This window comes from Salvia splendens, chromosome 2 (genome assembly GCF_004379255.2).
Source record: "Salvia splendens isolate huo1 chromosome 2, SspV2, whole genome shotgun sequence".
In the NCBI taxonomy this organism is placed as follows: Eukaryota; Viridiplantae; Streptophyta; class Magnoliopsida; order Lamiales; family Lamiaceae; genus Salvia; species Salvia splendens.
Window position 1 is genome coordinate 30,628,642 of NC_056033.1, and position 72,089 is coordinate 30,700,730.

The window sequence follows — 72,089 nt, forward strand, 5'->3', positions numbered from 1 at the left end:
ATTGCAGCAACAAATGGCGAAAATCAAAATTTGAGTGACATCTTCATCAATGATGTATGTGGAGGAAAGCTCGACAAGAAGAAGAGGATGTTTGGGACATGACTTGGTACCTAACCTCGTGGCTAACACCTCAACATAATCTGCAAGAGCAACTACCTTGGATCCTTCCTTGTGAGATGAATTGCACGAGAAAATAAGGGATGAAATAATGGTTGAATTGAGGGGGAATTAAGAGGGAAAATAAGGGGGGAATTGCGACAATATTTAAATGTGCTAAGTGAGAAAATTTCAGCGATGGAAGAGAAGATGAACCGGTTCATGATGTCCCAGGAGTCCCATCTCTCACGTCACATTGATGATTATGCTTCATAGTCTTGATACTTGTTACATAGTATCAAATATAAACTTCTTATTATGTGTTCTTTTTTATCCGTACTTTGGTTGTGTTTACCTTTAGATTTATCTATTACACTTTCATTATTTTGGCTATTATTATTGGTTTGTTGCTATAATAGAATTATTTTGGCTATTGTAGGTGATTTGATGGTATAAATGAAAATAGGTATCACATTGTAAATTACTAAATTAATTTGCAAAATATACTTGTTAATGACCAACGGAATTAGTCTCGTCGGTGATTACTGATGGAAATTGTGAGAACAAGGACGTCGGTATTTACCGACGGATGTTGCACTAAATTTACCGACAGTGGCTTTTGGTTGGAGATTCCGTCGGAAAATACACCGACGAAATGTATTCTGTCGGTAAATATTGCTGACGTGAAGTTTACAAACGGAAAATTTCCGTCGGTAAACACATTTACCGACGAAAAATTGGGATTTACAGACGGAAATTGCTGTCAGTAATTTTACTATTTTTTTAGCAAAGATTTTTTCCAATTTTACATTTTTATGCCTTAATAAATGAAAAGAAGATTCAACTTTCTTTGTTGTTGCCCAACCATGCATATATTTTGTCCTATAATTTATTTATAATATCATATTACAAGCATGAATACGAAAATCACAAAATAGTAAATTCAGTTAATATATTCACGGATGTCAATCGGGTTGGTCCAACGGGTTTCGGGTCAACCCATACTCGGGCTGCGGGTCACTTGGTTGCAGGCTAATTGGCCTGTATTTTTTTCGGGATACGAGTTCAACCTTAACCCTAAAAACCCGGATTTCGGGCTAGCCCAATGGGTTAATCGGGTTGCTACCGATAAAATTAACATGCGATCAGTTCAATAAATAATGATGAAAATTAGTTATATTTATAAAATGTAAAACATTTAATTATAATAAATTTGAGATAAATGCTTAAACTCAAACATAAACATGATCAAATACTAATATTTGAGATTTTTGCAAAATTAAACATAATATTTCGAGATATTTTAAAGCATGTTTTAGAAATTTAAATATTTTATTTAGTGAATTTGAAGTTTCCAATTTATTTATCTAATATTATATTAATAAAAATTAAATATATAATTTGGATATTTAATATAAAATTGAAAGTTATTTTTTAGTTATCTATATCATAAAAATAATCAATGAAGTGTCGAATTATGACTCAAACAAATACAATAGTAGAAATTTTATCGGGTTTTCAGGTCTAGCCCTAACGAGTTGCGGGTTAATTGGGTACGGGCTATTCAGATTGTAATTTATCGGGCTATAAATTTTCAACTCTATCCCTATAAATTTGACGTGCTACTCTGGTCAGCTCACAGGTTGCGGGCTGGACTGAGATCCCTAAATATATTGATTTGATATAATGTTAGAAAAATTAGTTGCATTTCCAGAGACAAAATTATTCTTTAAAGTTATTAGATATAGAATGATGTGATTGAAGTGAGTAGGAGAGTGTGTGCTATTGATATATCACAAACGCCTAGGTCCGGAGGATGCGCTAGATCATAGGGTTTAGGAGATTGTGGAACCTTCAGAATTTGGTCGTTGGACACACACTTTTCCGGCTTCAAAACCTCAACCCACTACACTATTGGCTAGTATATGGAAGTAAAGGATGAGTTAGCATGCATTTGGAGGGTTTTGGGAGGGTTTGACTGCTGCCACGCAACAAGTGAGTCGAGAATTTTAAACTACTGGGTCACGAGAATTAAAAGTACTCTAGTACTAACTAACTACTAGACCTAAGAAACAATAAGAACACGTGCATGCATGATTCGAGACCTGAAATTAATTGCAGAGGGTTTATCAAACCAGGGACGGAACCAGAAGTTCGAAGAAGCCGGTGTTGAATTAAAGTAAAATATTTTGTATTTAATTTTACATTTAAAATTTTTGCAAATTTTGTGAGACACCAGATGATAATTGTAATTAAAAAAAATCAATAAATCTCCATTATCATGTACTATATATATTACTAAAACTCCTAATCCAATCTAAATTCATAGCTATCTAATTCCAAATTAACAAACAAAAGTATAGAGTAATTCACAAATCACTATCATAATTTCTTAAAATGCAATTCTAAATTATAAAGCAAATTATCAAGCCTTGATACACTATCCCTAAATAATTGGTCATCTAATAATTGAAAAATAAGCACATATAAATCTCAAAATTTTAATTATATTTAAAATAAATTTGGATGATAAATAAAAGTAATTTTGACAAATGCATTTTTTTCATTTGCTTTGTTACTTTTATTTAAATACTAAAAATATTATAAAGTCACCAATCAAATGTATATAATCGATTAATTGTAAATTGTAATCATAATATAAAAAATATTTGAAGCAGTTTTGTAAAAACTGGCTATGGGCCGACAAAAACTTGGTAACTAATTGGATTTTTAAAATAGATAAAAATACAAGGTGTGGGATGGAGTAGTCTGTACTGTAGATACTAGGTACCTCTCCTAGACTAGCTAAACTTTTTGTAAATTCAACACGTTTCCATTCTTCTTTCTTCTTTTTGTTTTTCTTCTTCCTCGCCATTAGGGGTGAGCAAAAAAACCGGAAACCGAATATCCGAACCGAACTAAATCAAAATTTTGAAATTCGGTTTTTTCGGTTTTTCGGTTCGGTTCGGTTTTAAAAATAAAAAAATTTCGGTTTTTCGGTTCGGTTCGGTTCGGTTCGGGCGAAGAAAAAAACCGAAAAACCGAAAAACAGAATTATATATATTCTATTAATTTAATATATTATATTATATTTAAAATATATATTCTACTATATAATATATATTATAGTATGTATTATTAATTTTATATTATATATAAATATTCTATTAGTATATATAAAATAAATAAAATAGTCATATATAAATAAATATTTATATTATATTTATTTTTTTCAGGTTTTTCGGTTTTTTTCGGTTTTGTTCGGGTTTTTCGGTTTTTTAAATTCGGTTTTCGGTTTTTCGGGTTCGGTTCGGTTTGGATTTTGAATTAAATTCGGTTTTTCGGTTTTGGTTCGGTTTTGGTAAAAAACCGAACCGAAACCCGAATGCACACCCCTACTCGCCATTACGCATAGTGACACAGACTGACATGATTTCTCACATTTGGGGTCGGCCATGAGGGGTACTGGTCCGGCGCTGGCCAAGACTCGCTGGAGCGGTGCCTTGGCCTGCGCTAGGTCCGTCCCTGTATCAAACTACTGGGTCAAGTAAAAAAAAAATCCTAAAACGGTGAGACAACAAAGCAAGAAAAAATAGTGGGACCGATTCCCGATTTAGCTACTATGACAGGTAAAACTGCAAAAGCAAACAAACAACAGATCTGGATCTAACTACCAATGATTTTCATCTTCTTCAGCAAATAAACATGAACATGAACGAAACAGAGCATCAAAAACAGAGCAAACTCAGATCGAACGACAAACATTATGATTAAGCAGAAAAGTATCAGATCTAAGCTACCAGGTCAAGTAAATCAAAAGCAACAGACATAGCCATGCAGATCCAATAAGTACGTATCAGATTCATCTCTCGAAACCACAATCAACTCCAGATTCAACCGATCCAAACTCAACAACATCCAGATCCATATCCATCCAATCTGATTCAAACAATTCCTCAACAAACAAACTCAGATTCAACCAACCTCAACCTCAATTAAACAGTCAATTGCGAAAAGCATCCAAAATCAGTAAAACCAACATCAAACATCAGAAACCAAAGTAAAACAGAAAATAGAAACTGCCATAACCACGGAAATAAGGTTCAAACACAAAAGCAGTCGCCGAGCTCCCGGCAAGGAAGTTCACGGCTGGAATAAACGACAAAAAATAAAAACAGATTGTATCTTCGCCCCTCGTGAGGACGGTGTTACACCACAGAGACTAACTATCACCAAGCCTGCCCAAAATCTCTCATCGGTGCCAAGTGCGTGCGAAAAAGAGCTAAGACTAGAAAATGAAACTAAGAAGACTAAGAGTGAAAGATAAAAAGTGATGAAAGAGGCTCTCTCTTCAAAAGGGGTCGTCCCTTTATATAGACACGGATCCCTATGGCACTCATTATTTATAATTTGTCTTTTTTGCCCTTGATCCTTATACTAGCTCCTTTTTTTGTATTTTGCCAGCGTTTCTTTTCATTTCCTCAGTCTGGTAAATTGCTGGCGTTTTTCACTTCATTTTCCTCCTTTTCCTCTACCCCTGGTAATTTGTATGCACTTTCTGGGTTCGGCAGATTTTACACGCACCTGAACTTATGAACACTTATTAGTTTATTAAATTTGCAGAATTTAACCACATAACAAATGCATGAAATGAGCCTTATCAATGATATAGAAGTGTGATAGTTTGTAAAATAAAAACTCATACTCACATTAAATATTTTATAAGTAACTGGAAATAGAACTAGTATATGTACGTGCCCATAAGTAGATATTCAGTAACTATTCATGTTAAATGAATTTTTAAATAGAATGATGTGATACAGAATGTGATAGTTTGTAAAATAAAAACTCATACTAACATTAAATATTTTCTAAGTAACTGGAAATAGAACTAGTATATGTATGTGCCCATAAGTAGATATTCAGTAACTATTCACGCTAAACGAATTTTTAAATACTGAATGTGAAAACTTTTGATCACAAATGAAGGGAATAAATATTAAATATTGAAGTATCTATAGTTAAATTAATTATTAATTAAATAAACTAAAGCACAATTTAGTATTTAAACTTGGATTTGCTCCTGTCAATCATGCATGATGAATATACATAATAATTTCTGCATTTCATATCATTAAAAAAAATTAGCATGTGTTTATTCTTGTACTTTAATACTTCATTCGTCTCATAATAGATGTCATACTTGAACAATCACATGAAATTTTAGAAGATGTGTTTTCTGTGTTATTTGGAATGGGAAAATATACTTTTATATATTGATGTAGAGAGAGCTTTTTTAAAAAAAGAAAATATGACATCTTTTGTGAGACAAATTAATAATAAAAGTGTGACATCTATTATGAGACAACTGGAGCAACAGATATCGAAAAATGTTATAACTAACGTGTGTTTTGGTGATTTTTTTGTTTCGAAACTTAGTTGTTTATATAAGTTTGTTTTATAATAAAATGTAATTATTTACATTTGTGAGTTTTGAACTTCATATAATAATATTGTTTGCAAGTTCATAAATTTGAAATTATAATTTTAAATTAATGAGAATAGATAACCAATTAGGCCCATTATTGATTCAAAATATTCCAATAAAATTGTAGCCCAACCCACAACCTGAAAACCTAGCTATATATTCGAGACTTCATCTCTTCCCATCTTTTCATTAGGGTTTTTGAGAAGCAGCTTCACCCAGAACTTTTATTCATCCCCCATCCGAAAGCCATGGTACTTCTTTTAATTCCCATACTTTTCAGTTGCGTTAATCAATTTACGATTCCAAACACTGGTTTTAGAACCAACGCGTTATCTACTGTCTCCTCAGGTTAATCAGACGGTTTTGTATTTTTTAATCGATTATAATTTTTTGTACGTTTCCCCCTCCCCTTTAACTATGTTTTTATGTTTTTGAATGTTGATAATTGATGGTTTTGTTCCTCCATTTCGCTCATTTATTTCATCGTATTGAGTTTAGATATCAGTTTGAGAAGCATCGTGTTCATACGGATGGCCTGTAGGTTATTTTGTCACGAGGTTTCTAGAGGCGTTAGTGATGCATTGGTAGCAGTGATAAGAATTATGATGAATTGATGTTTAAATATTCATTTATTTAGTTTGAATGATGTGTTTATTTCACTGGAGTATTTAAACGACTGAGTGGTGTTTCTGGTGTTATGCGATTATTAGTGATGAATAAATCTTTTTATTAAAGAATAATATAGTCCATGTTATTTTATACAACATCTATAATTTATACTCCGTTCCATAGTAATATAGTCATTTTGTCATTTTGGTACGTTCCATAGTAATAGAGTCATTTTGCCATTTTGGTACTATTCCATAGTAATAGAGTCATTCATTTATCTTTTTAGCAAAGGTCAACACATTTTTCCACACCTACTTTACTCTCTCTTACTTTTTCTCTCTCTTCATCTTTCTACCTTTTTCATTTTTCACTTTATTCTTCTTTTACTTAACTCACCTAACATATTTTTTCTTAATCTCCGTGCCGAAAAAAAACGCCTCCGTTACTAAATGGAACCGAGAGAGTATTGATCTATATCTAATTTTTACATAATGTTACTTTTACTATAATAGTCGAAGAGAAAGACCAGAGAGCCCAAGGAAGATAATGTCACCCTTGGACCTGCTACCAGAGATGGTGAACTGGTTTTTGGAGTTGCTCACATTTTTGCCTCATTTAATGACACCTTCATTGTAAGTGCATATCAAAATTTGGTAACATTCTTCTCTAATAAATAGTTAAAGTAAGTAATTCTTTCAAAATCTGTGTTGCAGCATGTCACAGATTTGTCTGGGCGTGAGACCATGGTCCGCATTACTGGTATGGCTTGGCTGTTGATACCTGTTATCTTATTTTGGACCTTATTTGTTGGAATATAGACGTTCTTTGGAACATTGACATTGTTATTAATTCGACCATATAACATTTTTCTACTTGCAAGAAAGTAGCCTTCCTATATTTACTTCCTACATGTTAATTGATAGTACATAATTAGGCATACAGGGTGTGGGATGAATCTCATTTTTATGGGTAATGTGCATCTGAAGCCTTCTTTGTGATGCTTTATCACCTTGGAGAACTGATGTCCTGCTGTAATCCACTTTAGTCGTCAATTCTTTTATTAGACAAGTAGTAGTATAGTTTCCTATTATTGCTGTGCCCATGCCCTAGGTGGTGTTGTATGTTAAGTGCTGAATACAAAGTTTCATAATTTTATGTTATGTTGTATATTTTTCTATTTACTATGTTTTTCAAATTTGAAAGTTCTGAAATTTGATTGAAAATTCTGTGTTTAGGTGGAATGAAGGTCAAAGCTGATAGGGATGAATCGTCTCCATATGCAGCTATGCTTGCAGCACAGGATATTTCTCAGAGATGCAAGGTTTATACATCATATTGTTTTGCAAATACATGACTAACATTTCCATGGAAGTGATATGTATCTGCCATCTTTTTGTTTGAGGTGATTACTTGTTTACTGAAGCTTGAATTTTTCAGGAATTGGGAATCAATGCTCTTCACATTAAGCTTCGTGCTACTGGAGGCAACAAGACCAAGACGCCTGGTCCTGGAGCCCAGTCTGCACTGAGAGCCCTTGCACGTTCGGGCATGAAGATTGGTCGTATAGGTATTGGCAGTTTTATTTGTCGAAGATTATCGTGGATTCATCTTCTTTTGCCTTCCATTTCATTGGTTAATATATTTTACCTGTTTTTTATATCTCCAGAGGATGTTACTCCCATCCCAACTGACAGCACCAGGAGAAAGGGAGGCAGAAGGGGAAGGAGGCTGTGATCTGTCCTCTGTTATCAGGAGTATGTTGCAAATGTGGTTGGGATGTTTTTTTTCAAGTTGAAAATTTTGTTATTCAGATTTTGAACAATTTTAGTTTAAACATGAAAAATCTTATGTTTGATCATTATGGATTTATTCTCTAGTTGGGTTATATTTTGCCTTGGGTTCTATTCATTTTATCTTCTCTGTTTGATTGGCTTATATTACTTGCATGCATTAATGTGTTATATAACTATTTCTCTGTAGCCATTTAATGCCAGAGTGTACGTTATAAATCCCTATATTGAATATCCATTAAACTTTGTCAGCTAATTTTATTTTGTTGTAGTTGATTTTCAATAATGGTACGATATGACTCCGTTGCGAGCGTAATATTTTTAAACAAACTGTTGCCTTAAATTTTTATCACAAAAAATGTGTTGCTTCGTAGAAAAAAACCATATTAGTGATTAATTATGATTGATTTAACCTGTTTTAATTACAGTTATTCTAGGTTAAACTCTTAGCTTAGTTTTTGTAACTGTTTCATTGTATGAAAATGTTCTTTCCTACTTTAAACGTCTAAATCCATCCTTTGATGTTGGAGGGGTTAATAAAGTTACCTGAAATTCTCAAAATAATTTATAATTTTGAATAGATTGGTATTATATGCAAATAATTCTTTGTGCATACAATTAACCTGTTTTGGTGCCCACATTTACTATTGGATTATTATATTTTTAATCCTTATGTATCCAATCTGTTGTCATCCAGTTTTTTATCCGTATTAAGAGTAAATGTTAAAATTAGTCCTGAACATATGTCCGTTTTACGATTTTTGTCATAAATTTTATCTTTTGAATTTTTTGGTCATGTACATTTCAAATTGGATCACATTTGATCATTCGTTTCCAATTTCGTTAACATTTAACAGTCAACTATTTAAAACACAATTTTGACCAAGTTAAGTAATTTTTAATCATTTAATAATCAAATTTATTTTCTTGTAAATAATATCATAAATTATTTACGAATAATAGAAAAAATGAATCTGAGATTCATTTAGAAGCGACGCGACTTCTTCCTCGCTGAGAAAAACAAAGAACCCTAGTCGCCCAACTTCATCATGCTGGAGCGGTCGTCTTGCAGCAGAGGTTCCGCGACTAGGTCCAGCGAGAGTGGTGGCCGACGTGACCTTCGATTCAGGTACGAGTCTTGCAATTGCAAGAAATTTGCTTCACTCCGAATAGTCAAAAGCCATAGCAAACCTACAGGGGGAAGCTCTACTTTGTTTATGAGAGAAAAGAGTGCACTTTTTTCAAATGGTGCGAACCAATCGAGCCAATTAAAGAGGAAGAAGAAGAAGACGGCATGGATTCATCAATGATGCATGCCGACATGGATGGGGAAACTTTAGGGTTGATTTTGGCATCGATCGATGAGAATAATCGGACCATACATAAATTAGCTATTGTTGTGATGTATGGATTAGGGTTCTTTGTTATTGTAATGTTTGTAATGTTTGTTTGTATGTTGAAGTTCAAGTAGTGAATTTCAAATGATGAACAATAGGAGTGTCGTATCGAGTGCAGTATCTGTTGCTAGAAATGTGTTATTGTAATGTTGAAGTGATAAACTAAAATTGTGTTGCACTGATTCTGGAAATTGTGTTGTAATGATAATTGATCATTCTCCAGTTAGAGTTGATAATTGATCTTTTGTTTGCCTCTTCCTATTTCTGTATGTGTTGTGCATGTGTTCGACGTGATGCTTACGATGTCGGACGGTTTCTTTAGTTTTTCCATCACCCTCTTATGATACATAATTCCATATCTTAACTGATACTAGTATGTACAGTTGTATAATGAGTAACCTAATACATCAGATAGATAAGTCAGTAATAAATTGTGACTATTTAGCTTCAGACTTTAAGTGAAAGTTCAGCATGAGTATGCTTACCAGATATACCAATTCCAAGTTGAGCATATATAGGAGAGAAAAATCCATCCACAAAATGAATGAACCACCATGTTATATAGAAAGTAATAGCTATTGGTAGAAGGATGACACTGCGAAGTGACAAAGCAGGGGTGTTGTCAACATATGAGCAGATAGGTAACAATTAGTTTCAGTTGCAAAAGTAGAACGAGCTCATGCAAATATTTTGTGAATTGTCAATTATTAATACTGTGATTGTCCTGCCTCAGCCTCAGCCTCAGCCTTAGGTCTGTAATTGTGTTAGTGATAGTGAAGCTTAATATGCCTTTTTGAAAAAAATGGTTTTACTCCAATACTCGTGTAAAATATAACGATGAGCAAATAGAACAGCGAGTGATGTAAATAGAACAACGAGTGATGTAAAATACCACGATCACCAAAGTTTACATAATTGACTAGTGCCCCAGCCAAAATGGGCACACTGCCTGGACCAAAATACATCACCAATAACCTGTCAATATTCTATTCAGCCACAATGGGCACTGCCCTCTCCCAAACCAACCAAAATATGAACAAAAAACAGTCAAGTTATAACACAATTGTATCGAGGCAGTAAGAAAATTGTTTGAATAGACAAGAACACAACAAAACATCCCATTTCTTCTTCTAAGTCGATGCACTGGCTATGTTGTCACCCACCACCGAGGCAGAGGCCGGATCCGCAAACATGTCAGTTATGGCACTTGGACAACGTGTCCTATTGTGACCGGGTTGGCGACACAATGCGCATTTTTGTTGTTCTTCTGATCGCTTGCGTTTCTTCCATGCTTATATAAACAACAATTAGACTATGAAATATAGGGTGCCAAATCTAATTCAAGGTTGTGACCTAGGCTGCTTCTTAGAATTATAATCCAGATAATACACTCATACAAAAAGAATACCTGTGGTAGGTTTGGGGCCGCTGCGTTCTGCTACTGGCTCACGCGTCGGACAGCTTCTTTTGTTGTGGCCGACGACACCACAAAGTCGGCATTTGTAGTCCGACATTAACCCTTTCCGGGACATAGTCATGCATCCTTCACCATCTTCTCTAACTTGCACAATTCGGGCTGCCCGAGCTTTCTTTTTGTTAATTTCTTGGGCTTCTTGAACGGTCTTCTGTCTCGCTCCCTTTGGGCGTCCCGGCAGCTTGGTCAGCTCAGGTGGTACGACATCTGGTTGGGCAGTCCTCGTCCATAGCTGCGGACCTTGCACCGGATAGATGATGGGTGCGTACACTCGTTGGAAGGTTTCCTTGGAGTATATTCGCGAAACAAAGCTGTTGACGTTCTCTGTCGTCATCTCTATCGAGGCAATCGCATGTGGACAAGGTAATCCTGTCAACATCCATCGCCGGCAGCTGCAACTTCGTTTCCGCAGGTCCACCACGAACTGCTCATCCCGAGCTGTGTTGACTTGGTAGATCCACTGCCCTGCCTCCCTGACCATGCATTCGCCTATCTTGGCCTTCGCCTTCTCGAGCTTCTTATGGATTTTCGGGCCAAAGGCATCCTCCATTCTCTCACCCATCTTCCTTCTTGTCGTAAATCTGTCCATGAGGTACATGCGGATGCACTCTAGCATCGCATACAATGGCTTCTCTCAAGCGAACAGTATCACCTTGTTATAACATTCAGAAATGTTATTAACAAGGATGTCACACTTTGCATCGAACCCAAAGAATGCTCGACTCCAGTTCTCCTTTCTTGTATGCTCCATAAGCCACTTGTAAGCTCCCTGATTTTGGTTCTTAATTTCCTGAATCGCTTTATCAAACCCGTAAGTGTTGGTCGCCCGAGCCGCCTCCCAGATTTTATCCTTCAATTTGGTCGAAGGAAACTGTTTTTTGAAATTGTTATGCATGTGCCATACACACATCCGGTGTTCGGCATGCTCTACGCAGGACCTCATAGCGGCGATCAGCCCCTGCCAAGAAACGAAATCAAAGAAAATAAAACACATCAGGCCCTTAAAACAGACAACAGGAAGGTTGATGCTAAAGAAAATAAAACACATCAGGCCCTTAAAACTTTTAAACAAGAGAGTTGACGATGATATATTCATCAAACTGGTAAGTTCAATTTATGTCACCTTCTGTTTATCCGAGATGAACGTCCATGTGCTTGAGTCGGTAATTTCCAAATCCATCACCAAAAGCCTGAGAAACCATGTCCATGTCTCTGTATTTTCAATGCGTACCACAACATGGGCGATAGGAAAAATTTGATCATTCGGGTCAAGCCCAATGGCTGTCAGAAGAATTCCATTGCCTTGACCTCTAAGATGGCACCCGTCTAGTCCTACCAAGAGACGGCAATGACGTTTAAACGATGTCTTGCAAGCTGCATAGGCAATATAGATGGCTTTGAACTTGTCAGTGCCATCACTTAGACGGTGGGTTGATAACACAACAGTGCTTCCCTGGTTGCTCCTTAAAATCTCAGCCATGTAGTCGTGCAGCCTCTTGTATTGTCGCACCAAGTCCACCTCAATCATCTTCCGTGCTTGTTGCATAGCTCGCTTTGCTTTTGAAGAAGAAATGGTTATCTTCATATCCGAGTGGACCTTCTCGATGAACTGCCCCACAGACATACCAGGGAACACCCAGATATCCTTTTTGTACCTTTTGCTTAAATACCTTGAATTCGCACATCCATGGTTAAATAACGTCCCGCCACATTTGTGATGATTGCGGAGCCGGGAAATCTGCCAAAAACCAAGGGCTGCCCCTCTATACGAAATCTGTACGAACCATGGACATGCAGGTTTCTTCTTACTCCTAATCACCCCTTTACATTTCGCGAGGCACCGAATTTTGTCATTCTTCTCCAATCTCAGTCTCTTTCCATGCAATACTCCTTGAGGACGGATGAGGTCGATAAAGTCTTCCTTGCAATTGAACCGAATCCCAAGTTCCCATCTGGGGTCATTGAGATCGGTTGTTGCCCTGTACCGTCCCGACACAAGTTTATCATTGCTGTCATCATGCTCCTTCTCTTCTTCGTTTGCTGAACTTGGTGACTCACTAGGAAGGTGATCACTATCGCTAGTATCTCCCATGTCGTCATTCACCATCTCATCCACAACCTTCTTCCACCCTTCTACTTGATCAGCCATGATAGCATCTTCCTCATGGTCACTGAGGTCGTAGTCACTATCAATGAAGGAAGGATCCTCGACTACATCATCCTCAGCAACCTTCCCCTTCCCTTTCCCAGACTCACTACCCACACCATCTGAACCCATTACTCCGTCCCCAGACTCACCACCCACACCCTCAACAACATTTTCCTGTGTTATTTGACTAACTACTAAGTCATTAGCTTCAACCACAAACACATCCACAACCCCCTTCTGAACTCCAATCTCGGCCATCTCCATTGATGAGTGGTTGTCAAACAACCTCATAAACCCGTCGTCTAAGCTCATCCCAGGCTTCAAATAATAGTATTCTAACCTACTCACTTCAAAATTGAGTTCTCCAATACATCATCCACCTCCAATTTAGACCACTTATCTGAGTCACAATTGTCTATGTGTTGTACCTTCCCACCCACATAGTGCTTTCCATTGGATTCTACCATTTGACCCGAGTAATAAAGCGTTGTTGTAAAGATCCCATCTGTAATGCAAATAAATCAAATCAGTTTTAAAAATTTACAGCACCAACAAATAATACACACACTGACCAAACAAATGCACATAAACAAGTCATAGTGCTAAAAAGTCACACAAGTATACATCAAAATTTATATATCAAAAAGTCACGTAAGGCACAATATGTAGAAATTTTGTTGATGACTTACTATTATTTGTGGAACCCAAATAAGGCAATTGTATTGTTTTTTCTGTTCACGAATAGAGTATTTAACAACTCTGGAGGCATCATGTAAAATATGCTGGAAATGACTTACTATCTTGTGTTGCCAAAATAAACAATGAAACGCTGCAATAAATAAAATACCATTCACACACCCAAAAAAAGCTATAAATAGAAATCTCATGCTTGAGGACCACAAAAAACAATAAATCCACATGTTCCCCAAAAACTCAAAATCCTAAATACAAAGTTGGGTTAACTGTCAAACCACAATTCCACATTCCCCAATAAAAATATTCATTCTCTTGCATCTATAAAATGCCCCAGACATCCAAATTCAAATGTGTTGTCTTGTAAACCCCAGCAACATACAATGAACACTAAAAAACAAAAGAATAAACACCACATTTTCCCTCACCACCTAAAATTAAACCCCACATGACAAGCCATACACACACACAACAACAAATTCGAGTTCACTGGTCCACCACAATCCACACTCCCAAAAAAAATATTCATACTCATGCATATATATATATAGCCCCAGAATCTCAAATCTAAATTTTCCCCAAAATATTCAAACTCATAAATCTATGTAAAGCCCCAGATCAAGTGAAACAACCCTAATCATCTATATGAAAAGCACTTTTAATTAAAATTTCACCTCCACAATAAGCGGTCGGGGCCCATACATTATGTCTTGGAAGCGGTGGGATTTCAGTCGGAGGTGGTTGTTGCGGTAGATTTTGAGAGGCAGGTGGTGGAATTTGAGTCGGAGACGGTGGTTGCGGTCGATTCTCAGTAGGAGGCGGTGCTTGAGATCGATTCTCAGTCGGATTCGGTTTTGAGAGGCAGGTGCTCTTTCCCTTCCCCTCCCCCTTCTCGTTCTCCTTCTCCATCTAGGGTTTCTTCGTTCAGCCAATAAACTAGGGTTAGACGACAACAACCTTAGCTCTCGTTCCACTGACCTCCGCTCGGAAAACGATGCCATCGAAGTGAGAGAGGGAGAAAGGCGCCGTCGAGTGAGAGAGGGAGAACTTTCAATTTATTGCCTGAACGGCTGAACTATTTCTTTCTCTTTCTTTTGTTTTTTCATTTTATTCATTTGGTATTTTAAATGATATATCATTAAAATAATTAAGGTTTTAATTAGGGAATTGGTAATCACAATTAACATGCTTAACTTGGTCAAAATTTTGTTTTAAATCGTTGACCGTTAAATGTTAACGAAATTGGAAACGGAGGACCAAACGTGATCCAATTTGAAATGTACATGACCAAAAAATTCAAAAGATAAAGTTTATGACCAGAATCGTAAAACGGGCATATGTTCAGGACCAATTTTGACATTTACTCTCCGTATTAAATAGAGTGAACTATATAAATGGTACCTGATTTTTCATTTTTGCACATAAATGGTACCTGATATTTATTTTATATAGTACCTATCACAAAAATAACCCAAGGTACCAAATATGTGATATTTTATAGTGGAAGATATTTTTGGAAATTTCAATTAAATAGTACCAAATATGTAATTTTTTTTCCTTTCTTATTTCTTTTTTTCTTCTTTAGTTTCTTCTTCTTTCTTTTTTCTTCATTTACTTTTTTTTAATATTTTATCTTCCTTTCTTATTTCTTTTTTATCCTTAATTTATGTTTCCTATATTCTCTTTTCACTTCTTTCTTCTTTCTTTTTTTATTTTATACATACATCTAATTGCAATCATAATATAAATCAAGAATAAAACACCTAACTAAATTAATTGATTATTTTTAATTAAATTATGTTATACTCATTTTAGGGTTGAAACACCTAATTAAAAATATTCAATTATTTATATCATTATGGATACAATTCACAATTTAAAATTTTTATTATTAACCATTCACAATTGATTAGTTTTATTAAATTTATATAAAATAATAATAATAGTTATTATTATATATGATATTATATGATTCATAATTTAAATAATTATACTATAATTATTTATTAATTAATTACTATTTTTTAGTATTATAACCATATTATTATTATTATAATAATTAAATATAATTATAATTTTAATTAAGTATATTTGAATGATATTAAAAATAAATTAATTATTAATTTATAACATCCAAATAAAAATATTAATATTGATTAATAATAATAGTATAAAGAGTGAGGAGAATGAGAGAAGTAATATCACTTTTGGTAGTAGTTTTGAATGTGCCTAAAATATACAAATGGAAAAATGAATTTGTTTAGAGGGCATTTTTGGGTGAAAAATGCATCAAGTACCAAAAATGTAATTTATAGGGACTAAAAATGATATAAAATAAAAACCATGTACCATTTATTTGTGAAAGTGAAAGATCAGGTATATTCACTCTATTAAATAAGTTAACCGTTGAATAAAAACAGTGTTCTTTAAAATACGTTTCATTAAAATTGATTGATTTTCTCTTTTTTTGTCCACTCATTGAATTCAATTTATAATAGTAATAACTATTAAGTATAATTATCCTTTCTTCGTGTAGTACTATGTTATTTCTCCTCTATTTTACTTTTTCTTTTATATGGGTTTAATTCAATAATAGTAAGTAGTATTTATTAAATCTTGTGCCCCGAAGAAGTTAATTACTTATTGAAGGTAGTTTTTTTTAATTAGTGACTTAATTGAGCAACCTTTACTAACTAATGTAATTCCTTGTATTTGAATTTATTTGATTAACTTTAACAAACATGTCTAGACTATGTTTATGAACACCAGCAGCACTCCAGCAGTTGTTTATCTACAATCTAGAGGATTTTAAGGTCGTGTGAAAGAAAATAGTCAAATACAAATTTAGATTACGCAGCAAGATGAGATTTTGGTGGCAACCAATTAACTGCAAATGCACTGGATCAGTTTGTATTCTTGACTTAAAATTAATGCAAGTCGATATGGTTTCGTCAATACTTATTTGACTATTCTATTTGTATTGTATTGTATTATTTCATTTCCAAGAACTCGGCCAGATTTCAAAACTGATGACTTTTCTAATTTGCTCAAAATTTAGCTTGATGACGATTGTTCATAAAAGTGTAAGAAAAAGATGGAGTGGAGAAATGAAAAAAGCGTGGGCATTCAAATCCCACTAAGTTCCTAGTGAGATCCAACTACTTCTCACTCATCCAAATCAAATAGTAACTCTTTCACAGATCTGTGAATTTGGTATTGGTACTTTCGTTTGCATTAATTACTAGTATAAGTAAATTTAATCATGTTTAGCTAAACAGGAAAAAAAAGGGAAATTGAATCATGAGTACATTTTCCTCTATCATTATTATCTCGAATTGTCGAATTTGCCTTTTACAAGGGAATCTACTATAAAATCCAACAACATCAACTTTTTCACAACACTAACGCATGCCATACGAATATTGTTCTGTAAATACATTTTTTTATTGAAAATCTTCTAACCATTTCTACATAATTCATTTTGGTGTAAATATCACAACAATAGTAATTTTACTCCAACGATTTATATTAAACTCAAACTTAAATAAATTTTCCCTATTTGTTTTACTGAAAACCATTTATACTAAAAGTAATTTTATTGTTTTTATTTATTTATGTAAGTTGTTATGATTTAACTATTTAGTCAATTAGGATTTTGATTTGCTTTAATAAATTTGCAAGATATTTTTTTACACCATATATCATAAATATGTATATAGTCTTTAATTATTATTAATAAGGATGAATTGAAATATCATATCGAAGATATAATAGTACTACTTTCTGTGTGCCAAATAAAACGGATGTACTAAATACTATACATATACCTTTTAGAACAACAATAATTTAAGAATAATAATGATAAAAAATAATACTAGAATAGAGCTTATTAAACGTGCAATTTCAATTTTTAATTACTTTTAAACGTGCCACACCTTCAATACGTACATAAGCTTAACCCCATGCCCAAAAGGCACAAGTGAAAGAAAATGAATTAGAGTGGACTTTCTACTTTTGGTATGAAAAGTTTCAACTAGGATGTTAGAATATTTACATCTTTTTGCTTTTTGGCATCATGATTTGGTGTTAAATACTTATACACATGAAACTGAAGGGAAGGTAAATTCTAAAAAGTGATAGGGGAACTTCCACACCAAAATCATGAAACAAAACACATACATAGAACCCTATAATAGTTGTAGATTTCACTTTTTCAAGAAAATAAGAATGACTTCTTTCCTCTTTGTGCGGTTGTTTTGTTAAAAGGATGTTTTGTTCTCGCCACAATCTTATAGCATAGTGCTCAATAAAGTGTGATATTGAGAGTTCGAATTGATGTTATTCAAGTTTTAAAAAATCTCGTTTATATTTTTCTTAAATAGTCTATTAGTAGTATTGTACATATATATACCCCACAAAAAATATATATAGTCCATTTAGAAGCAATAAATAAAATTTGAATGCGACATATCATATCATATCATATATAGATGATCTCGAAGAGTGGTGAAGGAATTTTACTTGTGGTCATCTAAGTCTAGAACCTATATATAGATGAGTGGGTAAAACTTGGACCCCCACTTAATCTATTTGTCTTATACTATGATCAAATATATAAATACTATAGACTTAGCTGCGTAATATTGACGTCACATTGATATAAAAATATGTTATATATGTGTGTATGGAATATTGTTAATTCTATAGTATTAGTACTGTTAATGATACCAAATATCATACCTTCAAAGTTCACTCACTAACTTTTCTACATCTCAATTTATCAATGTATGAGTTCCACGAATTAAAAAAGCATGTGCGAAATTACGAAACGATCATTTTTTTTATCATTGTTATAATTTCTTCTATTCAATTTTTTTATTTGGATATATAAGAAGCATGCATGTAAGCTTTCTCAAACCGTAGAGATCATCAATCACATTAAGATATTTTAATTTTGAACACATTTAATTGTTAATTCTAGTATTTTAATCATTTTTTTTTCTTTTTATCTCTCTTTTACTTTACAAACCATGCATTAAAACTTGCGCTCGTACAAAAGTTAATACATTTTTAAAGGACATGCAGTATTAGTAGGGTGGATTCCAAAATCCATTCACGCTATTTCTACTAGCTTTTCTCATTCTTTTTTTTACCAATTATGTATTAAAACTGGTATAATTTTAAAAATAGTTATTTTTAGAAGATGAAAATAATACTCCTATATATCTATATTGATATATTGTACATCATTTGCAGTATAAAGTTCCAACAAGTTATGAAAATTATGGTTTCTTGATATGTCAAAATTAGATAATTAGGGTTTTTTGACCACTGAAACGTCCCAAATTACACATGACTACGAGCTAAATTAAATATACGACAGCATTTAACATAGATTTGTTATAGTACATGCTATGATTCTTTTAATGTCTAATAATTTGAAGTTTGAGCTGATATAAGTCGTAGTCAACGCCTAGAATAATTTCTCTATATGACAACTAAAAGGCGTCTAAATAATTGGATCTGAGCTGCACTATGTATATACTATATGTCAACAAAGACAACAATAAATGTTAAAAATAAAATAAAAGACGTGTCAAATTAACAGCTTTCGCCTTTCAAATTTAAGTGGATCTTGGAAATCTTAAAATGATGTTTACTATAAATGAAAGAGAAAAAGAACAATCAAGTTAACATGTTTAATTGGTGTAGAATTGATTTTAGTACATTAAAAATACTTTTGGGGTCGCAAGGAGATAGCTAGGAATTTATGGGAAATTAAAAGAAACACAGCTTATAGGTGACCAAACTTTTTCTTAGTGTGATAATTGAAAATTTAACCAAATTTAATTTTTTTCGGACTGATTTCTGAAATGGTGATGCGAACCTAAATTTGACTAAATTTTATGATTTTTAGTAATTTACCCAGAAGTTTATACACTTAAAGTGTAAAATGGACTATACACTTTGAGTTAACAAAAAAAAGAGAATAATGAACAACTTTTTCAGGTAATTACTTGAAAGATAATCGGTCTTGTACTAGTATTAATTTATGCATTTGCTCAAATTGGTGTAACTATGATTTTAAGAGTACTTAAAATGCTTAAAACCTTCAACGTGACCTATAAAAATGCGAAAATCGATGTTTTATTGTATTGACCCTCAAAAAAACATAGACAAGAACTTATGCACAAGCCTCTACAATCCATCAAGTATCCAATACTAAAGAAATGAAATAGTTTGAATGACACTACAAATAGTAAAAAAAAAAAAGAAAAAAAGAAAGGCTTTACCGAACAACAAGAAGATTGAGTTATAGTACTAAAGAAAATATTGAGTTATACCTATATTAAAAATTATAAATCTAATCTAAAGAGAAGATTGAGTTATACTCGAATTCACGTTCAACAATTCATTTTAATTTTAAATAAACTTAATTCTTGCTCAAAAAAATTCTCAATAGGGGTACTATTTTCTAAGCTTAACTGGATTGGATTAACTAATTAACTTATATATACTATCAACTATGGCACATCACATTTGGCTAAAGATAAGTTTTTTTGCTTCTCTTACTGTCGATAAGAAATTGAAGGAATGATTTCGATTTGTCAAACTCTGGATTCTGGAATATCTTTATTAAGAGTAAAAGGAGGAATTTTTTCCTAGAATTCAAATGTAGACTATTGGGTATGATTTCGATTTGTCAAACTCAGCTTATATTTATGATTATTACTCAGTTATTGAAGAGTCATTGGTCCAACCTGTCAACATATAGTGTTCATACTCCGACAGAATTAATTACACAAAAGGGCCAGCTCATATAATTATCTACTGTGATTTTATTTAATAATAATAATAATAATATATCATTTTCATTTTTTGCCTATTGTCGTGATCGTGAATGGGTTAAATAACTTAAATTGATCATCTAGATCTACCGCCATCATATATATTGATACACCTGTATAAATTGTTATCTCACCAACACAAGAGGACATATAAAAAGTTTATAATTAACAAAAATACAATTTGTTCACGTTAAGAAATACCAAAAATCTCAACATGTGCTTTTTTTTTTAACTAGTTTGACATCCGAAAACCCATAACTAAAATTGATTTATTCAATGGTCTTTGGCTTCAAGTTCAACCGTCTCACTTCTCTAGTTTTGACCTCATACTTTGCTAGTTTTGAAAAGTGAATATAATTAAAAATCTTTTTATCCACATTCAGTTACGTAAGTCAATTGTAAGTTTCTTATCTTAAAATTAAATATTACAGATATTTCTCGTCGAAAATAAGCATGTACGGAGTATTATTTTCAATTAAAAAGAAGAAGAAATCGCGTTTGTTTTTAGAATTTGAATCGTATTGAAGAGAAAATTATAAAATAATGAAAATATTAATTTGGTCCGTCGACAAAAAAAGCATTATCCAAAGAGAAAACCAAGGAACGGTTGACCATTTCGGAAAACCTAAAGAGCATTAACACGAAATTACGGATCATTATCTTTTTTATTCAATTTCTGGTTTTTTTTTTCTTTTTCTCTTCTTCTCTCTCCAGAAAAAAAAATCCATTTTCTCCACTTGATAGATTATAAGGATCCACCATCTTGTTTTTCCTATAAAAACGCTCACTTGGATCCTTTCAATTAACATAGTAGTAAACACATTTTGGTTGAATATTCATGGGTATATTCAAGTTCAACACCCTTGTTTGTGCACTTTCATTGCTATCACTTTTCAACCTTAATTTCGTCGAATCATCTCACCATGTTTTTCTGCACTTACAATCCAAATCCAAGCATGTGGTTGATGTCAAGCAACAAGGCAGGACTGCTTATCATTTCCAACCACCCAAACATTGGATAAACGGTCTCTCTCTCTCTCTCTCTATTTGTGAATATAGTTTGAGTTTGAATGATGACAATGATGTAGTTTGAATGCATGAGGTTATTAGTATAATGATCGTATCTCAACTTCTTCAATTGGTTTGCCAATTAGGAAGAGTCAAACTTTAATTATCTAAAAAAATGTTCATTTTGGCCTTTCTTAATTTTTGGTAAATACTTTTTGGGTTTGGATGGAGACAATTTGCCCCTTTTCTTATCTTTGACCTATTGGGTTTGCAGTAGATGATAACTTTTTTTTAATAAAAATATGAACATTGCTAATTGTGTGTTTTTGAATGAACCACGTATATGTATCCAATATTAATTTGGCTACAACTCAAAGATGTCAAAATATTGTCGAACTGGAATCCAAAAGAGGTGTGAATTCTTGTGCATGCATTAATTGAATGAAGTAAGAAGTCATCATGGTCCCCATGAAACAACTTGCACCCTAAATACTTCAATTTTGACTCTCAAATTTATTTAGCTAGTACTAATAGAGTCCATACAACTCAACCCCAAATCACTCGGGGTCGATCTGAGTTGCACTTATATATTGTTTGCATATTTGCTAATTCTCCGACAAGGGAAGATTTGAACATAAAAAATTATCAACTATTCACTCGAATTGACTTTATAATATTTTTGTTTCATGTGGCGCGGCGGGTGATGCGAAATCTCAGATCCAAATGGTAAGCTACATATTTTTCAGTGAGCCTAATTAATTAAGATTGGAATGATGGGAGAGATAAAATATAATTGATGGATATATATGATTAGGACCAATGTACTTCAACGGAATATACCACCTGTTCTACCAATACAACCCAAAGGGAGCAGTGTGGGGCAACATCGTGTGGGCCCACTCGGTGTCTAAAGACCTGATAAACTGGCACGCCTTAGAGCCCGCCATCTTCCCTTCCAAGCCCTTCGACCAGTTCGGTTGCTGGTCCGGCTCCGCCACCGTCCTCCCCGGCAACAAGCCCGTCATCCTCTACACCGGCATCGTCGACTCCAACGACACCCAGGTTGTTACTGACTCAATGTCTCACATCGGCGGCTGTGTAAACAGGTAGTGTTTGGGCTGAGTTATATTGTTTGGTCTGTATCACAGGTCCAGAACTTTGCGGTCCCCGCCAACCTCTCCGACCCCTTCCTCCGCCACTGGATCAAGCCCGACAGCAACCCTCTCATCGTCGCAGACGACTTCGTCAACAAGACCGCCTTCCGCGACCCCACCACCGCGTGGATGACCCCGGACGGCCACTGGCGGATCACCATCGGGGGGCGGAGGAAGCACCGGGGGATGTCGTTCTTGTACCGGAGCAGGGACTTCTTCCGCTGGACCAAGGCCAAGCACCCCCTCCATTCCATGGCCGCCACCGGCAACTGGGAGTGCCCGGACTTTTTCCCCGTCTCCACAGACGCCGCCGTTGGCTTGGACACTTCTGCCATTGGTCCCAAGGTCAAGCATGTGTTCAAAGTCAGCCTTGATCTCACTAGATATGAGTATTACACTATTGGGACGTATGATCTTGAGAGCGATAGGTATGTTCCCGATAAGGATACGATCGATGGATGGAAGGGGCTGAGGTTCGATTATGGCAACTTTTACGCGTCCAAGTCCTTCTTTGATCCGAGTAAGAACCGGAGGATCTTGTGGGGTTGGGCGAATGAGTCGGATTCTACTGATAAGGATGTGGAGAAAGGCTGGGCTGGCATTCAGGTGATTTTTGATTGGGTGGGCTCGAGCACCCCCAAATAATTCCTCGTTGCCGATTTAAAAAAAAAATGATTTGTGGTATTAATATTTGTTGTGTTGTTTCAGCTTATTCCTCGCACTATTGTGCTTGATCCGAGCGGGAAGCAGCTGCTGCAGTGGCCGATTGAAGAACTGGAGTCGCTGAGGGCGGAGAACATGGAGTTGGGCAATTTCGAGCTCGAGCAGGGAGAGAAGGTCGAGATCGAACAGATAACGGCTGCACAGGTAGTGTGTAGTGTAGTGTGCGTGTTTTGTGGCTGTAGTTAGTTTATTGTGGTGGTAAAACTAAAGGTGGGCTACTGAGGTAAAAAAAAATGGTGTAGGCTGATGTGGAGGTGACGTTTTCGTTTGATAGCTTGGACAAGGCTGAGCCGTTTAACGAGACCTGGGATAGGCATGACGCGGAGAAGATCTGTCGCGAGAAGAAATCAACTGTAGGAGGAGGATTGGGACCGTTTGGGCTGGCGACCTTGGCTTCGAAGAAGTTGGAGGAGTTCACTCCTGTCTTCTTCAGAATCTTCAAGGATAAGGACAAGCATCTAGTTCTTATGTGTTCTGATGCATCCATGTAAATATTTTTTATATTTGATTGATTAATTAAATTGTTGATGTTGAAGAAGTCTGATCCAAGTGTTTATGCAGGTCATCCATAGAGGAAGACAAGACCAAAATGGTGAATGGGAAGGATGCATATAGGCCCTCTTTTGGAGGATTTGTCTATGTAGACTTGACAGACATGAAGATTTCTCTTAGGAGTTTGGTATGCACATTCTTGTGTTTTCTTATCAAGGTAGATTTTGATGGTAGAGGTATTTTTTTGCAGATTGATAACTCTGTTGTGGAGAGCTTTGCCGCGGGAGGAAAGACTGTCATTACTTCTAGAGTGTATCCCACCATGGCATTGTATGGAGACGCTCATTTGTATGCATTCAACAATGGAACCGAAACTGTCCAAATCGAGAGCTTGAGTGCATGGAGCATGGACAAACCCAACCATATGAATCAGGAACTCAAGGATTAACATAGTTTCTTATAAACATGTAGTATCATCTTGGACTTATCTAATAGGAGCATACGTACTCGATTCGTATCTAATAATGTGAACTACTACTACTACTACTAATTATTGGTATCTCATTTGATGAGAGTGGCCAGGGCAAGAGACCATTTATATATACACAAAAGAGCTTTAATTTGTCACAAACCTACAACATTTCTGAACTTAACAATTTTGTTCTTTATCTCCCTTGGTAAATATGTATGCTATATATGACAAATACAAACACAATTTAGGGCATAGTTGATCTGTGAAAGCGGAGAACGATGAGCTTGGATCTTTACTTCATTGCCTACTATAAATGAATGGTTTTCTCGGAATTCTTCTCCAAGGGTCTCCATAGGCATTGTGGAGCGGAGAACGAGGAGCAAAGCTGAGTAATCCATTCAAATGGATTATGGGCAAAGAATGTTTCAGTAACAACAGCTTCCTTACCCATTCTGTAAAAGTAACTCCATAAAACAATGCTTAGCTGCAGAAATGTCCGCATTATCCTTAAGGTTAGTTTCAAGAAAACTCAACAGACTGGAGGTATTTACATTGTCGAGATGTAGAACCAGCCAACAAATGGCAAAGAGTGTGAAGCTGCTTGGAAAGATCAGCTCCAAAAATATCCAAAGTTGATCTGTTAACAGAATTCAGTCTGTCCTCTCTGGCTGAAAACCAATAGAAATGAAGAACAGTGAAAGATGCCCCTCCCCAGATGAATAAATGTTTTAAAGGCAACAAAATGATGTACCAATTTTAAGAAATAGAGAAGCATTATCCTTCTGAGATTTCTCCAAATCAGCCTGTAAGACACAAGCTTGATGCACCAGAGCATTTTCTAGTTGCATTATTCAGAAACAAGATTAGACACCACATAAAGACAAAATACACATATGAAGCAGGGCAAAAAAAGTAGTATACCAGACTTTTTTTGCTCAGATATGATAAAATCCTGCTCCTTGAGGCAATATTGGGATTCTTTTAATTCTTCTTTGACATTTGCCAGCAACTTGCTGGTTTGGTTCGGGTCTTTCTGCAAACAACTCAAATTAAGATTCATAGACAGTTTAAAAACATTACTATTCGCAATGAGTATTGCTTACTTGAGTGGCATCGAGTTTTTTGCTCAGATCAGTACATTGTTCAATCTGAAGATCATATTTACTTTGCAGTTCCTCTATTTGCTGCGTATCATACATCAGGCAATTAAGCATTTTTGAGATATCTACTTAATTTCATGCCGTGTAATGTAAAAATAAACATCAAGTAAGTTGGCCTTCTGATGGTTTTCTATTGTCACTCCCATTCGTTCAATCTGATCGGCCATTGCTCACAATAATAAGGAAACATATATTATGGTTAGACAAATGAATTCACTAAAAAACTAAGTATTGAGCACTACATAGCACACATAATCTTTAAACCAAATTATGTGTTTTAGGCTTGCCAAGAAGGCAAACATCTAATAATCAGTACCTTTCTCTCACTCTACTCGTGATAGTATCGGACGTACACCCCATTCTTCTCCCTTGAAACATAAATCTCCAGGGAGATGGGGGGAGGGGAAGTTAAGTAGCGTAAAGTTGCATTAAGAAGGAGCATCAGTATGATACAAAAACAGCACTTCAAAACCAAGAGACAGTTACCTACTTACCTGCTTTCAGCACTTCTGATTCACCTACAAGTTAACAAAAACAATATATAAGGCTATCAGTTGGTATTGAACATTATGATAGAGCTTTAAGACGTAACACTATGCAAAAGAGTAGCTACCAATACTAGGATACGATTTGCTAAAAAACAAAGATAAAATAATCTAACTTGCTCGCAGGATAAAGGATAAGAAATAGCAAAAAAGAAAAAAGATGATGAAGCCAGTCAGAAATGCAAAATATGAAACAAACAAACCTCAGGTTTATTCTTAATATTCTTAGCCCGGTGAGCATAATCCAATGTGCTAAGGGTTTCCTCAAGACAGTGCACTGCTGGTGCAAATATACATGTCTTAGTTCTTCCACCCAATTAATTACTCGCCCCAGTGTCAGCAAACTTTTATTTATTTGGCCAGCTTCTCTTGCTCTCCCCTGGAATGATGAAAGTTGGGATCATTGAAAATACCTCGTAAGATAAGCCAGGATATCACTGATAAGATTTTAAATCTCAAACGATAAATCATAATGACAATAACATGACTTTGTAAGATAATAACTACTTTATCACTGGGTCATTAGTTTACCTCCCGTGCACCAGAACGAGATATGTTCTCTGAACCAGCCAAATCAACTTGCCACATTTTATTAGTTCTTCGCCTTCAGGAGTTGCTTCCTTTATATGTATCGTTATGGAAAATAGAGAATGTGACCGACTGATGCCCCAGAGCAAACAGCTCGGTCAATCATGTCAGCTTTATTTCAGAGAACCAAAAGAACTATGCAAGGGATTTCTATGAACATGGCAATGACCTTGATTGTTTGTTAAGCAAGTAAAGAGAATAATATCTCACTGGTATTTGCCACAAATTCCTCTTCTAATCCTCTGACAACAACACCTCCTTTCCCATCCTCCATTAACGGCAACTGCTTCTTCTCCTTATCCTCCAACACAAGTTTGGACTACAAGTCAGTCATTTCTTCGTTATACACAGCCTATCTTCTTGCGAGTCCATCCCAAAACCTATCTAGAACCCATCTCATTTCTACATTCTCATTATTTTTATATATTTCACTTTTAATTGTTGGTGTAATTAGTATTAAATAAGTGTAATTAGTATTAAATAAAATGATAAAATAACATGAAATAAAGACAACTCAATAAAAAAAACAAATTTCATTAAAAAAAACTTCCTACATTTAAAAAAAATTATAGAAAACACAAACTAAAACATTGATAAAAATATTGTAAACATTGCGACCGGAGAGAAGTAAAATGTAGAGTGAGATAAAATGAAGTGGGATAAATGTGAATAATTGGTGGGGAATGGGGTATATATAGGAAATAAAAAATAAAAAAATAATAAAAAAAGAAAAGGAGGAGATCGGCTGAGCCTTGGAGAGGAGCCCATGGTGAGTGGCCATCGGCCCTTCACTACAAAAAAAAAAACAGGCTTTACCGAGCACCAAGTGCTCGGAAATATAAGGCAAAATGCTCAGAAAATCGTGATATACCGAGCACTTTCCTAGCACCGAGAGTGCTCGGTATTTGCTTCGTCGGAATTTTTAGACGAGCACCCGATTGTGCTCTGATATCTGAGCACCCGATTGTGCTCGAAAAATGTCGAGTACATACCCAGGTGCTCGTAATATTCCGAGCACTTACATGATTTTCAGATTTTGGAACCATGGCGAGCACATACTCAGGTGCTCGTAATATTTCGAACACTTACATGATTTTCAGATTTTGGAACATGGCGAGCACATACTTAGGTGCTCGGAAATCCAAGCACATACCTAGGTGCTCGGAACTGGTTTCTAAAAATATTACTATTTTCCTGTATTTTATTTTTGATGAATTATTAATAAATTATTTTAGTTTATTATATTTTTTAAAATTAATATTAATTAAATCAATAAAGTAAACAAAACTGGAATTGCATTATATTAAATTAAATTAAATTGTTTTACAGTGAATTGAATTGAAATGCTGAAAATTTATGAATTTGAATATACAAGCACTAAGCTTGGGTCAAGACCTAGAATCCAAGCCAGCAAAACCTTGCTATGCATCTCAATCCGTATCGCTTCAATGTCTCGTAATGCCAGCCAGACGTACATGATGAGGAGGAAGGCATCAGCTATCACGAGCCAGGCCCAACTTCAAGGCTCTGTGGTCATGACTGAAAAAAATGCAGTTGAGAAAAAAATATGCCACACTACCTGGAGATACTTGAAGGTTGTTGCATCAGCAGGGACGATGCCGTTCTTTCCCCAGCTTCAATAACCATGTTGCACAATGTTATGCTGTAATCTATCCTCCATCTTTGGAGAAAGACAGTCAGTCAAAGACACATTTAGTGACTTATAAGACAAAATCACCAATTCTGAGAGGTAAACTTACAGTCAAGCTTATAACAGTAGAGCCAACAAATTTCACGGATTTGTATCTTGCACCAGCCACAGATATTTCACCAATAATCTACACAACCAGTAACGAAGTCATCAAACTCAAGGAGTTGTAACTTGTAACTCTAGATGATGATAACAAGCTAGGCACATCAACATATACTTACTTGCAGAATCAAGTCTTTCGCAAGCACGTAATCAGGCATTGCACCATCCAATACGAATCTCAGAGTCGGGGGGGACCTGCAAACGAATTGATGAGGAAAACAAACATACTAATGACTTGTGAATTATGATATCAGTTGGCAGCTCAATAACTTGAGCAAAAGCTTTCTAGTACCAAGCACAAAACCTGCATCAGTGATTCCACCAGTAGTCAACTGACCAAACGCTCCAAATTTTCACCATACTTATTATTATTATTATTATTATCTATCATCATCATCATCATCATCATCATCATCATCATCATCATCATCATCATCATCATCATCATCATCATCATCATCATCATCATCATCATCATCATCATCATCATCATCATCATCATCATCATCATCATCATCATCATCATCATCATCATCATCATCATCATCATCATCATCATCATCATCATCATCATCATCATCATCATCATCATCATCATCAAAAAACCTGCAAAATCTTAGAGTTAACTACTGACCGTTCCAGTTGTCCAAGGCTCGTGCACGGACTTTTGAGGTGTGATCACAGAAATTATTATTGTGGAGGCATATGTTTCTTTGAGCTGCAGGTAGAATATAAAAATCCTGATCAAATGGTGTTGTAGACCAAAACTCAGGAAGCAGCACATTCTGAAAGTAAGAAATATAATTTTCAAACAAGATTTGAGTTAGATACGGGAATGCCTATAATTTTAGTTGTATAGATATCAGCTTCTTCAAAATTAATCTCAGCCAATAGCCCATGCAATGCCTAAAATGAGTCCATCCACGTTCTTTTCTAGATCAAGAGTTCAATACTAAGTAGCATGTGCATCAAATCGAAGTGAGATGGAAGCAGCAAGCTTGATGTCATGATAAACAAACAAATTGAATGGTATGTGCATAAACCAACATTTGACATCAGATTATGAATTTGATGAGAAATATTTAAATAAAAACATTCAATAGTTCAACAACAACAGAACGAATATTCAGTGACAATGACAAATAATAATGAGCAACATCTCACTCCATTCACCATGGAAACACAACTTAAGATGAAAAATAATTAACAGCAGAGAAGATCAATTTATATTCTTCTTCTCCACAAAAGATAGTCGACAATCTGTTTTTGGATAAAATACACACATGGATTATTTACTTTGTCTCAAACAGCAGTTGCAGACAAATTGCATCAAAATTACAACAATTACGTGTAAATTGCATTGAAATTACAGCAACTGCATCAAAATTACAGCAATTACATACAAATTGCATCTCAAATGACAACAATCGCATCAAAATTACATGAAATCGAAACCAAATCCTCAAAGCAAAAGCAAAAGCAAAAGCAAAATCAAGAGAGAAAGGAATGCACCTTAGAAATAGTGTGGAGGAGAGAGATTGGCTGGCCGGGGAGGCTCTCGGTGGAAGGAAGGTGGCTCACGGTGGAGAGATGAGAGGGAAGAGAAATCGGGAGGGAAAATCTAGGGAGATTTGTGAGAATGACGGGGAGAAGAGGGGAGAACAATTTACTAATTCCTTAGACCATCCACAACGTTGTTCCTATACCGTTCCTTAAACTACTATTTGTGGGCTCCACTGTACTTTTTTACTTCATTCCTTAACTAAGGAACGGAACCTGCAACCCTTCGTTCTTTAGCCGTTCCTTAACCGTTTCTTAAATTACTATTCATTCAATTTCATTTCTTATTTTTATTTCCAACCCAATTCAATTAAAACAAACACACTTTATTAAAAAACACACAACATTAAAAAAAATTACAACTTAAACTTAAAAAAAATAAAAAACACACAATTAAAATCCTAAAAAAATAAAAAACACACAATTAAACGTGGGAAAATAAAAAAACTACTCCGCCGGCTAATCATCCTCCGGAGGCGGTCGAGGTTGAGGGGGAGTTGGAAGGCCAAGTTGTGCTGCCATATGCACAATTCCGTTCCACCAGGCCACAAATTGGGCGTACGAGAAGCGGGAAGTGTCCGCCATTGTGGCGGTCATGTACGCCACCATAAGTGTGTCCGAGCCTCCCCGCGAGCACGATCCCGAGGCCGGCTGGCTTGATTCGCCTCGGCCCTTCCTCGCTCTAGCCGCTTTCGCCGCCTTCGTCCCTTGCGGCCGACGGCGCCCACGGCTGGATCCCCCGTATTCGCTGGCCGTACCCGCAAACACCAGCGGTTTACCCTCACTGCCCTCCCCGGTGTCACCAGACGAGTAGTTGCCGCTCGCCGTGTGCTTCGTGCGCTTTGAGGTTGAGCCCGAGCTGGAGCGGACACCGCCGGCCCACCTTTCCTCGTCCTTGACGAGCTGCCAAATATCAACAAATTTAAACTGTAGACCGGTGTCCTGGTGGAAGGCACGCAAAGCCGCCCTCAGAATGTCGGCGCCCGAAGCTCCGCTTTGGTAGTGCGCCGCTTCGGCCGAGTAGATGCCGCAGAATTTTTTGACCTGTAAGTCGACTCGGCCAAAGTGAGCACGGAGCATTGTATATTTGCTTCCGGGCCCCTTTCGGCTTAGTCTGGTGGTAAACATCACGGACCTTTTCCCAGAAGCATTTGGCGGCTTGTTGATTCCCGACGATGGGATCATACGAGACGGTGAGCCAGGCGTTGTACACCGCCTTTGTTTCTTCGTTGCTGTACGGATGCCGGCCCAGATCCTCCGGTTCCTCCTCCTCCTCCTCCTCGGCCGCCTCAGACGCAGCCCTGGAGCTTCCACCGCCTCGGCCTCCTCCCTGGGTGGGTTCAACGGGGATATCCTCCCGAATCTGGGACAATCCCTGAGAAGGCCGCGAGGCGGAGGGTCGAGCGTATGCATCCACATCGAAAGTGGGTGGTTGGTACCCACCCGGCGTCGCCGACCCCTGGGTGCCCGGCGTCGACGAACCGGAACCACCAAGTGTGTTGTACATGGTCTCCCAATCGCCGAACGCGTTGAGATCCCACCCACTGGAGCCGCCACCGCCGTAGTTGCAGTAGCCGGACATTTTGTGAAGAGATTGAATATGAAAATTGGAGAGGAAATGAAGTTGATTTAGGAAGAATAGATGTGTAGTTGTGTGTGAAATGAGGATGAATTAGGAGTATTTATAGAATAAGAAAATAAAAAAATAAAAAACGGTAAAAAAACGGTAATAATACCGTTAAATTTTTTTATATATAAAATCAATTTTTTTAAAAAAAATAATTAATGTGTCAGCACGTGACGTCGCTCACTCGCGGGCCGGCGAGTGCGCGTCACGCACGACGCGGGGGAGAGCCACGTCGCCGAAGCGCGTGGCGACACAGACCGTGTCGCGAGTCATGCCGTCGGCACCCGACACGGCATGGGAACGGAACCTCGACGAAACCATGCTCCGCAACGCGTCCCGCTGCAAAGTCGTTCCGGCGGAACGACACGCGGAACGCCGGCGGCCCGCGTTGCAGGTGCTCTTAGGCCATCCGAGGAGCTATCACCTATCCGTACCTTAACCGTCCCTTAAATTACTATTCATGGGCTCATAGTATTTTTTTTACTCTATCTCTTAACTAAGGGACGGAACCTGCATGCCTCTGTCCCTTAACCGTCCCTTAAATTACTATTCATTCAATTTCATTTTTTTTATTTCCAACCAAATTAAATTAATAAAAACACATTTCATTAAATAAAATAAACTTACAACATAAAATTCGTAAAAAAACATAATTTAATAATTTCCTAAAAAAAAAAAATACATAATTTAATAATCTTCTCCGTCAAATTTTGCCCAAATATGCTCCATTAGATCATCTTTGAGTTGGGCGTGGGCGGAAGAGTCACATGTCCTTGCCTGAATAGACAACCGTTCTTATATAGACGGATGCACTTCACTGTGTGGCGAACTACTTGCGGTAGAGCTTCCGGAGGCTTCAGGGTCGAACCAATTTCCCGCCTCCCGGCGTCGATCTTCTTCAAGTGATTCCATTTCCTCCATTATTCGACGCATTTGCTCATATGGATCCATTAAATTTGGGAGAAGAATAAAAGAGATGATTTGAGATGAAAATTGGAGAGGAAAGAGAGAGAGGATTTGAGAGGTTTAGATGTGTGTTTGTGTGTGAAATGAGGATGAAATATGAGCATTTATGGTGTAAAAAAATAATAAATAATAAAAAAAGAAAACGGTCGAAAACGGTAATATTACCGTTTTTGAATTTTGAATTTTTTTATTTAATTCAAATTTTTTTAAAAAATAAATTATTGCGTCAGCGTGATGAAACCCACTCGCGGGCGGGCGAGTGGGCGTCACGCATGGCCTGGGAGCGTGTGGCGAGACGTCTCGGCGTGACGGGCGTTCAGGCGTGATGGTGACGGGACGGGACGCTGCAACGCGTCCCGCCACCGTTTCGTCACGGAGGAACAAAATTCGGGCCACCCGCGTAACGCGTTGCGGGTGGCCTTAGAACGGAGCGCTACCGACCACCATACTTGTGCTTGGAAAATGCCGAGCACCGTATAAGTGCTCGGAAATTATATAAAAAATATAATTTTAAATTATTTAACAACAATAATAAATTAAAACATGTCAATATTTTTTATTAGTACATAAAAATATCTCGGTAAATTTGCATGCATAAAAATTTGCGGATCATTCACCATAAATATTAAAATTTATTTTAAACATATAATATAAACATTTTTAAGTAATAATTCCGACCACCATACTTGTGCTTGGAAAATGCCAAGCACCGTATAAGTGCTTGGAAATTATAAATTTTTTTTAAACATGTCATTATTTTTTTATTAGTACATAGAAATATCTCAGAAAATTTGCGGATCATTCACCATAAATATTAAAATTCATTTTAAACATGTAATATAAACATTTTTAAGCAATAAGTCCGACCACCATACTTGTGGTTGGAAAATACCGAGCACCATATAATTGCTCGGAAATTATAAAAAAATATAATTTTAAATATTTAACAACAATAATAAATTAAAACATGTCAATATTTTTTATTAGTACATAAAAATATCTCGGCAAATTTCCTACATAAAAATTTGCGGATCATTCACTATAAATATTAAAATTTATTTTAATCATATAATATAAACATTTTTAAGCAATAATTCCGACCACCATACTTGTGCTTGGAAAATGCCGAGCACCGTATAAGTGCTCGAAAATTATAATTTTTTTAAATATTTAACAACAATAATAAATTAAAACATGTCAATATTTTTTATTAGTACATAGAAATATCTCGGAAAATTTGCATACATAAAAATTTGCAGATCATTCACCATAAATATTAAAATTTATTTTGAACATATAATATAAATATTCTTAAGTAATGATGCCGACCACCATACTTGTGCTTGGAAAATGCAGAGCATCATATAAGTGCTTGGAAATTATAAAAAAATATAATTAATATTACTAATTATTTAACAACAACAAAAATTTAAAACATGTTAATATTTTTTATTTGTACATAGAAATATCTCGAAAAATTTGCATGTATAAAGATTTGCGGATCATTCACCATAGATATTAAAATTTATTTTTGACATACATTGAATAATTAATACAAGTCTTTTTTTGAAAAATATATATCCTCAACTCGCACGACATACATTGAATAATTACAACTCCACAATGGGAGCCTTAGAGAGCCTACGGGAGGGCCGATCGCTCAGCCTGTGCGATCGGCCCCCATTGCTAGTGTTCTTAGGTCCAAACACCTTGAATAACGGTCAATTTATTCTTATTAAATATGGACAATCCTAAATTTGAAGTTGTTCTCATTAATCCTTTTTCAAACCCTAACGAGCAATTGGTTGTGTTTAAGGAACCATGTCACTGGATTTAAATCACGGCGTAAAAAATAAGTCGAAAAGAAATAAAGCAGTACCTTATCGAATGTAAATAGTCGATCAATATGCTTCCCGGCGATGTTCTGTGAAAGCAGTACCTCTCTCTGATCACTTGCGGATCTAGTAAACAACAAAGGGGTACGAGTGTATTTCCAAAAGTGGTAAATAGCCTAGTGATAATATGCTCCTTTGTCATATCATCACCCCAGGTTCGAACTCCCCTTAGGCCATTTTCTGGTATTTTGTTATGTCTTGTTTTTCTATGGTGTTATGGAATCATTTAGTAGTAGGGAGTACTATTTATGCTTCTGAGTAATGTCGATTAAATATAAAAATTTCTTATTAGTTTTATACATAATGATTAATTATACTCTTTATTAATTATGATTTCTAATTCTAATTATGCTCATATTTGATATCACACCGGATATATCATGCATTTTATTTTAGTATATAAATATTTTAGAACATCAATTTGAGATAGTAAAAAAAAATCAAGTAATAACACTAAAAATAGTCTATTTTTTTGTGTATAATGATGTGACTCATAGGAAAAATAATTGAAATAACAAAAGGAAAAAAGATCAATTTAATTTCAAATTTTCAAGCCGGTGTAATTATTTTATCGCACCCCTAATATGAAGTTTCTGGATCCGCCACTGTCTCTGATAATCGTTGCACGACACGACCTGCGGCCCATTGTTTCGCAACTTGTCGTTACTGAACGGCTGCAAACTCAAAAAATTCATTAAGAAATGCAATGTCTATGTTACTGTGGGTGTGGAGAGAGAGGAATTGAGGATGAGTAGTATCAGATCTCCTGCAGTGTGTGTGAGAGAGATAGAGCGTGGTGAGTGAGAATTAAGAAATTGAGTACTCTAGGAAAGGAGCGGGAAACGGATGAAGAATTTGAAGTTTTAGAGGAGCCTCGAGATCGACGGTTGAGAATTCAAGATACAGCAACCGGCGGATAAGTTCTCGCGCCTCAAATTGCTAAGAGCATCTCCAATAACCAGCGTCACCACCGCGACGCCGATTTTTCGCCGACGCCGGTTTGACGCCGAACCATTGGAACCGGCGTCGGCGAAATCGGCGTCAAAATCGGCGTCGCCATGCCGATTCCCGCGCTGACGCCGGTTCCGACGCCGATCCTCACGGGCGCCATTGTGCGTCCCGGATCGGCGCCAAACCGACGTCGGATTTAAATTTTTTTTTTAATTTGAATTTTAAAAATTCGAATTTAAAAAAAAAATTTAAATATACTATTTATTTATAAAATTTGTTTTTAATATTTAAAAACAATTTTTACAAATAAATTTATACAAGAAATTCGTAATAGCCCATATATATTTAATGGGCTTGCGAATTATGAAACCATTCTAGGTTGTCTCTCTTTTATAGAGACATCCTTGAATGTTTTATGTTCCACATTCGATGTGGGACAAAAACCACTCTAGGTAGTCTCTCTTTTATAGAGACATCCTTGAATGTTTTATGTTCCACATTCGATGTGGGACAAAAACCACTCTAGGTAGTCTCTCTTTTATAGAGACATCCTTGAATGTTTTATGTTTCACATTCGATGTGGGACAAAAATCATTCTAGGTTGTCTCTCTTTTATAGAGACATCCTTGAATGTTTTATGTTTCACATTCGATGTGGGACAAAAATCATTCTAGGTTGTCTCTCTTTTATAGAGACATCCTTGAATGTTTTATGTTTCACATTCGATGTGGGACAAAAATCATTCTAGGTTGTCTCTCTTTTATAGAGACATCCTTGAATGTTTTATGTTTCACATTCGATGTGGGACAAAAATCATTCTAGGTTGTCTCTCTTTTATAGAGACAACCTTGAATGTTTTATGTTTCCATATAGAAATATTGTACTTTTTTAATTGTACTTTTTAATTTTTGTACTTTTTTTAAATTATTGTACTTTTTTTTAAAATTAATGTACTTTCTAAATTTTAATAGTATTATTCGAATTTCCCGTATTTGTCTCGTAAATTAAATTCCGTATGTTGATACGAGTGTAAATTAAATTATATAATTGTTATTAGTGATGTGGATTGGTAGTGTGAAGGCTATGTGAGGGCTATTTGATGTCCAGTTGATGTGGCAAGCTGATGTGGCAGGAGAATTGTAGTGCTGATGATGTGGCAGTGTGAAGGCTATTTGATGGCTATTTGACGTCCAGTGCTATTGGAGATGCTCTAATATTGTATACTTGTATTCGATTCGGCTGAGGTTCGGTGAAGGGAGCAAGAACGTGGCACGTTGGTGTTGGACACCATATTATGACCGTTTAATTTGTTTAAAACAAGATTGTAAAAAAAATAATAAAAATTTTCAACTTCTCCTTTTTTTCATCTTTTTTCTATTTCCTCCTATTCATCCTAAAATCATCTACAAATACTTCAATTATTCCATTTCCACAACAACAACAACCTTTGTAGTCACCGATAGAATATTTTTAAAATTTCTATAATTTAAATTATGTATTTTTAATTTCTAGAAATTTAAGAGTAATTTTCAATATTTTTAATTGAATATTTTAAAAGAAATGATTTTTAATTAGTTGCAAATTTTAATTTTAAAAATTAAAATAGTGGGACTCATAAATAGTTAACAGAAGAGATGGTTTAAAGATAAAGGGTTGTAAAAAATCATGTGAAATCCATGAATATTGTAATTAAGAGATGGATAAGAGACACGCTCAAACATTATTGTATGAGGTGCCAAGTTCGAGCCCTTCAATTGTAATTTCTCCTTTCTATAGGAGTTTATTGTAATTTCCTCTTTCATATAGGGAGTTTTTTTTTAAGCAAAACATATTGCAACAAAAATATTTATTTTCATTAATCGGTAAATATGGATAAAGAGTTTTTACTTATAAAATTCGAAAGATGCTTTGTACTAGTATACTAAACTCTGACACTATGTTGATATACTAATTACAAGCATGCGTAATTCATATGGATACAATATCCATACCTTACCCTTATGTTAAAATGGTTTACACTGATTTAAACGTCACATTCTCCATGATCTTTTTCTTTCATAAATTTCTAGGTTTATTGATACGAGGGTACTCGTATCGGTTCCGGCAGCGCGAAGTCGCCAGAGAAGGGTTAGGTTCGTTCGCGGGATCCTCCCGTCGAGCAGCCTAAGGTTCTCGGTCAATTAGGGTTTGACGAGATGAACTTACGGAAAATAAAGTACAATAAAAGATAAAGTAACGATAAATGATAAACTGAATTGATATTTCTTAATGAATAATATGAAGGTCTCCTACACATATTTATAATATGTGGGGATACAATAATATCCTACCAAAATCTAGTAAATCAAATATAATAATATCCTAAGCAAAAGATATGGAGAATCAATAACTAACTATAGAAAAGATAAGATAAATCAATGCTAAATGAATAATAAGATATATATGGAGATAATTTAGGAATATGCTCGTATTATTTATTCTTGTGTTTAAGAGTCGATTTTGAGCCTTGTCTTTTTGTGAATTTTATGGGTTTGTTCTCGTTCATTTGTTCGAAGATCTGAGTGTTTGAATAAAAAATTTGTGGCAATCCCCGGGTTTAGTGATTCTGGATTTTATAACATGAAATGATTTAGACTGACGACATTTGGTGTTCTGAATTTTAGAATTTCAGTTTGGTGATATATTGGATTTTTAGATTTTGGATCTTCTGATGTTTAAATTTGTGGAGCAATGAATTAAGAATCCATAACTTAGTGACTTGAGATTTTAGAACTTGAATTTGAATACTAAGGTTTGCGTTGCTCCAAACTAATAGTATACTTTTTTTTAATGATATTCTCCATTAGCCAAATTAAAAATTTGTGTGTCGATTTGGTGTCCATCTCTGTATGAAACTCACATTTTGGTGGTGGTGTGGAATAAGTTCTCTTATTTCTTAGGACACTCTCGAATCACAATGGTGGTCTTAGAGCAACTGCAATGGTGGACGGACAATGTCCGTCCGTCCGTGCCGCTGGCAAGGACGAGCTCTACCGCTGCTGGCACGGCGCTGCTCGATACATCGAGCACGTCCGTGTTAGCGAGCAGCTGACGTGGCGGCACGCGATTGGACAACGGCATAGCCGTTGCCTTTGAATTATTTTTTAATTAAAAATCGGTTTTTAATTTAAAAAATCGATTAAAAAAAATCCCACTTCCCAAAAAAAATATATCCTCTTTTTACCGTTTTCCATCATTTTTAAAAAAAATTATTTATTTTCCCCCAAAAATACACATTTTCATCTATAAATACCCCACTTTCACACCAAAAAATTCACCCCACACTACACAATTCTCATCTACACTCTCTAATTTCCATTCTCAATCTTTCTTCCACTCCTACAACATAACAATGTCCGGCCAAGGCGATGACAACCCGCCCTCCCACGGTTGGAACCCCGAATGGTTCGGTTCACTGTTTCCTAGTCTGAAAACGGAATATTCGGCCCCTCCTCAAACCCAAAGTTCGGGCGTTCCGGGTGGCTACCGGCCATACCCAATCGACGACCAAGGTGCCCCCGAAGGGCGATACGGGTGGACACCGGAGCCTAGGCCGACCGCCCCTCCCAAACTCCGACTCCTCCTACTCGCGGTGTCCGCACACCGTAAACTCCGGCGGAGATGGATAAATTGTTCACGGAGTACTTGGAAATCTTCGAAGATCCGGTGGTTGGCACGAACCAATCCGGCGATCACTTTTGGTGGCGCATCGCTCGCCGGTACAATGAAAACCGGCGCCGGGAACAATCGAGCGCAACGAGAGTATGGTGCGCAACGCCATCTACCGAGCCAACGATGAAATTGGAAAGTTCAATGGCTATTTCCTCCAGGAAGAGCGGAATGCGGGGAGCGGCCGGAGCGAGGTCGACATCATCACTGCCGCGTTGAGCACCTACCAATCCATGAACTACAAGTCGTTCAAGTACCTCAACGTTTGGCAGGAGACGCGGACGCACCCGAAGTATATGGGAGGCGTAACATCCTCCTCTAGCGGCTCCTCCAAACGGTCAAGGTCGGTATCCCTATCCGACGCCGGCTCCGAAGAAGTGGCTAGCCAACTCGCCGGAGCTAACTTGGGTAGCCCCGACGCCGGCCCGAGCGGTTCTCAATGCCGACCGCAGGGAAGGAAGAAGGCGGCGGCCAACCGCCGTCGAGCCGCGGCTGCAACCGCCGATGCTCCAGTTCCCGCTCCCGTTCCCGTTCCATATGCGCCACCTCCACCCCCCACCAACTCGTTGTGGCAACTTTTGACCCAACTTAATATGGCCGATAGGTCCACTATGACCCCCTCGCAACTTCGATCGCACGAGGCCATCATATTGGGCCTCCAAAGACAATTGGGGGTAGTGCCACCGGATGAGTAGTCGTCCACGAGGGTATTTTTAGCTTTTAATTATGTAATTTTTAATTTTTAGGAGTTTAATTATGTAATTTTTTATTTTTAGGTATTTTTAGTATTTTAATTATGTAGTTTTTAATTTTTAGGATTTTAATTATGTCTTTTTATTTTATTTGTAATTTGTAATATTTATTGTGGTTTTTTAATGAATTTTAATTTTATGGAAATGTTTTTTGTTTAATTGAATTTTAAATTAAATTGTGCTCGTCCTTACGGAAGAGCACAACTGTGGGTGTTGTGCTCTTGCCAGAGAGCAGGCAGAAAAAGTGGGGTCGGGCCAATAATCGTGCTCGCTGGCAAGAGCACGGTTGTGTGTGCTCTTAATTCCGAAATCTATCTCAGAGTTGTATCTCCATTTCCTCATGTTATATCAACAGTCCATCTCAGAGCCTATCTCTCTGTAACGAGAGCTCATCCCAGGCCTATCTCAAAGCCCATTTTATTTCTACATCATCATTATTTTATATTTTTCACTTTTAATTGTTAGTGTGAAATAAAACGATATAAAACAACAAGAAAAATAAATAAAGACAAATAATAAAAATTCATTAAAAAGAAAACATTGTACATCTTAAAAAAATATAGATAAAAACAAACTAAAAACATTAATAAAAATATTGAAAACATTATGACTAGAGAGAGTAAAATGTAGAGTGAGATAAAATGAAGTGGGATAGATGTGAATAATCAGTGGAGAATGGGGTATATAAAGGGTATAAAAATGAAATAATAAAAATGAAATCGCCTCAGCCGGTGGATCGGCTTCGGGGCAGAGGCGATGAACTTTGGAGATCGGCTCCCGCTCCATAATGGGAGCCCATGACAGCCGATGGGGTGGCCGATCGCGATGGCCTTAATTAATCTCTTAATCATAGGTAGAGATGTCCTTGCAACCCGAAACATGTGGGTAAATCAGAATAGTCAGCTAAACTTATAGGGATAAAGTTATAAATTTATAACCCGAAAAAAAATCCCAGCCATTCCGTATCCGATCAATCCGCAGTTTGAGTAGGGCTAAACCTAAAATCTAATAGTTTAGCCCGATGAGTTTACTATGGATATAACTATTGCAGTATATTCTCACAATTAATTTAGCAATCAATGATGATTTTGATAAAAGTAAATTGAATCTTTAAATAATATTACTCCTTCCGTCTAAATTAAAATGATACATTTGTTTTTTGCACATCTTTTGAGACAATGATAATAAATAGTTAAAGTGAATAAAAAGTAAAATAAGATAATGAATAATGTAGAAGAAACTCTCACTAGTATATTATTCTCGGTCTCACTTTCTTTTCACTTTAATTATTTATTATCATTTCTTAAAACATGTGAAAAAAATATATGTGTCATTTTAACAGGGTTAAGAGAGAGAGTAGTATGCATATAGTTTAGATTATTGTAATAGATAGAAGAATTGACAAAGTCGCTATAGCAATATTTTTAATTCTAAAACATAGTTTGAAATTATCAAAATGTATTTATATTTTATTTTAATTTTACTAATTTTAAATTATACTACTATCATCTTTTAAAATATGGAGTACAATTTTGGATTTGAGATATTTTATCTAGGAAAATACTCCAATATCTATAAAATAAACATCAGATGCAAATATAAAAATTATAATAAACAATTTAAAAGTACATACGCTTTCATTTATATATATATACAATACGCTTTCATTTATATATATATACAGCGGCATCCCTAAAACCCTTAAAGCAGAATTTCAGTTGAGCCACTCTTGTAAAACCCTAGAGGTTGCGGCGGAGCAGTCTCCACTTCTATAAAACAACTTCTCTGGTCCAGTACGACGGAGTTTTGGTGTAAGCCAACCAAATATGTTGCTTCTATTTGAAACACCGGCCGGTTTTGCCCTTTTCAAGGTTCTCGATGAGGGAAAACTTTCCAAAGTCGAGGTATTTTCGTCCGACTCTCTGTTTTCGCTTCGTTTCATCTTTTGACTTTCTGAAGTTTTTTTTTTCTCATTTCTTATTTTATTTTTTTGTTGTTACAGGATTTGGGGAAAGAATTTGCCTCCCCTGACTCCGCTAGACAGGTATCGACCCTGAATACCGTTTTCTTAATTTTTTGCTGATTTTTATTGGTGATGAATAAGTAGGGTAGATGATTTTTATTGAAGCTGCTTAATTAACAATTCTCTTCACTTTAGATTGTCAAGCTGAAAGCATTCTCTAAATTTGAGAATACTGCGGAGGCATTGGCTGCTACTACCCAACTGATAGATAGCAAACCTAGCAAAGACCTGCGGAAATTCCTGCGTAGCCATTGTGATGGAGACATTTTAGCTGTCGCGGATTCTAAACTTGGGAACTCAATCAAAGAGAAGCTTGTAAGTGGGAAGATTTTTGTTATTTGGTTATATTAGTATATCAAATTGTTTGTTTATATGATTATTTTTTTATTTGCAGCAAATTGAATGTGTCCACAACAATTCTGTCATGGAATTAATGAGAGGGGTTAGAAGTCAATTGAATGAACTGATATCAGGTCTGGCAGCACAAGATATGGCTCCAATGAGCCTTGGTTTATCTCACAGCCTCTCCAGATACAAGTTGAAATTTAGCCCTGACAAGGTGAGTTATAAGGCTAAGGTGCCAGAGTTGTTCAACTTATGTGCCTGGAATAGACTATGCTTGTTAGTAATTTTGTTACTTTTGTTGTTTTATTATGCATTCTAATATTGTACGGTATTTGTTAAAGTTTAACTATCATATTAATACATCATTCTAATTTGTGATGTGCACAAGTTTGCAACTCTTTTATATTCTTTAAAGGTGAAAGAAGCTAGAAAAAATGATGTAATCTTGTATGCTTTGTACACTTAAAAAAGTTTTGTCATTGTAGACATGTGGAAGGAAAATATTTAAATATGAATTTTGGCATGTATTTTTTGTTACTGGTTTTATTTGTTGTCTGCCTTAATTGTTACAATGCATCTATGCCCCTGACTTTCTTTCATTGACGATTGCTCATGATTCATATTTTAGGTTGATACAATGATAATTCAAGCAATTAGCTTGTTGGATGACCTTGACAAAGAGTTGAATACATATGCAATGAGGGTCAGGGAGTGGTATGGATGGCATTTTCCCGAACTTGCGAAGATTGTGCAAGACAACATCCTCTATGCAAAGTCTGTGAAATTGATGGGTTACCGCTCCAATGCTGCCAAGCTTGATTTCTCTGAGGTAGATATTTAGTTATGTTGTCATTTGCGGATTTGCCCACCCCTTTTAGCTGTAAGTAATGTGAATTGATAAATAGAGACATGTGAATAGAGATTTAACTGTTGCTTCCATTTACCCTCTTTAAGCTTGAAAGAGATAAACAATTTGCAACAATCATCTAATTGCTTGAAGGTTCATTCATGAAATTTTTACATTCACATCATTAATTTGAAATTGGGCATTTGGTTGTTTGCCAGTACTGACTGCGAAATACATTTCATTATAAAAATAACTTTCCTGTAAATTTTATTTATATTTTGTTTTTTGTTAGGATTTGATTTTCTTCTAGTACTCACAATATAAATATTATAGATACTTCCAGAGGAGGTTGAGGCTGAACTAAAGGAGGCAGCAGTGATCTCCATGGGAACAGAAGTTAGTGATCTTGATTTGGAGAACATAAAAGACCTATGCAACCAAGTTCTCTCTCTTTCTGAGTACAGAGCTCAACTGTACGACTATTTAAAGAGCAGGATGAGCACTATTGCTCCCAATCTAACAGCACTTGTTGGCGAACTTGTTGGTGCTCGCTTGATTGCTCATGGAGGCAGCTTGTTGAATCTGGCCAAGCAACCTGGAAGTACAGTGCAGATTCTTGGTGCAGAGAAGGCACTTTTCAGAGCATTGAAGACTAAGCATGCAACTCCCAAGTATGGGCTTATCTATCATGCTTCTCTTATTGGTCAAGCTGCCCCTAAGCACAAGGGTAAGATTTCACGTTCTCTTGCTGCCAAAGCTGCTTTAGCTATCCGTTGTGATGCTCTTGGAGATAGCGAAGATGCCACAATGGGTTTGGAGAATAGAATCAAGGTAATTTTTGCGTTTCTTTGTATGTAAAGAATGTTTTTGTTTTCACCAGTTCTCTCGTAACCCATTGTTACTCTTTTATAGCTTGAAGCCCGATTGAAGAGCTTGGAAGGGAAAGAACTAAGTCGGTCTGCTGGTTCTGTAAAAGGAAAACCGAAGATTGAGTTTTATGACAAGGACAAGAAGAAGGGATCAGGAGGGATGATCACTCCCGCAAAGGTCTGAAACATTTTAATCATACAATGGTGTCCTAATGCTTGTTTTCAAGTACAATTATCTGAAAGTCTGTCTCATTTTGCAGACTTACAATCCGGCTGCTGATTCAATTCTTGCACTTGCGGAATCACTCTCCAAGGATGATAAAGAAGAAACAGAACTCGTAGTTGCTGAAGAGCAGAAGAAAAAGAAAAAGAAGAGGAGTGAACCCGAAGATGCCACACCAGACGTAGTTGATGAGCCAGAAGTTGAAACTGAACCAGCTAAGAAGGAGAAGAAGAAAAAGAGAAAGCATATTGAAGAAGCAGATGAAGATGGCGATGCTGATGCCAGTGAGAAGAAGAAGAAGAAAAAGAAGAGGAAACATGCTGAAACTGAGGATGGCGGTGCCAACGAAGCTTCTGCTAAGAAAGATAAAAAGAAGAAGAAGAAGAGTGCAGACTGATGCATGCACATGAGCAACGGGTCTAAAATTTTTGTTCCTTGGGGTCTAGATTTGGTGTTGTGCATGTAAGTAGAGGGCGGCTTCTTTCTTCGTAAGATGTTTGTTCGTCCACTATTGTGACTGTATTTCTTAGTATGCTTTGGATAATTAAGCTTTTCAAATGGAATATTTTATTTATGTTAGTGAATCTCAAATTTACAAATTTGTGCCGCTAGGTATTGAGGTAGTAGGTATCTTATTGGTGCCCTGCTTGATTCTTGTATTCTGCATTTTATAGTTAAGTTCAAAATAGAAATTTTCATTTGAATCATGTACTCCTTCGATGGTTTCGATTTATTAAGTTTATTAGTATCAATTTATTTTAGTTCATCGACATTATTATTTGTTACCCTCTTTTCTCGATTGTTTCCCCTCTTGCAGCAATTGTTAGTAAGCTTTGTTCTCGTTGTTTGTGTTTATCCATGACGTTCACATTCCCTGGCTTTAGTTGTTACTTGGAGAAGAAGTAGGACACCAATTAGAGAATTGTATCTGAAAATACTTAATGCTTTATGTACCATGCATGCTTTTAAGCTTTTTGGTCTCCTTTGGTGTGTTTGGTAATCTCTTTTGTGTTTCCTGCATCGTTTAAGCATATCTACAGTATTCAATCTAACCGTCCAGTTCAGTGTCCTGCTTTTCTTATCAATTTAGTTACTACTCCCTCCGTCCGCGAATATATAGGTGTCCCGTTTTTTCATTTTATTCCGTCCGCGAAAGGAGTCCCGGTTCACTTTTACCATAAATGGTAATAGGGCCCCACCTTCCACTAACTCACTCAATTCACGTTTCATTTAAAATTAATATATACAAGTGAGACTCCTATTTCACTAACTTTTTTCCACCCAATTTTCTTAACATTTCTTAAAACCCGTGCCGCCAAGAAATGAGACTCCTAATGGCGGACGGAGGGAGTATATTTTTTGTGTCGCCCTTTTGGCAAATTGATCAATTTAGTCTCATGTTTTCAGTCGAAATAAAGTAATGTAATTCTTAGGGCATCATTAACCCCGGCCCAGTTTCATGCCCCAAGTCCCCTCCACGTCATCATTCCTCTACAGTTGCGGCCCAGGCCCCAACTGCTCTGACCCTGCAGGCCACAACCCTGGCCGCAACTAATAAATGACATTATTCACAACTTCAACCTATTTTAAACGTAAAATAAAAAACGCCGGAAATTTATAACACGGAAAATTTAATTTCGATCGAAGATTGAAAATTACAACATAAAAATTCTAAAACACAAAATAAAAACCATAAAAAACATAAAACGTCAATGCTCGAAAACGTTGGTGCGAGTCCAAATCTCTTCGATTAGATCGGCTTGGAGGCGAGTGTGTTGTTCCTCTTGGCGCATCGCAGCTAAACGGGCCATGACATTGCGGATGTCGGGAGGAAGACCCTGTATGGGGGGGGGGGTTGTTTGACAACATAGTCACTCCCGGTGCTGGCGAGCAAATCGTCGCTCCACAAAGTGACATTGTCTTCCTCGTCCTCAACGATCATGTTATGCATTATGATACGTGTATACATGATGTCGACGACTAGTGACCGCTGCCAACCTCGGGCCGCTCCCTTCACGATAGCCCACCGTGCTTGGAGGACTCCGAATGCACGCTCGACATCTTTCCGAGCTGCCTCTTGCCTTTGGGCAAACAATGCTCTACGATCCTGTAATATCCGAGATTTTGTGGTTTTTGGTTCTTTAATTTAATGAATGTCTTTTGTTTTGTGTTTAATATATGGTGTGGAAATATTATTTGATTTATACTATTGTTGCGGATGGGGTGTTTTTTTTACCTAGCATTAAAAGTGATTAACTAATTAAGCTAGAATTAAAATCCTAAATAACAAATTAATTTCCTCCCTCCCTATTTCTCTCGGCCTTTCAAAAAAACCCCTCCCCCTCTCCCCACTAATTTCTCAACCTCCCCCACTCCCTCTTAACCGATTCTTTTCCCCTTTTTCAATCTCTTTCCCTCTTCGGTCTCTCTCATTCTCTCGCTCGCTCTCTCTGTTACTCTCTCTCTGGTAAGTCTCCCTTCTTCTCCCTCTCGGTTTTTACCTTCCCTCTTACTCCCTCTCATTGATTCCTGATTTCATTAAGGTAGCAAACTCTCGCGTACCGTTTTGAAATCGGAGTAGGGAAGCTTTGACCTACGTTTCGAACTATTCGGAGAAAGGTAACCCCTAACCCTTGTTAATTTTCGAAAACTCATGCATATAGGACGTTTTTGGATGGGTTAGATGTTGAGTAGGATTTGTGGCTATGTGCTTGTGTTGAACATGTTTTTGTTAGTAACTGGCAGTGGGTTCCGACCCCTTTTTAACTAAGCAAACGATCTCCGTTGGGTACGAATTTTGAACTGTGTAAGGGTTAATGTGTCTTTTGTGTGGTGTGTAAATTTCAGCTTCATTGGATGTCGTATGTTTTTACTATGATTTTTACAAGTAAACTGCGCAGTTCTGCGTGTGGTGTGTTCTGGGTGATGTTTTCATGTGCAATGGTTGGGTTTCTGAGTGTTATGTTTTTGTGTTGAATGTGGGTGTGTTTGGCCAAGAGATGGCTCGGAGAAATCAGTGTTTGGTTCGAGAGTTTTCGTGTGTGTTGGCCGAGAGTGTTGGGTTCAGCCTAGGGCAGATTTGTGGAGAGTCTGGAAGGGATGATCCCAGGTGTTTGGGTGTGTTTTGGGACGTAGAATGCGTGGTGGGAATGTCGTATAGGGTTTGAGAATCGGAAGTTGAAGGAAAGTGAGTGTACACGGAACCAGCGGCCGAGGTGCCGAACAGATGGCCGAGGTGCCGAGCCAGGCGGCCGAGACGGTCGGCCGAGGTGCCGAGCCAGGCGGCCGAGACGGTCGGCCGAGGTGCCGAGCCAGGCGGCCGAGGTGCCGAGCCAGGCGGCCGAGATGGTCGGCCGAGGTGCCGAGCCAGGCGGCCGAGACGGTCGGCCGAGGTGCCGAGCCAGGCGGCCGAGACACCGAGCCAGGCCGAGACGCCGATCCTTTTTCCGAGCTTTTTCCGAACCTTTTCCGAGCCAAGTGAGCCGTTTGCACAGTAAGGGTATGCCAGGACTTGGAGTGCTGTGTTCGTGTGTCGTGTGCGCGTTTTGGGTACGTCGTTTGCGTGCGGGGTGTGTTTCGAACGTGTGACTTTGTGTGGTTGTTTTGTAATATGTTGTTAAGTGTATGTACGTGTAACGTGCTAGATGTTGAAGTCGTCCACGTAGGAATCATGCATTGTCGTTTAAAGTCTCGTCTCTTCTGACTCTAATCATGATATTATTTATCTTTCAAAAGGGTGATCGTTTACAAGGAAAGTGTGGTTGAAGAGAATTATTTTAAAAGCTAAGCAATCGAGGTGGGCTTTTCTACCCTACTTTTAAGTGGGTTATCTTTAAATACGGACTTTGTTCCGGAAATGTTTATGGAGGTGAACTGTTTGTCTTGCCAATATTTTGTTTTGAAACCTATCTGAAGTGGTTTACCACATATGTTTAATGGAATTCGGGTCTGTTGGGCTGCGAACCCTCAGGCTAGTGTACACGAGACTGGGTGCCATCTGAGAGCAAGTTGGCCGGTCTAGATGACCTGGGGTGTGGCCACGCCCCTTGTCATGGTTTGGATCAGATAGTGTATGATTGAGGGAATAAGGGTGGCAATATCGGAAAAATGACTGCGCAGTCGAATTTATGAAATGTATTTTGTGTACTTGGGTTATTTACATTATACTCAAAACCCCAATGTTACACTGTTATGGCATGACAAACTATGTTTTTGGCGTGTGTCCACTGAGTGCAATAAGTACTCAGCCCTGCATGTTGTTTTCTTAATGTGCAGGTTGAGCGGCGATGGGGAGGACGGATGTTGAGCAGTTAAAGCCAAAGGGTGTTTTTATCTTTTGGATGGTGTCGTGTCGTCATACCCGGCATCATCTGTCTTTTGGTCTTTTCCGCTGCTTGTAAACCGTCACGATGTTTTCATTTAAAACTCTGAATACTTTAACTCAAGAATGTCGTCACAGTACTTTGTTTTGAATTGAATTTCCTTTTACTAAATGTTTTCGGGTCAAATATTCTCGTTCCCCCTTTCTTCCCCGCTTCTTTACTCCTCCCCTAGTCGCGGTCCACCGTACTTCCTATCCTTAGGAAATGCGGGCGTGACAGAGTGGTATCAGAGCCTAGGTTTTCTCTTTCTGCTCTGGACCCAAAAAAAAAAATTTTTTTTTCTGACTGGAGTAAGTTTTCAAAAGTGTCATTGGCTCAACATCCGACTCATCGCACTCAACCTGAAATGAGGTAATGAAAATTTCGAAATTTTGGAAAGTATATGGAAGTGGAGGAAATTGTGATTTTGGTGTTGAAAATGATTTTTATGTAAAGTTTAAGTAAATGTTGAGATATGTGGAAGGGTACAAAGTGATGTGGAAAAGTTGGAAATTATTTGAGTTATGAACTGTTATGGTGTTATGAACTGTTGATGTATGATGAACTTATATGAAAGCATGTGGCCGATGTGTGATGATTTGATGACGTGAATGTTGATGTGAGCTTTTATGTGAGTATGTGTTGGCCTTTTGAATGTTTGAACTTAGACGTGATAGAATTTCACTAGTGCTTCTTGGACCTATGATAGATAAGAGCTTTTGGCCTTTGAACACCAGCGGGTTTGGGTTAGAACAGCGATACGTGCATACACTCTCTCTCTCTCTCTTCTTCGGTTATGTACTCTGTTTTTATACGCGAGGCGGTTGTTTCTGTTTTTCTCTATAGATGGCGCGTATGTTCCGAACCCCGCGACGGAGTGATCGCGATAGACTTAGGGCACAGAGGGTGCTCAGAGATTATAGAGTGTACCGGAAGAAGGATCATGTACCGTTGATCGAGTTCGTGGCACACTTCGACACCCTCTGGAGGGCAGCTCAGGAGTTCGGAGTGACAGAGCATGACGGCATTGAGAAGCTAATAGATTTGCTTCCCGATAGCTGGAAGGAGTGGGCCGAAAGAACGGCGAGGAGGTACACGTGGCATGAGCCGCTACCGATGACATGGTGGGTGACATGGCTGGCTTTCGGAAAGCCGTGTATTGTGCACTGGTGGACTCTCGAGAGGAGCAGCCCCCACAGGAGGTGGAAGAGAGGGTCGTGTATCAGGACAAGTATGTGAGCATGTACGAGGGTGAACAAGGGTATGAAGATGATTATGAGGAGGCTCTGCCAGGGAACTCCGAGGAGGACGACGACGAAGACCCGGAGGAAGGGCCTATGGATGAGGATGATAGAGTCGTAGTCTAGAATTAGAATAGTTCGTTGTCTTTTCAGTTTTTGCTTTCAGTACGATCTACTCTTGGGAACAATGTTGGCCTTCTTTCTTTTAATGAGAATTTTGATTTTGGTTTATATCCTATGTGTTGCATCTTATACTACATGAAGGTTTTATAAGAAAACTTTGAGAAAGTGGTAATTTTGGATGAGAATTGTAGTAACACTTTTTGGATATTGAATCAGAATGCCGCCAAGACGTGCACGCCAGCCACGACAAGGACCCCACGTGGAGGCACCACCTCCACCACCACCGCCACCACCACCTCCACCCCCGCCTCAGCAGGAAAGATTCATAGTTACGTTCTCCAGGCAGAATCCCCCAAAATTCGATGGACAAGGAGATCCATCAAAAGCCGAAGAGTGGATACGCAGCCTCGAACGTATTTTCAGGGTCATGGAGTGCACAGATCAGGAGCGCATTGCTTGCGCCACCTTTCAACTATCGGGTGATGCCGATTATTGGTGGGAGACTCGGCAAAGGACTATGAATCCTGCACGCCTGGAAGCGCTAACATGGGAGGAGTTTAAGGTGGAGATTGACAACAAGTATGTCCCAAAGACGTACAGACGGGCCAAGGTGGTAGAGTTCCACACACTAAGCCAAGGCCGAATGACGGTAACCGAGTATGACCGAGCCCTCGCGCAGATGGCACGATATGCGCCCGAGTTGATGGACACCGATGAGAAATGGGCGGTGAAGTTCCGGGCCGGGCTCAGAGATGAAATAAAGGCCGCATTGGCCTGTCGAGGAGAACTCTCCTACTCGGAGATCTTGACTTGTGCACTGGACGTGGAAGATGCACTCCCTAAGCCAAGAGTTGTGGCAACAACAAACGCGACACCTCTACAAGCTCAGCCGGGCCACCAAGAGAAGCGGAGGTGGGATGGTGACCAGGCTCAGTATGGTGGTAAGAGGCCACAACACATGAGGAACCCACCCTACAATGGCGGGAGACAGAATACTTTCCAACCGAGGGCAAACTTTCCGCCGAGGAACCCTCAATGTGGAAGGTGCTTCAAGTACCACGCCGGGGAGTGTCGAGACCCTAGGTGCTTCAACTGTGGTGGGAGTGGCCACTACATCCGAAATTGCCCAAACAAGCACATGGGAACGGGAACGAGACAGAACCAGCTAGGTTTCCGTCCACAATCCCAGGCACTACCTGCACCTCCACCGCAACAACGCCGCCAAGGATTACCATCGCAAGCAAGGGCCTACGCCTTGAAGGGGAAACAGCCGGCAAACGGGAAAGAAACCTTTGAGCAAGGAAACTTGGCAGGTATGGGCACACTTCTCAATATGCCTATAGTTGTCTTGTTTGATACGGGTGCGTCGCATTCCTTTATATCAACGTCTTGTGTGGATACTTTGGAATTACCTACTGTTAAGACCGAACCCACTATGAGTGTGACCTCACCGGTAGGCGGGACTATAGATATATCCCGATCTTGTGCATGTGTGAACTTTGGAATAGGTGAACTCAGTTTAGTGGCTTATAATTTGCAAGTAATGACGATGGGTAGCGTAGACATAATCTTGGGTATGGATTGGTTAGCGGAGAACCACGTTACCCTTCATTGTAGAGATAGGGAAATCTCGTTTGAAACCCCCGGAAAAGAGCCGATGAAGTTTCACGGAGTCCCAATGAGCCGACGCAAGTCCATTATCTCTGCGCTGCAAGCCACTACAATGATGAGGAAGGGATGTCCAGCGTACCTTGTGTATTTGAATGGGGAGGAGAAGAAAGACAGGAAGATAGAAGATGTGGCGATAGTGAGTGAATATCCCGATGTCTTCCCCGATGCATTGCCGGGACCCCCACCCGACAGGCAAGTAGAATTCACGATCGATCTGGAGCCCGGATCGGCACCAATATCAAAAGCACCTTATAGAATGGCACCAAAAGAGTTGGAGGAGCTTAAGGTGCAACTGCAAGAGCTATTGGAATTGGGATTCATTAGACCTAGCGTGTCACCATGGGGAGCACCAGTGTTGTTCGTAAAGAAGAAGGATGGAACGATGAGGATGTGCATCGACTACCGGGAGCTAAACAAACTAACGCTGAAGAACAAGTATCCACTACCAAGGATAGACGACTTGTTTGACCAACTTCGAGGGGCAGGAGTCTTCTCTAAGATGGATTTGAGGTCTGGGTACCATCAGCTGAGGGTTCGGCGAGAAGATGTACCCAAGACAGCTTTTCGAACAAGATATGGTCATTATGAGTTCGTTGTAATGCCTTTTGGACTGACGAACGCCCCGGCAGTGTTCATGGACCTTATGAACCGCGTGTTCCATCCATTTCTGGATCGGTTTGTCCTGGTTTTCATCGATGACGTGCTTGTTTACTCAAAGAACGAGGAGGAGCACAAAGAGCACTTGAGAACCGTCCTAGCAACTCTAAGGGACGAGAAACTATATGCCAAGTTCAGTAAATGCGAGTTTTGGCTCAAGGAAGTAAATTTTCTTGGACATGTAGTAACTTCAGATGGAATTCGTGTAGATCCGGCCAAGGTAGAAGCGGTGCAGGAGTGGAAGTCACCCTCTACACAAAACGAAATCCGAAGCTTTTTAGGACTGGCGGGCTATTATCGAAGATTCATCGAGGGATTCTCGAAGATAGCAAGGCCAATGACGCAACAACTGAAAAAGGGAGTCAAGATGATTTGGACGCCAGAATGTGAGGCGAGCTTTCAGTTGTTGAAGGAGAAATTGACCACCGCACCAATCCTAGCTGTGCCGGAGCCAGAGACTGACTATGCGGTATATACGGATGCGTCGAAGGTGGGACTGGGATGTGTGCTTATGCAGAAGGGGAAAGTGATTGCATATGCATCGAGACAATTGAAGCCCCATGAACTGAATTATCCGACGCATGACTTGGAACTGGCAGCTGTGGTACATGCTTTGAAGATCTGGAGACATCATCTTTATGGAGTCCGTTGTGAGATATACACGGACCATAAGAGTCTAAAGTACATCTTTGAGCAAAAGGAGTTGAACATGCGCCAACGTAGGTGGCTCGAGTTGGTAAAGGACTACGATTGTGGTATAAATTACCATCCGGGAAAAGCAAACGTAGTGGCCGATGCTCTTAGTAGGAAGTCTCAATCTCAGCTGGCCACCTTTCTTACTATCGAGGAGAGTTTAATCCAAGAGTTCAGTAAGATGCGGTTGGAAGTGGTGAGAATGCCCGAGACTGTGGAAGGGATAGTAGCCACGTTGGTGATGGAACCCGACTTAAGAGCCAGAATTGTAGAAGCTCAACGGCGAGATACGTTACTAGAAAAGATTCGCTCAGAAGTGAGGACGGGTGAACTCGGAAATTTTCGTGAGGCAGCGGATAATGGTCTCACATACAAGGGAAGGTTGTGTGTGCCTAAGGATGAAGGCCTGAGGATGGGAATCATGAGAGAAGCACATGAAACCCCATACGCTGCTCATCCAGGGAGCACCAAAATGTATCAAGACTTGAAAAGACAGTTTTGGTGGAACGGTATGAAAAAGCATGTTGCGGCATTTGTGGAGAGATGCCTAGCATGTCAACAAGTAAAGGCGCTACACCAGCGGCCCTATGGGAAATTGCAACCCCTCGAGATTCCGGAATGGAAGTGGGAACATATTGCAATGGACTTTGTGGTAGGACTGCCAAAATCCCAGCGAGGGAACACGGTGATTTGGGTGATTATAGATCGCCTCACCAAATCTGCCCATTTTGTGCCGGTTCGTGCCACTTATGGATCCGATCAGTTGGCTAAGGTATATGTACGGGAAATTATACGCTTGCATGGAGTCCCAGCGACAATCACATCTGATCGTGATGCTAAATTCACTTCTAGATTTTGGACAAGCCTGCAGCGCGAGTTGGGGACTAAGTTGAATTTCAGTACAGCGTTCCACCCGCAAACCGACGGGCAGTCGGAGAGAACGATACAAGCATTGGAGGACATGCTACGAGCCGTGGTGCTAGATCGAGGCGTAGGTTGGGAAGAAGTGTTGCCCTTGGTAGAGTTCGCTTACAATAATAGTTACCAGGCGACTATCAAGATGGCCCCATATGAGGCCTTGTATGGAAAGAAGTGTAGATCGCCACTTTATTGGGATGAAGTGGGTGAGAGAAGAATTCTCGGACCAGACTCTGTAGAAGAAATGGTAGAGATTGTCCGACAAATCCGTGGGAGGATCAAGGAGGCACAAGATCGACAGAAATCTTATGCGGATGTTCGAAGGACCGAGTTACAGTTCGAGGTCGGGGAAAAGGTCTTTCTGAAAGTTTCCCCTTCTAAGGGAATAACTCGTTTTGGAGTGAGGGGAAAGCTGAGACCCCGATTTATCGGTCCATACGAGATTTTGGATAGAGTCGGCGTGGTAGCATACAGATTGGCCCTACCACCAAGCTTTGGAAATGTGCACAACGTCTTCCATGTGTCACAATTGAGGAAGTATGTATACGACCCCACACACATCGTTCACCAAGAAGAAATGATGGTCCTAAATCCCGATCTAAGCTATGAGGAGAAGCCCGAGGCCATTGTGGATCGAAGAGTGCAAGAATTGAGGAATAAGTCAATCGCTTCGGTGAAAGTACGGTGGAGGAATCATGGAATCGAAGAAGCAACATGGGAATCAGAAGATAAGATGAGAGAGAAGTTTCCAGAGCTGTTTGAGTGATCTAACAAATTTCGGGACGAAATTTTGTTAAGGTGGGAGGAATGTAATATCCGAGATTTTGTGGTTTTTGGTTCTTTAATTTAATGAATGTCTTTTGTTTTGTGTTTAATATATGGTGTGGAAATATTATTTGATTTATACTATTGTTGCGGATGGGGTGTTTTTTTTACCTAGCATTAAAAGTGATTAACTAATTAAGCTAGAATTAAAATCCTAAATAACAAATTAATTTCCTCCCTCCCTATTTCTCTCGGCCTTTCAAAAAAACCCCTCCCCCTCTCCCCACTAATTTCTCAACCTCCCCCACTCCCTCTTAACCGATTCTTTTCCCCTTTTTCAATCTCTTTCCCTCTTCGGTCTCTCTCATTCTCTCGCTCGCTCTCTCTGTTACTCTCTCTCTGGTAAGTCTCCCTTCTTCTCCCTCTCGGTTTTTACCTTCCCTCTTACTCCCTCTCATTGATTCCTGATTTCATTAAGGTAGCAAACTCTCGCGTACCGTTTTGAAATCGGAGTAGGGAAGCTTTGACCTACGTTTCGAACTATTCGGAGAAAGGTAACCCCTAACCCTTGTTAATTTTCGAAAACTCATGCATATAGGACGTTTTTGGATGGGTTAGATGTTGAGTAGGATTTGTGGCTATGTGCTTGTGTTGAACATGTTTTTGTTAGTAACTGGCAGTGGGTTCCGACCCCTTTTTAACTAAGCAAACGATCTCCGTTGGGTACGAATTTTGAACTGTGTAAGGGTTAATGTGTCTTTTGTGTGGTGTGTAAATTTCAGCTTCATTGGATGTCGTATGTTTTTACTATGATTTTTACAAGTAAACTGCGCAGTTCTGCGTGTGGTGTGTTCTGGGTGATGTTTTCATGTGCAATGGTTGGGTTTCTGAGTGTTATGTTTTTGTGTTGAATGTGGGTGTGTTTGGCCAAGAGATGGCTCGGAGAAATCAGTGTTTGGTTCGAGAGTTTTCGTGTGTGTTGGCCGAGAGTGTTGGGTTCAGCCTAGGGCAGATTTGTGGAGAGTCTGGAAGGGATGATCCCAGGTGTTTGGGTGTGTTTTGGGACGTAGAATGCGTGGTGGGAATGTCGTATAGGGTTTGAGAATCGGAAGTTGAAGGAAAGTGAGTGTACACGGAACCAGCGGCCGAGGTGCCGAACAGATGGCCGAGGTGCCGAGCCAGGCGGCCGAGACGGTCGGCCGAGGTGCCGAGCCAGGCGGCCGAGACACCGAGCCAGGCCGAGACGCCGATCCTTTTTCCGAGCTTTTTCCGAACCTTTTCCGAGCCAAGTGAGCCGTTGCACAGTAAGGGTATGCCAGGACTTGGAGTGCTGTGTTCGTGTGTCGTGTGCGCGTTTTGGGTACGTCGTTTGCGTGCGGGGTGTGTTTCGAACGTGTGACTTTGTGTGGTTGTTTTGTAATATGTTGTTAAGTGTATGTACGTGTAACGTGCTAGATGTTGAAGTCGTCCACGTAGGAATCATGCATTGTCGTTTAAAGTCTCGTCTCTTCTGACTCTAATCATGATATTATTTATCTTTCAAAAGGGTGATCGTTTACAAGGAAAGTGTGGTTGAAGAGAATTATTTTAAAAGCTAAGCAATCGAGGTGGGCTTTTCTACCCTACTTTTAAGTGGGTTATCTTTAAATACGGACTTTGTTCCGGAAATGTTTATGGAGGTGAACTGTTTGTCTTGCCAATATTTTGTTTTGAAACCTATCTGAAGTGGTTTACCACATATGTTTAATCGAATTCGGGTCTGTTGGGCTGCGAACCCTCAGGCTAGTGTACACGAGACTGGGTGCCATCTGAGAGCAAGTTGGCCGGTCTAGATGACCTGGGGTGTGGCCACGCCCCTTGTCATGGTTTGGATCAGATAGTGTATGATTGAGGGAATAAGGGTGGCAATATCGGAAAAATGACTGCGCAGTCGAATTTATGAAATGTATTTTGTGTACTTGGGTTATTTACATTATACTCAAAACCCCAATGTTACACTGTTATGGCATGACAAACTATGTTTTTGGCGTGTGTCCACTGAGTGCAATAAGTACTCAGCCCTGCATGTTGTTTTCTTAATGTGCAGGTTGAGCGGCGATGGGGAGGACGGATGTTGAGCAGTTAAAGCCAAAGGGTGTTTTTATCTTTTGGATGGTGTCGTGTCGTCATACCCGGCATCATCTGTCTTTTGGTCTTTTCCGCTGCTTGTAAACCGTCATGATGTTTTCATTTAAAACTCTGAATACTTTAACTCAAGAATGTCGTCACAGTACTTTGTTTTGAATTGAATTTCCTTTTACTAAATGTTTTCGGGTCAAATATTCTCGTTCCCCCTTTCTTCCCCGCTTCTTTACTCCTCCCCTAGTCGCGGTCCACCGTACTTCCTATCCTTAGGAAATGCGGGCGTGACAGATCCGTTGTCGGACATGTGATAGTCTTCACGAACACGGGCCATCGAGGGTAGATCCCATCTGCCAGATAGTACCCCATACTATACCGATGGTGGTTGGCTGTGAACTCTACGTTCGGCGCTCGCCCGACACACAAGTCGTTGAACAATGGAGACTCGTTCAACACATTGAGGTTGTTGTTGGACCCCGCGACACCAAAGTAGGCGTGCCAGATCCACAATCGTTGGTCGGCAACGGCCTCCAACACAATCGTGGGATGTGTGCCCTTGTCCCCGCTAGTGTATTGTCCTCTCCAAGCCGTTGGACAATTCTTCTACTGCATGTGCATACAGTCGATGCTGCCAAGCATCCCCGGGAAGCTGTGGGTCCGCTCATGCAAGTCGACCAACTTCCTAACGTCGTCGGTCGTTGGCTTTCTCAAGTATGTATCCTTGAATGCTTCGACGACTGCCCGACAGAATTTAGCTAGGCACTCCCGTCCAGTATGCTCGCTTACATGGAGATACTCGTCGAACATATCTGATGTAGTTCCGTAAGCGAGTTCACGAATGGCAGACGTGCATTTCTGCAACGTCGATATACTTTGTCGGCTCACAACATCGGTGGTTTGGCAGAAATACGTGTCACGAGGTACAATTGCGTTGACAATGCGTAGGAACAAAGGCCTCCGCATCCGGAACCGGCTACGGAACATCTGATCACTCCATCGCGGATCGTTAGAGAAATAATCCGTGAAAAGCCGCAAGGCAGCTTGTTCACGGTCTCGGTGAATATACATCCGAGTATGTGGTACCCGGATTTGTTGTTCGTTCCAAGCTTGAATAGCAGCTTGGTAACGTTCCACTTCGTTGTTGATTTCTTCTTGGATTGCCGGTACCGCCTCCGCTAACAATCAGGACAGTTGAGCTTCGAATAATCTTTGACGAGGAGGCATTTTTTCGAATTTTAGGAAGAGATATGAAGTTGAATGTGTATGAAAATGGATGGAGTAATATTTATAAAAAAAATTCGATTTTTTTTAAAAAAATAATTAAAAATTGAGTTGCGGCCCGGCCCGAACACGAAATAACCCTGGGCCGGGCCACGTTGCGTCCTGTCCTGAACCACCTAACGCGTGCCCAGGCCGAACCCCGTGACCGTCCTCAGGCCGCAAATGCGGCCCCGGGACTGGCCCAGGCCGCAACTCCCCTCCATTCAACGCGTAGGCCGGGCCGGGACTCGCGATTTGCGGCCCGGCCCATGGCGTTAACGATGCTCTTATCCCACTCTTGATGTAGTAGCCAAACCTCTTCGAAAATGTTCTTGCACATGTTTCGCAATCCATTCATCTTGGTGGGATCGATACTTACTTCCCTATGTGACAATAAATTGCAACTCAGTTGGTACTTCCCCTCTAACTAATAGGCTGAGAATTCGAGTTATCATGTGGTAGATGTAGAATCATTGTTGATTTTTTTTAATTAAAAAAAATACTCCTATGCTAGTTAATACTATAGCTAGTAAGTTAAGGTTTAGAATATTTGAATTAAGTGCTATCTAGCGCGTCTGGTCGGTTAGTTTGCGTAATTCTTTTATGCATGCACGTTCATAAATTCAATCGCATTTCACTCAGCAAAATACTAGTAACATTTTTATAATATGGAGGCTAGGAGCATGTAACCATATGCACTACATTTTGAACACCAACGACTTCATTAAATTTCAAAACAAATGTTTGCGAAAATTCTATACATTTACCTCTATATGAATATATCAATTGGCTTAGATATATATCAGTCGAGCCGTCTGTAAAAATCATGGATTAAATATGCCCGGTCTATGGTTTTGACCAAAGAATAAATGTGACGAGACATTTAATTTTGTGAAATTAAATGATATAGCGTCGATCTACATTTTACGTAGATAAATATAGTATATTCACTTTCTCAAATCCGATTTCCGGTGAGTGAGAAATAGTGGATTAAAGTTGGGCATAATTAGCTTTTAATTAAAGCTTGGAGCATGTGCTTAGGGAATAATTAACTAGTGTTAATTATCCCACATTGGAAGATTAATACATCTTTAATGTGTTTAAATTAAGTGACTTTATGTTACTTAATAATTATAGTGGATCAAGATGGGTGAAAAAGCCCACACGCGCGCACACGCGCGCGCCGCCGCCGCCGCCGCCCGCCCCGCCCGAGCCCGAGCCCGTGCTCGTGGGCGTGGGTGCGGGCCGCAGGCCCGGGCCCGATCCCGATCTCGGGCTTGGGCTTGGATCTTGGCAATTGGTCTTTGGGCTTGGGGCTTGGCCCAAACTATTCTTTTTGGACCACCGCCGAGTCAGCAATCCAAGTGGCTTGACACGTCGTCAAGCGAGGCACAGTCACGGCTGCCACGTGAGAAATCCACACGCTCCACATGCGAAAGGCACACGCCTGCCACACGCTCGTAACCGACGTCGGTTACGAATCTGCCATGATGAGCCTTCATGGCTCGGTTGACCCTGCATGGTGGCTTGGCCTATAAATAGGCTAGCCATACCACTGCATTAGTACACACTATTACAAGCCTTCTGCATCATCATAAGCTCTCTCCCTCTCTCTGCATTGTCCTTCTGTCGAAGCTCTGCCCTCTCCTCCATCCAGTTCGCCGGAGCTCTACTGATTGCGGTGCTGCATCAATAGAGACGTAGCCGTTTTACCTTTGGGGACGACACGCCAAACCGAAGAGCACTACCGGGGCGTATCTCGTCTTGCGGGAAGAGGCCTCCTCGACTCGGCTAAACATTCACGGTTTATTTGTTTCATTGTAATTCAGTTCAGTTTCGTTTCTTGTATTCCTTCTTTTAGGTTGTATTACGCCCGGCTTTTATCTCTTGTAATCAGTAGAACCAACAAACGCAAGACGAGATAACTTGCTTTTGAAGGGATTTTTGACCTCTAAACTGAACTTAAAATTTCGAAACTTAATACACCTTTGCTGGAGATGTCGACGGAATCCAACACCACCGCTGCCGCCACCACCGCCGCCATTCCTTCAACCATGGCGACCACTGGACCTGTCAACACGTCGTCGATTCCGACGATGATACCCACTCCCGGGCGCTATCCTTCTTCCTCAACAACCCCTTGGGAGTTCGTTAACCCCCTTGGGCTCACTGGTGGATCCACTTCGAGTGGGTCGGTTGGTTCCACTTTTAGTGGTTCCTTCGGGTCCTTTAATGGATCGAGTGCTGGGGCCTTCGGGTCTCACACGGGTGTTGGGGCCTTTGGGTCTCACACGAATGCTGGGACCTTCGGGTCTCATGCAGGTACTAGTCCCTTCGGGGCTGGTACGACCATGGCGGGCTCTATGCCCAACATGAATGGTGGGGGCTCTATGCCCAACCATGTTGTTGGCTCCTTCGGGGGCAACGGAATTGGTTCATTCCAAGGACCAAGTGCGGCACCTATGGCACCAAGAATGATGCCACCTGCCGAGAAGCCACCAAAGTTTGGAGGATCTGACTTCAAGCGGTGGTACCAGAAGATGTTGTTCTACTTGACAACATTGGGCGTCGCCAACTTCCTCACGGAGAACGAGCCGCCCGCGCCAAGCGACCAAGAGACTAGGCTCGAAGTCATGGCGGACTATGAAGCTTGGAGAAAAGGGGATTATCTATGTAAAAATTTTATTTTAAGTGCATTAGATGATAGCCTCTATAATGTATACTCCAATGTAACCACATCTAAACAAATGTGGGAAAACCTAGAAAAGAAGTATAGCATAGATAATGCTGCAGGGACGGAACAAGTTGTAGCATCCAAGTATATGGACTACAAAATGGTCGACTCTCGACCCGTCATGGAGCAAGTCCAAGAGCTCCAAATGATCATCCACTCATTAGTGGCTGAAGGGATGACCTTGCCCGACAAATTCCTAAGGTGCACGATCATTGACAAGCTCCCTCCAAGTTGGAAGGACTTCAAGAGTTATCTCAAGCACAAGCGAAAGCAGATGACCCTTGAAGACTTGATCGTGAAGTTGCGCATCGAGGCCGACGTGCGCAAAAGTGATCAAAAGGCTAAGGGCTTCACCCCAAATGAGGCCAAAGCCAATCTGTTGGAGCGGGGCGGACCCTCCAACAAACGCCCTCGCCCAAACCGTCCAAACGACAAAGGGAAGGGAAAGCAGCCTTCAAAGAAGTTTGAAGGCGACTGCTACAAGTGTGGCAAACCAGGCCACTTTGCTAAAGACTGCCGCAGCAAGAAGAAGAAGCCGGCTGCCCACGTCATTGAGAAGGAATTCAAGGACTGGGATGAGAACGACCTCATTGCTGTGGTCACTGAAGAGGTCAACCTTGTCAACAACAACAAGGGTGGCTGGTATATTGATACCGGCGCTACTGCACATGTTTGTGCAGATAGGAGTATGTTCTCCACCTACAACAACGTTGAAGGGAGAAAGATAAACATGGGGAATCAAGCCTCGTCTGAAATCCTCGGAGTTGGTGATGTAATCCTAAAGATGACGTCTGGCGTCTCAATCACCTTGAAGGATGCGCTGCACGTTCCGGACATCCGGAAGAACCTAGTTTCAGGATCAATACTAGTGAATAAGGGTTTTAAACTTGTATTTGAATCCGATAGGTTTGCATTGTATAAGTTTGGGAAGTCCCTCGGAAAAGGTTATGTAACCGACGGACTTTTCAAGCTTAGTGTAGCAACACTGCGTGTTCCAAAGCCACTGGCTAATAAGAATAAAGCATCTGCTTCCTCTTATTTGATTGAGTCTTCAAATTTGTGGCATTGTAGATTGGGACATGTGAATTCAAAAGCTATTAAAAGATTAGTGAATTTAGATTTACTAAAGGCTAATGAATTGGATACCCAAGATAAATGTTAAATTTGTCTTGAAGCAAAAACGACTAAGTTGCCGTTTCACTCGGTTGAACGAAGCACAAAACCCCTTGAATTAATTCACACGGACGTATGTGATTTAAAGATGGTGCAAACAAGAGGTGGTAAAAAGTACTTTATCACTTTCATAGATGATTGCACAAGGTATTGCTACATTTATCTTTTAAGAAGTAAAGATGAAGCAATAGAAGCGTTCAAAAATTATAAGAACGAAGTTGAGAATCAACTTGGTTGTAAAATCAAAATGATTCGAAGCGATAGAGGAGGCGAATATGTAGCCCCGTTTGAGGAGTTATGCAACGCAAGTGGTATAATTCATCAAACAACTGCTCCATATTCACCACAATCTAATGGTGTTGCAGAACGCAAAAATCGAACTCTAAAAGAGATGATGAATGCACTGCTTCTAACTTCAGGATTACCACATAACATGTGGGGGGAAGCTGTTTTGACAGCCAACTATATCTTGAATAAGATCCCTCTCAAAGGAAAAGATGTCACTCCTTATGAGTTGTGGAAGGGAAGGAAGCCATCCTACAAATACCTCAAAGTGTGGGGGTGTTTGGCAAAGGTGATGGTTCCTCCGCCCAAAGAAGTTACAATCGGACCTAAGACGGTTGATTGCATCTTCATTGGATATGCACTTAACAGTAGTGCATATCGATTTGTTGTTCACAAGTCTGAAATATCGACTATCACAGTAGGAACAACAATTGAGTCGAGGAATGCTGTATTTCTTGAAAATACATTTCCTTGCAAAGACAAGGAAAAAGTCTCAACCAATTCTGAGACAAGAATTGAAGAAGCCACTAGTTCTAAACAAGTGGAAGAAGAAGCCACTAGTTCTAAATCAGCAGATGCGGAACCTGAATCGCGCAAGCGTGCAAGGCCCGATCCAAAAGATACAGTACTAAGACGTGGTAATAGAGTCAGAACACCAAAAACTTTTGGTCCTGACTACATTGCTTTCATGTTGGATGAAGAACCAACATCGATAAAAGTAGCCTTTGCTGGCCCAGACGGGCTGCATTGGAGAGAAGGTGTTCAAAGCGAAATTGATTCAATTTTTCTAAACCACACATGGGTGTTGGTTGATTTGCCCGAAGGTGCTAAACCTTTAGGATGCAAATGGGTTCTTAAAAGAAAGTTTAAGGCCGATGGAACAGTTGATAAGTATAAAGCCCGATTAGTAGTAAAGAGTTTTAAACAAAAGGAAGGACATGACTTCTTCGATACCTATTCACCTGTAACAAGGATTACATCTATACGAGTGCTTCTCGCTATTGCTGCATTGCACAATCTTGAGATTCATCAAATGGATGTAAAGACCGCGTTTCTAAATGGTGAACTAGAAGATGAAATCTATATGGAACAATCCGAAGGGTTTGTAGTACCTGGACAAGAGAAAAAGGTATGCAAGCTCGTAAAGTCCCTATATGGATTGAAACAAGCGCCATTGCAATGGCACTTGAAGTTTGATAATGTGATGTTATCAAATGAGTTTAAAATCAACGAGTGCGACAAATGTGTCTACATCAAGAGCACTAATAACGGTCATGTTATAGTGTGTCTCTACGTTGATGATATGTTAATCTTGGGTAGCAACACTCAAGTAATTAACGATACAAAGGCCATGTTAAAGAGAAACTTTGACATGAAAGACATGGGTCTAGCCGATGTAATTCTTGGAATGAAGATTCTAAGAACGAATGATGGAATCATCTTAACACAATCACATTATGTTGAGAAGATATTGAATAAATTCAAAGCCTATGATGGCGCGCCGGTTAAGACTCCAATTGAACTCGACGTTCACTTGAGCAAGAACAAAGGCGAGCCCGTTGCTCAAGAAGAGTATGCACGGGTCATCGGGTGCATTATGTACTTGACTAATTGCACTCGACCTGACATCGCTTGTGCCGTGAACAAGTTGAGTCGTCACACGAGCAATCCAAGCAAAGAGCATTGGAGAGCTCTTGTAAGGGTTTTGAGATATTTAAAACATACTCAAAATTATGGGCTACGCTTCTCGAGATACCCCCCGGTACTTGAAGGGTACTGTGATGCCAATTGGATATCCGATAATAGAGACTCACTTTCAACAAGTGGATACGTCTTTACTATTGGGGGTGGTGCTGTATCGTGGAAATCCACAAAACAGACATGTATAGCCCGATCAACAATGGAATCGGAGTTCATTGCCTTGGATAAGGCTGGTGAGGAAGCCGAGTGACTTAAGAACTTCCTTGAAGACATTCCATGTTGGTCTAAGCCAGTGCCACCAGTGCTGATCCACTGCGATAGCCAAGCAGCTATTGGAAGGGCAAACAATGGCTTCTATAACGGTAAGTCTCGACATATACGTCGACGACATAACACCGTGAGACATTTGATCACAACAGGAGTGATTACAATTGACTATGTGAAGTCAATAGATAATCTAGCAAGATAATCTAGCAGATCCGCTAACCAAAGGGTTAAACCGTGATCAAATGAATAAGTTGCTAGAGGGAATGGGTTTGAAATCCACAAACTAAAGAACTATCACAGTGGTAACCCAACCATGATGACTGGAGATCCCAAGAACTTGGTTCAAATGGACAACTAAGCTATGAGAGTTCATGGAAAACACTCAAACTATATCTATTCCCTAAGAGCAATAGAGTGTTGGAGAACTTGCCTAGTGGTAAAGGCTAAGTCTATGACTTTTAATGGTTCTTAAAGATCTCAAAGAGATGGAGTTCTCAAAGAGACCAAGTATGGCAAGGTACTTGACTAAGAATCACCTATGTAAGTGCGAAGTGTGGTCGCTTCATAAAACGTACTTATGAATCCAAAGTGGTGTCCAAGACCGCAATGGACACAAAACGTGAGAACGGATGAGGTTGAGGTGTTTAAGCGTTAACACCATTGTCTCGGTGCACGCCGTGGGGGATTAGTTCAAAGCATCGCGCTACTAAGCCGCCTGTGTATCCGATGGTGTCGACTATGGAGGGTTCAAAGTCAACAACTACCTATCCTTATGCTTATATACCTCTCGAGGGTTGAGCTTATGTCTGCATGCATATGCATTTGGCTATTTCCACTCATGTGGGGGATTGTAAAAATCATGGATTAAATATGCCCGGTCAATGGTTTTGACCAAAGAATAAATGTGACGAGACATTTAATTTTGTGAAATTAAATGATATAGCGTCGATCTACATTTTACGTAGATAAATATAGTATATTCACTTTCTCAAATCCGATTTCCGGTGAGTGAGAAATAGTGGATTAAAGTTGGGCATAATTAGCTTTTAATTAAAGCTTGGAGCATGTGCTTAGGGAATAATTAACTAGTGTTAATTATCCCACATTGGAAGATTAATACATCTTTAATGTGTTTAAATTAAGTGACTTTATGTTACTTAATAATTATAGTGGATCAAGATGGGTGAAAAAGCCCACAAGCGCGCACACGCGCGCGCCGCCGCCGCCGCCCGCCCCGCCCGAGCCCGTGCTCGTGCTCGTGGGCGCGGGCCGCGGGCCCGGGCCCGGGCCCGATCTCGATCTTGGGCTTGGACTTGGGCTTGGATCTTGGCAATTGGTCTTTGGGTGGTCTTTGGGCTTGGGGCTTGGCCCAAACTATTCTTTTTGGACCACCGCCGAGTCAGCAATCCAAGTGGCTTGACACGTCGTCAAGCGAGGCACAGTCACGGCTGCCACGTGAGAAATCCACACGCTCCACATGCGAAAGGCACACGCCTGCCACACGCTCGTAACCGACGTCGGTTACGAATCTGCCATGATGAGCCTTCCCTGCATGGTGGCTTGGCCTATAAATAGGCTAGCCATACCACTGCATTAGTACACACTATTACAAGCCTTCTGCATCATCATAAGCTCTCTCCCTCTCTCTGCATTGTCCTTCTGTCGAAGCTCTGCCCTCTCCTCCATCCAGTTCGCCAGAGCTCTACTGATTGCGGTGCTGCATCAATAGAGACGTAGCCGTTTTACCTTTGGGGACGACACGCCAAACCGAAGAGCACTACCGGGGCGTATCTCGTCTTGCGGGAAGAGGCCTCCTCGACTCGGCTAAACATTCACGGTTTATTTGTTTCATTGTAATTCAGTTCAGTTTCATTTTTGTATTCCTTCTTTTGGGTTGTATTACACCCGGCTTTTATCTCTTGTAATCAGTAGAACCAACACCGTCTAAATTCGACTTAAATATCTGTTGAGCCACCTAAACTGAAATATCTTCATATACGTGTTTCGATTTAATTTGTTGAATAAATAACTTTTTTTACCGTGTTCTAATGTTTCTATGTTGAATCAGTACCATATAGTGGAGTATAGCTGCTTATCTACCCATCTTCATCAGTCATCACCAATAAAATAAACACATCCACTACTAATTTGGAAATACCATATAGAGAGCAGAGTTATTTATCTCCCCAATCACCATCTTAACACGATTTCATATTATTAACTAGTTAATTAAGCGGTGATATTTCATTACACCGAAATTATTTCAGGAGTAGGGAGTGCTTAAAAAGATGTTTAATGATAATATTATTTACCGTTTGGTTTTCTGCTATAATATTGGAAGATGATAGGAAAATCATCGATCATGGTTTAATCTAAAATCAGGCCAATCTGAACTATTGTTTTTTTTATGATATGCAAAATTCATGTAGGAGTTGGTTGCATAGGAGTAGATATTTTTTCTCGACTTTCACAGCATGTGACTATAATGGTTATTCACGAAGATATTAAATACTACTCCCTTGAAATAAATAATCACAGAAAAAAAAACGTAAACAGATATAGAAAAGGAGCAATAATGTGCACATGTCTCCCTTGAAATATAAATATGTGCTACAAACATAAATGCATCCCTACCTACATAATATTTCGCAGAACAGGAAAAGCCAACGAACCCAAAATTTTGTAGATACTACTATACTCATGAATTAATAATGGAATTATATTATTATTCATGCAATTGATGATGATCAACATTTATTAGTTGAGTTTTAAATGATTTTTATTGTTAATTTCCCCTCCAAAATTTTAGGGGCTACACAACATGCACCATGTCGAAAAATAGTACTACTAGTATAATGATATTATAACCACTAGTGATATTTTTTGAAGAGGAGTTACAATCACATTTATTGTGAGAATAGCTAGGCATGCTTGTGATGGAAAAAGAGTTTCAGCCTCTAAATAATGAAGAACATGCTAGTAAAAAAAATGAAAAACGTTGAATAGAAGTGTAAATTAATCGAAAACGACCCTTTTTAATGAATTAGATAGATAGTAGTTGGGAAATTAAACATGTTGATGGTCACGGAGAATATGACACATTGATTAGAACTCGGTTTTTATCGGAGAGGAGGAGCCCCGATCGGAGCGAAGCCGGACTGGTGATGCTGGAAGATCACAAAGGGAGACAAAGCTAAGGTAGAATTAGGGTTTTGAAAGGAAACCATAGATGAAGAAAGAGAGAAAAATAACAGCAGTAGCCTCACAAGTAGTAGTTGGACAAAGTCATGTGGTAGTATTATAATCCATTTTTAACTTTGTTTGTGATGCTTTATCATTTAATCCCTTAATGTGTGTAGTTAATTTTATTTCTGTTTTTTTCCCTTCCATTCCATTTTAGGTATAATACTTTTTTTTATATTTATAGTTTGAACTATTCTTATACTGCTAGCTTGCCATTTTTTAGTTTGAACATTTTATATAGAATCAACAAAATTGGAGGAAACCAATCATTAAAAGTAGTACTAATTAAGAGATTAGCATTATTATCTGTTGCGAGGCCAACTTTTATATGCATTTGATATTCATTTTAGTATTTTACCATCGATTGGCGATCGCTCGGCGTGAACTGACATATGGAGTACTATATTGTTAGAACACTTTAATTAATTTGTACATGTGCGAAAGTCTCTGCAACAAAAATCATTAAACTAAATTTAATGAAGGTAGCATATGTATAGGGCCTTTCAAACAGTTGATAGTATCCTAGATACACTATAGCACTTTTTAGCATGAAAATGCAGTACAATAGAGAGTAATTTTGCTGTAAGAATTTTTTGTGTTTTTGGTAGCAATTTTTTAGTTGAGGGGTATTTATGTCAAATTTAGTCCCTAAACTACGTAATAATATCTAGCACGATTCTTATTCTTTAAAAATATCTCCAAACAACTCTGACCTTTGATGTAATATCACTAAATGACTTTTCACTATTATATGACTTTTTTGCCCTTTTAGATTTTTTTGAGCCACTGCACATGTTTATACTTATACAATTCATGTCATCTTCAAACACAATTATTTATCTTACAAAGTAGTAGTGCATAATTAACAATGTATGTTCAATGTCATATACAAAGGTTAAGAAATGAATAATAGGAGTACTTGAGATCTCATTTTTTCGTAATTAGCAATAAAGACTTATTTCAATGTGGATCCATTCAGTGCCATGCAATGTCTCTATATAATCTTGCAAGGTTAGCAGCTTTCATACTGACACTACAATATTTAACGATTGACCATCCAATTTTTCGTGATTGTGAAACTTAATTTACATGTGCAAGACACCGACTAGGAGGCCTTTGATTATGATCTTGACACCACTTTGTCTAGCATATAGATTACCTAGAGTTGAATGCTCAATTATAAAATAATTGAATATACAACACAATATTCATTTCGTTTTAAAAAAATAGAGATATTTGGAATGACATAAATTTTAATATATAATTGGTAAATTCTGAGAAAGACATAAAACGTTATTGGAGTATGTTAGTAGAGAATGGGGTCTATCTCATTAGAGAGAAATACATCGAACAACGAAATGGACTATTTTTTATGGAACAAACCAAAATGGAAAGAGTTCTTTATTTTTATGAAACAGGAAGGAGTATATAAAACAAACTAATATAATCAAATAAAATTCTTCACATATACGAAAAAAATAAAGTTTACAATGTACAAACATCTGGAAGCAGGTTTTTAGTAGAAGTACTAGTATATAATCTATCTCTATTTGAATTCGTCGGTATATTACAAGTTAGGTCTTTCAAATTCGTCTGTATGAAAAGTTAGGATTTTGTCGTGTATATAAACTCTACTAGTATTTAAATTCACGTAAGGACTTTTGGTCTGAATCTAAACGAATTATAGTACGTAGTAGCTTATAAATTAGATTCTTTGGACTAAGTTATGCTAAGTGTTGGAAGATATGCAAATATTCACGGAATTAATTACGAGATCAATTACAATGATTCCTCCCCAATTATAGCTAGGGCAAATCAAGCTTGTATCTTACCATATGTAAAAATTCCTCTGCCTATTAAGGCATGTATTATTCCTACCGATCATATACTTGAATGAATATATTCTCCCTATTCAACATGGTATCAGAGCCAAATTACCACAGGCTCAGAATATAATATCATCATCGCCCGAATACCTGTCCCGGCCAGAAGGCGGTAACGGACGAATCAAGACCTGAAATGGCAGACAACGAAGATGTCAAGACTGGCGATCTCAAGTTGAAAGCAAGTAAGAATGTAACAGTTGCATTCAAACTAAATGGAAGAAACTATGCTCTATGGGCCCGACTGATGCGGGTAGCCATCGGAAGCCGGAGAGCACTACGGCATATCACCGGAGTGCCGGAACCCCCGAAGCCAACAGATAAGGAGTATCTGGAGTGGGAAGAGACCGATTTGGTGGTCTTCTCATGGATCGTCGACAACATGGAGATCGAGATTGTGGCGGACTTCGCACACCACCAAAGCGCGAAGGCCATCTGGGATAGCCTGGCCGTGACGTACCAGAGTACGTCGGATTCTTACCTGATATATGACTTGGAGGACAAGGTCAGCCGGATTGTCCAAGGGGACATGGACCTGGAGACGTACTGGAGGACGCTACACGGGGTTTGGATCGAAATTGATCGATGCCAAACCAAAACGATTACCTGCTGCGATAAGGGAATCTGTGAGTATAGAGAAATTACAAACCAGAAAAGATTGTACAAGTTCGTGGCGGGATTGAACTCCCAATTCGAAGGGACTCGACGAGACATTCTCAAGGAGAGTCCAACCCCTCCAGTGGACGTCGCGCATGGCTGGATCAAGCGGGAAGCCGTTCGGCTTAAAATTATGCCATCGGTGAACCCCGACACAACCACAGCAGCTAACGGGGTGGGGCTCGGATTTGGAGCCCGACAGACCAGATTCCAGACGCAACCAACCCACCTAGCGCCGACCCGCTCCAGCCAACCGCTCACAGCCACCAATAGCCGCCGCGGAGCCACCAAGCCAGATAAGACGAAATTGTGGTGTTCAAACTGCGGGATGAACAAACATACCCGTGAGAACTGCTTCAAATTGATCGGATTCCCGGAGTGGTGGGACGAAAGCCAACGGGGAAAGGCGAAATTGGCTATAGGGATGGAAGAAACCGGTGGGACAGAGAGCACCACTCGCGGACGAAGCACTGACGGCGTCACTCCACGCGGCGGCGGCGATAAGCGAGCGGAAGGGGTCGGTCAGGCGGCTTTCGCCGGACGAGTCGGGGGAGTGGAGAGAGGCGCCGACGAAGGAGGTAATGGGCTAGGGTTTCTAAAACCTAGCCCATATCATGTTGATTTTAATTTTGGTCCTCATAATTTAAAAAAATTGCAGTTGGAACCCCGAGTTATGCATTCTGACCCCAAACCTTTGGATAATTCGAAACAGAACCCCATTAAACCCCATGTTATGCATCCTGCCCCCCGAACTTTAGCTAAATTGAAAAAGGACCCCATGGTGTGTGATGACTTGTATGTGAGCCCCAATAGTTTTGATATTTTGCATGATCTGCCTATTGCATGTGCGGTACAACATAAGTCTAGGAAAAAGGATAATCAGTGGATTTTTGACTGCGGGGCGACAGATACTATGACCCATGATAGACAGGATTTTGTGGAATTTTGTGGGACTATGAAAAGCCAAATACAGACTGCCGATGGGGAACTTACTTCAGTAGAGGGGAGTGGAACAATTGAAATGACTCCAACGTTGACACTATCAAATTGTCTTTATGTTCCCAAGCTGTCTCATAAATTGATGTCAATTAGTCATGTCACGAAGGAATTGAATTGTACACTATTGATGCATCCCAATTTCTGTGTTTTACAGGATATCAGGACGAGGAGGATAATTGGGCGTGGCACTGAGCGTCAAGGCCTCTACTATGTCGACGAGATGGCTCACCAAGGCAGTGCCGCGATGTTGGCTCACGGATCTACTACTCGAGACGCTTGGTTGTTGCACAGACGTCTAGGTCATCCATCTCTTGGTTATCTTAAACTTCTTTACCCGAATTTTTTGCATATTAAGGATTTTGATTGTGAGTCGTGTGTTTTGGCGAAAAGCCACAGACAATCGTTTAAATCTACTGAAACTCGTGTTAAGAGTCTTTTTTCACTTGTGCATGCTGATGTTTGGGGTCCCGCGCCCGTTACTGGGGATCATGGTTTTCGATATTTCGTATTATTTGTGGATGATTGCTCAAGGATGACTTGGGTGTATTTTTTGAAAAACAAATCTGAAGTCTTTGAAAAATTTGTTCTGTTTTACAAACTAATCCAAACTCAATTTCAGACCACGATAAAAATTCTTAGGTCCGACAATGGGAGGGAGTTCGTTAACAAAGACATGTCAAATTTTTTCACAGACAACGGGTTAGTTCATCAAACCTCATGCCCCTATACCCCCGAACAAAACGGAGTAGCCGAAAGAAAAAATAGGATCATTTTGGAAATTACACGTGCGTTGTTTTTTGACTCAAAAGTCCCGAAATTTCTATGGCCTGAAGCTGTTGCTACGTCCGTTTATTTAGTAAACCGACTCCCTACGAAAATCTTAAACATGAAAACCCCGTTGAACCTCTTGTCTTCCCTAGCCGATGTGCCTGAACCTCTTACCCTACCCCTTAAAATCTTTGGATGCTCGGTATATGTCCATGTTCCTAAACACGAACGAACAAAGTTTTCCGCATGCGCCATAAAATGTGTTTTTTTTGGGGTACGGAATAAATCAAAAGGGATATAGGTG

The 72,089-nt window shown here is 39.0% G+C and overlaps 3 protein-coding genes, 1 long non-coding RNA gene, 1 other non-coding gene and 1 pseudogene across 9 annotated transcripts; 4 read left to right on the forward strand and 2 right to left on the reverse strand.

Moving 5' to 3' along the window:
- Positions 1-5,716: 5,716 nt before the first annotated feature.
- LOC121764370 (40S ribosomal protein S14-3) lies at positions 5,717-8,078 on the forward strand. The gene is made up of 6 exons (XM_042160408.1): positions 5,717-5,835; positions 6,706-6,825; positions 6,907-6,952; positions 7,429-7,514; positions 7,631-7,760; positions 7,860-8,078. The coding sequence occupies exons 1-6, from the start codon at positions 5,833-5,835 to the stop codon at positions 7,925-7,927; spliced, it is 453 nt and encodes a 150-aa protein (XP_042016342.1). The 5' UTR covers positions 5,717-5,832; the 3' UTR covers positions 7,928-8,078.
- LOC121793222 lies at positions 7,132-7,223 on the forward strand. Its single transcript, XR_006049059.1, has one exon. It is a non-coding gene; the product is annotated as a small nucleolar RNA Z101 (small nucleolar RNA).
- A 13,244-nt stretch (positions 8,079-21,322) lies between the features above and the next one.
- On the forward strand, positions 21,323-24,552 carry LOC121792160 (beta-fructofuranosidase, insoluble isoenzyme 1-like). The gene is made up of 8 exons (XM_042189994.1): positions 21,323-21,569; positions 22,270-22,278; positions 22,367-22,614; positions 22,701-23,312; positions 23,415-23,573; positions 23,672-23,916; positions 23,991-24,108; positions 24,172-24,552. Exons 1-8 carry the CDS (start codon positions 21,383-21,385, stop codon positions 24,367-24,369), a joined length of 1,776 nt encoding a protein of 591 aa, XP_042045928.1. The 5' UTR covers positions 21,323-21,382; the 3' UTR covers positions 24,370-24,552.
- Positions 24,463-27,732, reverse strand: LOC121778176 (annotated as a pseudogene).
- Positions 27,733-27,964: 232 nt separating this feature from the next.
- LOC121792163 lies at positions 27,965-30,153 on the reverse strand. Of its 5 annotated transcripts, none has more exons than XR_006048850.1 (6): positions 30,012-30,153; positions 29,134-29,217; positions 28,804-28,860; positions 28,619-28,694; positions 28,447-28,524; positions 27,965-28,367 (listed from the first exon to the last, which is right to left on the reverse strand). It is a non-coding gene; the product is annotated as an uncharacterized LOC121792163 (long non-coding RNA). The 5 variants fall into 5 exon arrangements; XR_006048848.1 differs by having other exon boundaries at positions 28,792-28,860; XR_006048849.1 differs by lacking the exon at positions 28,804-28,860.
- An 11,502-nt stretch (positions 30,154-41,655) lies between these two features.
- LOC121792161 (probable nucleolar protein 5-1) lies at positions 41,656-44,844 on the forward strand. The gene is made up of 8 exons (XM_042189995.1): positions 41,656-41,862; positions 41,961-42,002; positions 42,117-42,296; positions 42,376-42,540; positions 42,955-43,155; positions 43,507-44,004; positions 44,086-44,220; positions 44,303-44,844. The coding sequence occupies exons 1-8, from the start codon at positions 41,785-41,787 to the stop codon at positions 44,660-44,662; spliced, it is 1,659 nt and encodes a 552-aa protein (XP_042045929.1). The 5' UTR covers positions 41,656-41,784; the 3' UTR covers positions 44,663-44,844.
- Positions 44,845-72,089: the final 27,245 nt, after the last annotated feature.

Excerpts from the sequence above, each read along its gene's own strand:
- LOC121764370 (XM_042160408.1), top strand. Across the intron at positions 6,826-6,906 it reads CATTTAATGACACCTTCATT|CATGTCACAGATTTGTCTGG; the intron begins GTAAGTGCATAT and ends TCTGTGTTGCAG. Across the intron at positions 6,953-7,428 it reads GACCATGGTCCGCATTACTG|GTGGAATGAAGGTCAAAGCT; the intron begins GTATGGCTTGGC and ends TTCTGTGTTTAG.
- LOC121792160 (XM_042189994.1), top strand. The coding sequence starts at position 21,383 with ATGGGTATATTCAAGTTCAACACCCTTGTTTGTGCACTTTCATTGCTA. Across the intron at positions 22,615-22,700 it reads TCGACTCCAACGACACCCAG|GTCCAGAACTTTGCGGTCCC; the intron begins GTTGTTACTGAC and ends TCTGTATCACAG. Across the intron at positions 23,313-23,414 it reads AAGGCTGGGCTGGCATTCAG|CTTATTCCTCGCACTATTGT; the intron begins GTGATTTTTGAT and ends GTGTTGTTTCAG.
- LOC121792161 (XM_042189995.1), top strand. The coding sequence starts at position 41,785 with ATGTTGCTTCTATTTGAAACACCGGCCGGTTTTGCCCTTTTCAAGGTT. Across the intron at positions 42,541-42,954 it reads TGAAATTTAGCCCTGACAAG|GTTGATACAATGATAATTCA; the intron begins GTGAGTTATAAG and ends TTCATATTTTAG. Across the intron at positions 44,221-44,302 it reads GGATGATCACTCCCGCAAAG|ACTTACAATCCGGCTGCTGA; the intron begins GTCTGAAACATT and ends CTCATTTTGCAG.